This window comes from Notothenia rossii (genome assembly GCF_949606895.1).
Source record: "Notothenia rossii genome assembly, chromosome: 8".
Classification (NCBI taxonomy): domain Eukaryota; kingdom Metazoa; phylum Chordata; class Actinopteri; order Perciformes; family Nototheniidae; genus Notothenia; species Notothenia rossii.
Genome location: NC_136906.1, coordinates 20,972,779 through 21,042,021, shown reverse-complemented (window position 1 = coordinate 21,042,021; position 69,243 = coordinate 20,972,779). Strand labels below are relative to the sequence as shown.

At 40.4% G+C, this 69,243-nt stretch overlaps 1 long non-coding RNA gene across 1 annotated transcript; it reads right to left on the bottom strand.

The window, feature by feature from the left end:
* Positions 1–22,460: 22,460 nt before the first annotated feature.
* On the bottom strand, positions 22,461–68,676 carry LOC307016946. Its single transcript, XR_013801975.1, has 3 exons — positions 68,227–68,676; positions 23,090–23,252; positions 22,461–22,638 (listed from the first exon to the last, which is right to left on the bottom strand). It is a non-coding gene; the product is annotated as an uncharacterized lncRNA (long non-coding RNA).
* Positions 68,677–69,243: the final 567 nt, after the last annotated feature.

Genomic DNA, 69,243 nt, shown 5'->3' with positions numbered 1-69,243 from the left:
ACGTTCACACTTGTACATGTGCACTACTCGCCATGTGAGTACTTATGCTGAAGTGTAGCATTTAAGCCTTTTCCCCCAAACTCTTCCTTCGTTGAATAATGTTGTAAGATACATAAAGACATCTTTAAATGGGCAAAGAAAACTCAGTGAACTATTACTGGGAAAGAAAAAAAAAGAAAAACATCTGAATGTGTTCAAAAATGTTCCCACGATTGACTGTACAGACCTTAAATCTTTCAAGGACTTTCCACAATAAGTTACACACAGACTTCATGTTAGGCTCAAAAAATGCCCTTTTTCGTTTTTTACGCCCATTTTCACAAAACACCCAACAGCATTTGTGAAAATTACCCCAAGCACATGAAAATAAAATGCTGTAACCAGAAAGTATGGCGCGGCAGCCAAACCACAGTAAAAAGCAAGACCACATGTGTGTGTCCATTGGACCCAGAGTGTGGTTTCCTGCAGTCTTATCACCACTTAAACATTCTGGGGAACAACGGGGTCTAACTTCCTGCTACGTGTCAGAGATGAATCTTCAGCGATAAAATGCTCCACAGAAACAGAAGGGACATACGAAGAGGGAAGACAGCATCTACAGCATTAATGTATGTAGTTGCTGCAGTTTTTGGGGAAAACATTTCAGTTTCAACAACAGCATTTCCCATTCACTTCAGTGATTTCAAAGACAAGTGTATCTGGAAAATCTAAACAAAATCAGGAGTGTTCAAGCTTTCTGTTCAGTTTTTCTTTGACTGGTTTCAATATGAGCACCATAATGCAGCAAACCGCTGAGATGGAGGTGACAGATAGACAGCAGAATTTTCATTCGATCAGCAGGGAGCACTTATATGGAGACACTAATCAAACTGCGTTTTTCGCTATGTCAAGATTAATCAAGACTGAAAGTCAGCTGAAATGACAGAAAAAAAAGAAGTCTTAAAAAGATAAAAGGAAACAGATATGCCCATTGTAGGAAAGCAAAGACACATTTAAATATGCTCATGCGATAAAACTCAAACACGACACGACTCACAAAGAAACGCCACCTTCAGGTTTAAAATATGTCAGTCGTGTTGTTGTAGCACACCTTTGTTAATAGATGGTTTTAATAGCAACCAAATGCAATCGTTTTGCTGAATTTAGCGAAGACACTAGCAGAGTTGAAGTAACTTGTGTTTTACCAAGAGGGTTAACAGCCTGCATCAACACCTGCACTGACATTATAATGCAACTATGTGTCTGATGTTTTACAGCACAAAAAAGTGCTTTTCAATGTCAAATACAAAAGGTAAAATGTTGACATTTTTTGCTGGTCACTTTATAGAAAATTACAGCTGTATGCAACTCAAAGCAGAAAAAGAGACCGTCCTCTCCATAAAAACAACATCAGAAGTCAATGTTCAAAAGCCTGAAATGTACAAATGTATCTGATTAAGCTTTTTCCTGTTGTGCAAAGAGGATGTTGCATAATCACACTGTGTAACCTCTTCCTGGTGGATAGCATCTTGCCTTAAATGAAAATATGTTAAGTATTCACCAAGAGTGATTACATTTTTTACTCTATGCTTAAAAAATGCTTAAAACCAGATTTTTGCTGAATTGTCAGATGCATGGGCTAGTTTCTAAAATACTATAGCTGAAAGGATAACAGGAAGGAGGGAGACGTAGTTATGTCCCCTGAGACAGGACGCACCAGGATTTATGGAAAATGTGGCTCTCATTTTTTAAACATAAAACACTTCATGTCTCATCTTAAACTCCAAGCACAATCAGAGCAGGAGGGAGTGAAAACACGATGCAGAAACACGTACACACATCTGTTCTGAGCTCAGTCAGTCGATCTACATCTGCACACAATGTGAGCTGGTGGATATTTTTGGAAAATGGGGTCTTTCCTCACCGTGGAAAAATATTTGAATCTGTTTTTCAATGTACTCCTTATTGTGATGTCGAAACACCTGACAAATAAATAATAAAACATTGCGTGCACACACACACAACAAAGTGGAAACATGGGGCCATACTAAGATCTATTTTTTGTTGTAGCATTTCCGTTTTATCAGTGTTTTCAAACAGGTCTCTGCAGGGAGAGCTGGCTGCAGGCCTGGATACCAGCTCCAGAACATGGGACACATGAGGAAACCATCCGGCACAGCAGCAGTTAACACATCAGCAAATCAACCGGTCCAACCCTGGCCTCTCCTATCTGCCTGCATCCCACGTAGTAGGAAAGGGACCACCATGTCACAACTACATTAGTTTTATGTTAAAAGTAGGGCTGTCAAACGATTAAAATTTGTAATCAGATTAATCACAGCTTAAAAATTAAGACAGCCCACACACCTATCAATCATCAAACCGTGGGGTCTTATTTCATTACGTGTTGATTTCTATCAACACGGGGGGGTCTAGTGGAGTACTACGTGACCACAGAGCGTGAACGCTGTGATCAGCTGTTTTAGCGCAGTTCTCCAGTGAAGGGGAGGAGTCTCCCTCCGCAGCCGGTTGGCGTAGTTTTGGCACAATTCCGTTGTACAGACCGACGTTAACAGCAGCCCTGTCTGTGCACACGGAGACCGACTCTGTCGTCCGGTGATCTAACCGCCTTCTGGAAAAGCACGTCGGTACGCAAATGCGCTTTGTGACACAAGTGACGGTACGCATTTCAGATTGTTGCCGCGCATGCGTACCTGCGTACCAGTTATGTGCACCCCTGTACAGCGCCATATAGATGGCGCTGCACTGTACTACAGCAAAAGTATTCTCAGTCGGGACTTCCTGCAACAACACCACGCCGTTATCTTGATTCTGATTGTCCAGTAGAGATGGCAAATCCGGATCCTTTTATGGACTTGAAGTCTTATGAGTCAGTCATTGAAGAGATCCGGATCATACGAGTCATTTGAGTCATATGAGTCAGCATCACCAAGACAGTAGAAATCCTAACGGTGAAACCGAAAAGTTGTTGCATTTGACGAGCATATTAAACTGACGTTATATTAACCTCCGCTACACAGTGCCTTTTGCTTTAATAAAAAATGTTGATCACAAAAAAAAAAGGGTTATTTTGTGATTTGGCAAATCTGTCTGCTGTCGACTCGTGCATGACGACGAGTCTGCTGGATCTCTGGATCTGCTGCTATACGGTTACGGCTCTGAGTCCGCACGAGTCTGCTATGTTTTCCACAGTGAGTCAGGATTTGCGAATCTCTGAGTCTGCTGTTGACTCGTGCATAATATAGCCGGCTCCCGCGGCTCTGAGACCCCACGAGTCTGCAGGAAGTTTCACTGATCCGCGTCCCCTCTCCTGAGCCAAACGATAACTTCTGGAAGCTATCCTACTTGCTAAGGGTAGCAGATGGACTGGGGTACGTTGTAATGTTATTTTACATGTTATAAAGAGAGTAGCGAGTGACGCAATTGATAGTTTTAATTTGTAAGTCACACCAGGTGTAGGACTCAAAGGACTCGGGTTAATGGAGAGGGGAGACTCGTCACGACCGGCTCATTTCTAGGATCCGGGTTAATGATCCGGATGAATTCAGGACTCGCCCATCTCTATTGTCCAGAAGACATTATCAAAGATGTTCTATTGAGAAGACGATCACTACGTGACAAAAGTTTTCAAAACCGTTTCTGATCTTCGGTATTTCCAGACAAGTGGCTACTGAAATCAATCTTACTAACTGCTGTCTGTGCAATTCTCGGCGCGAGTTGGCGGACTTTATATTGCTTATTTTAACATCATTTTTCATGGTGGGGCTAAGCCATTTCTTCGCATGGGTGTAGCCTACCCCAGCCATACCCTGGCGCCAGGGCCGTATCCAGGATTTCCTAAATACCGAGGTCCAAACATGCTAGGGGGGTTCGGGGGATACCCCCCTAATATTTTGGATTTTCATGATCTAGTTAGGTGCTTTTTAAGTCCTGTGGGGGTCACAAATTGGATAATATATCGATTTCAAACCATGTCAGTGGGCTGACGAAGTCAGCATACATTGTTTTTGAAAGTGTAATACATAAGAATCAGTTGATTGTTACTATTAATGATCTGGACATGCAGAAGAGGCTAAAATGATCACAAAACATTGTCAACATTCATTTTCCATGTCTCTCTCCCTTCCATAACCTGCAGCCTCTCTTCCATCTTCTTTAGTCTCTCTTTCTTCTTCCTGTTCATTACTCTCTCTGTCCTCCACTCTTTCTCTTTGTTCAATCTCTCCCTCGTTGTTCACTTTTTGCTCCTCCTCACTTGTCGCTCCTGCCAGTGAATTAAAAGCAATTCAGCAATTTAGTTAATCTCACTTGTTTGTTTGCATTATTTTTTTTAAATCTGTTTTGTTTGATTGTCAAAAGAGAATAAAGTAAGACAATTGTGTTTTATACAATTGTATGTTATTATGACATCATAACTGCAATAGATAGGCCTATATGTTGTTTTACAATTATGCCTATTGTAAATGAAGACTACTGTTATAGATATATACAGTGGGGCAAAAAAGTATTTAGTCAGCCACCAATTGTGCAAGTTCTCCCACTTAAAAAGATGAGAGGCCTGTCATTTTCATCCTAGGTATACCTCAACTATGAGAGACAAAATTAGAAAAAAAAAAAATCCAGACAATCACATTGTCTGATTTTTAAAGATTTTATTTGCAAATTATGTTGGAAAATAAGTATTTGGTCAATAACAAAAGTTCATTTCAATACTTTTTTATATACCCTTTGTTGGCAATGACAGAGGTCAAACGTTTTCTGTATGTCTTCACAAGGTTTTCACAAACTGTTGCTGGTATTTTTGCCCATTCCTTCATGCAGATCTCCTCTAGAGCATTAATGTTTTGGGGCTGTCGCTGGGCAACACAGACTTTCAACTCCCTCCAAAGATTTTCTATGGGGTTGAGATCTGGAGACTGGCTAGGCCACTCCAGGACCTTGAAATGCTTCTTACGAAGCCACTCCTTCGTTGCCCGGGCGGTGTGTTTGGGATCATTGTCGTGCTGAAAGACCCAGCCACGTTACATCTTCAATGCCCTTGCTGATGGAAGGAGGTTGTCACTCAAAATCTCCCGATACATGGCCCCATTCATTCTTTCCTTTACACGGATCAATCGTCCTGGTCCCTTTGCAGAAAAACAGCCCCAAAGCATGATGTTTCCACCCCCATGTTTCACAGTAGGTATGGTGTTCTTTGGATGCAACTCAGCATTCTTTCTCCTCCAAACACGTCTAGTTGATTTTTTACCAAAAAGTTCTATTTTGGTTTCATCCGACCATATGACATTCTCCCAAGCCTCTTCTGGATCATCTAAATGGTCTCTAGCAAACTTCAGACGGGCCTGGACATGTACTGGCTTAAGCAGGGGGACATGTCTGGCACTGCAGGATTTGAGTCCCTGGCGGCGTAGTGTGTTACTGATGGTAGCCTTTGTTACTTTGGTCCCAGCTCTCTGCAGGTCATTGACTAGGTCCCCCCGTGTGGTTCTGGGATTTTTGCTCACCGTTCTTGTGATCATTTTGACCCCACGGGGTGAGATCTTGCGTGGAGCCCCAGATCGAGGGAGATTATCAGTGGTCTTGTATGTCTTCCATTTTCTAATAATTGCTGCCACAGTTGATTTCTTCACACCAAGCTGCTTACCTATTGCAGATTCAGTCTTCCCAGCCTGGTGCATGTCTACAATTTTGTTTCTGGTGTCCTTTGACAGCTCTTTGGTCTTGGCCATAGTGGAGTTTAGAGTGTGACTGTTTGAGGTTGTGGACAGGTGTCTTTTATACTGATAACGAGTTGAAACAAGTGCCATTAATACAGTTAACAAGTGGAGGACAGAGGAGGCTCTTAAAGAAGAAGTTACAGGTCTGTGAGAGCCAGAAATCTTGTTTGTTTGTAAGTGACCAAATACTTATTTTACCGAGGAATTTACCAATTAATTCATTAGAAATCCTACAATGTGATTTTCTGGATTCTTTCCACCCATTCTGTCTCTCATAGTTGAAGTGTACCTAGGATGAAAATTACAGGCCTCTCTCATCTTTTGAATTGGGAGAACTTGCACAATTGGTGGCTGATTAAATATTTTTTTCCCCACTGTAGATAGATGGATAGATGGATGGATGGATGGATAGATGCATAGATGGGGTTATTAAGCATACATTCTTTTGTGTGACTGTACCTGCAGTTCCTCCCTGACTTCCATCACTTTCTTTCTCTCTCTTTCTCTCTGCCTGTCCTGTCTCTTCCTTACCAACGCTGAGCTTCGACTGACGTAGTCTTTTCATTATGTCTGAGTCAGTGTAAAAATAAAACAATACAATGTTATATCTTCAATGTGTTACTCAAATTGAAATGAAAGAAAAGCATTACAATGTTTGTTAAAAGGTGATCCTTCTGACATTGGATGAATGTAATTAACTTTAGCTCTCTAGCTAGTTTATTCACGCAATTTAAACCAAAGTATAGCTGCAATATAATGGTTAGTGTGCATGTTGTCGTACGTCCACTGACTAACGTAGAGCGTTCACACAGGATCTGCTGGTCATATGACGTCCTGATGAACAGAAACACAAACAACCCGCTGGACTCAGATCTCTAGATACCTCATCACTCCTCCGCTGTTCCGATACAAGTCCGGGCTGCGGTGGTTTGTTGATACATGTCGTCTTCTTCAGTTTGCTTTAACCGAGGCTATGTAGTTATGCGGCGCCCCCATCGTCAGTAAATGGAAGTACTACAAAGAACCCCGTTTAGTGCAATTATTTCACAAGTTTTGTTGTATACACAGCTCGGAAAGAATTACCGAGGTCCGGACCTCGGTGACCTACATGTAAATGGTGGATACGGCCATGCCTGGCGCTGCCACTGGTGGGATGTATGGGGCGGGCCATTCTGCAAATGCGTTAAATGCGTTAAATATTTTAACGCAATTAATTCAAAAAATGTATTATCGCCGTTAACGCGACCATTTTGACAGCATTAGTTGAAAGACATAGAAACAAGAGTAAAAAAAGATAAAACTGGAGCTGTGGAATGAGGCTTGAGTGATGGTGGCCAGCTGTGGGAGCCCCATCCTGTAACACCTCACTCTGGTGAATAACAAAGTTAAACACACCCTACCACAAACCCTCATCAGTCAGACTTATTCTAATTTATCACGTTGCGCTTGTTGCTGTGGGACCTGTAAGGCATGTCAGCTGGAAATAGAGTTAAAGAGAAGAGAGAGTGTTTTGTCTTTGTCTAGAAATATGACCCTCAAGGTACTACACAGTTCCACATATATCTCATGCTCCGTACAAATCCATGAATCAAATCCATATGTATACAGAAAACTAGGAAAGGTAAACATAAAGTCAGGTTCACTGTATAAAGTGTGGCTACTTTAATGACAGGTATTCAACCAGATACATTACTTCTTAAATAAACATCTTTCTGCCAGTTACATTATTCTTTTGTTTAACTCGCTAATTTAGGAGACAGTAAAAAGTCTTGTATGCTTCTGTTCAGCAACTCAAAGGATTGTCATGCATAGATCGGCTTTGCTTATTTCCTGCTCTGCTATAAAGCAGTGTGGACAACGTAGTAACTAATGAAACGTTAGTGTGGGACTCAGTGGGATTCAGTTTGCCCACATCCATTACATGACTGTCGCCTCGTATCAGGATAGAGATGAATAATCTCAGGGTAGGATTTTCTTTTCTCAGTTCAAAAGAGAGATAAAGCAAAAAATGGGACTATAGTGTAACCCACATTGGAAAGAAAGGCAGTGCAGATATGTGAAAAATTGAAAAAAAGTTACTAATATAGACCATCATCCTCCATTCGTTACATGTCGGTCCAAAATATCATTACTTCGTCATTTAATCTCATTAGAGATTTGTGTGAATTTTTGTAATTAGTACATAATTATTTTACTTTTGGCCAGAAACATGTTTTGTGATGTAACAAAGACATTTGACCACAACATTTGAATCAGTTCATCCATCCTTAAGTTCAAGAGGACGTTTGTGCCAGTCTGCAGAAATTAAACGGATATGTTGAGGACAAAAAAACAATAGTACTGCACATAAATGCGGACAGTGTAGCTGAGGAGGGAGCTCTTCATGAAGTATATTGCATTCTCCTTGCACATGACACAGAAACCCACATTCTCTTGATGTGTAGCGCTTTGCACGGCTAAGGTGTGTGAAGTTGAGAATGAGGAGCACATCATAAAACGCTGTCTTTGTACTACAGTATTTATGCAGAAATAGCAAATACTTCTAAAGGGGGCATACATTCCGCCTCAACCCAGTTGATACTGACACATTTGGCTATCCATCCTTGTCTTTCCCTCATGTGTATCTACTTACAACACATGGACACGGACAACTGGAAGAGTAAGAGAGCGAACCAAGGGATTTTTTCAATAACTTACATTTGGAAATAGTAAGCCAACGTGAATAAACTTGTGGTCTTTGCTACAAACAGGCAGAACTCAGCAGCTTTCAGTCATGTCAGTAAACCTGTTCCTTTGACTTGCTTTGCTGGAATTCTTAATTCTGGATTTACTTAGTAAGTATTGGGTTTATATACTTATCCTTTTGTTTGATTACAATCATTTTTGCTAATTATATAGACTGCATTGTTTTCCTTTTAGACAGGGGTTTAGGGGTCAGGGTGGGGAACCTCTGCTGCGGTGAGCTTGTCAGTCATTGTATATAACTGAGAAAATCCAAATAAACTGCGCTTGATTTCATACACCCAACTGATGATGCAACAAACCTATAACTGTGTCTTTGTTATGGAGTAGTGGAGTAGTATGGAGAAGTATTCACACAAACCACAATAACAGTGTTATACTATATGTTTATCTGTGACACTCATGGGTGTGAAAATTAAACATTAAACCACTACTACTATTAAGAGCTGCAAATAAAGTTTGTTTTTACCTTGCAGCTTTCCTCAATGTTGAGACCAGCTTTAATAGAAAGCAGACCACACACACACACACACACACACACACACACACACACACACACACACACACACACACACACACACACACACACACACACACACACACACACACACACACACACACACACACACACACACACACACACACACACACACACACACACACACACACACACACACACACACACACACACACACACACACACACACACACACACACACACACACACACACACACACCTTCTCTGTTTTGATTACAAGACAGGGCAGGATTTCTCCTCTCTAATCATATTGGCTTTTCATCCTGATTGGAGTTTGTATATAACAAACAGATAAACAGCTCGCACACCCTTACATGCAAACATACAGTTTGTAAGCACTTGCAGAGACAAATTAAGCCTTTCCCCTTCACACTGACAGCTGGATCCACCACAAAACCTACCTCAGGCTATTGAGGCTGATCACAGGCATCACACCAGTTGGATGATATATAGAAAAACAGGGCAAGGTAAAGTGATCTTACACTGGTCTGAGCTTCACTGTGTATTGTTGATATCACTTACATGTGTAACAGCAAAAGCAGTCTAACTTCTACTTTCAGAACTCCTCTTAGCAAAACATTCACTGACTGAGGGACAAACAGAATGCCATTTTCAAGCGGAAACGTTACAATCAGGTTTTCCTCATTACTCTGCCATTCTCACCTTGCAGTGGACTCTATTTCTCTGTCAACAACAATACAGTCAGAGACTTTTCTCTTGCTGCTTGCCTCCGCTGCTGCTGCTACAGCTGCAGTGCCCAGAGGCTTTTAGATCTATGCAACATGAATACTAAATGTCCACATGCATAAATAGATATATAGGTGGGATCTCCTTTGTGTTTCCCCAATAGGTGGGTGAAGAAGATGTGTGGGCTAGTCTGCAACTAGCGCATTTCTGACAAATAAATAGTATTTAATATGCAGGAGTGCATGATAAGAGGGAGAGAGGAGGGGTTGTTTTTGGAGATAAAAAAGATAAATGGCAGCTGGCGAGTAGTAGTGTTGCTATGGAGAGTTTCTCCTCGGACCGGAGATACTGGGTACCCACAGCACGTCCTGATGCATCTGCTCTGAGCTGCCTGGGTGACAGTAAGCAGGCAGCACGCCCTGCTCCTCAGCACACCTCAGGCCGGCAAATGGACCTGGAAATCAGTTTCAAATCATAAAGCATTATCTCCTGCATGTGTTAGGACAGAGACTATTACACTGAGACAATAAAGTACAGCTGCTTCGCTGTGGAACGAAGCCCCGCTCCCCGAATAAACACTATATGGGAGATGTCAGCATCTATAAAACAAATGTTCAATACCTGAAACTACCAAGTGAAATACAAATATAGCTATACATTTCAAAATGACAAAACTAACTATGAACCTTTGCCAGCTGCCAGATTTGGTGCCATCCCAACATTTGCTACCTATCGTGCAAATTCTAAATTATTATTTCCAATTACCCACCCAACTATAGCAGGCTAAATGCCAATGTCAAGGTATTGACATGGCTGTGATGTGCAGAATGTTGACCTGGAAATCTAATGATACAGAACTGAGAAACTACTGCGGCTTTGTTGGAAAACATGGAATATAATTCAACCCTAATATGTAGTAAGATTGACAAACACTGTACATTTCATTTACAATATTGATTAATATAAAACCACTTAAGTAGGGTGAAGTGATTCAGAGTTCTAGTTACTTCTTACTATCTCATAGGTCATGTATGAGAGCTCATTACCTGTCATTAGTTGACTTCCAGGAAAAGAATCCCAGACATGCACTTCAGCTGACCATCCAGAGATTATCTGACAGGTCTAATGGATAATTACCTCTCTCGTAGAAAACCACACAGTGACCACAGTGGCTTTAATTGTTCTGAAAAGCTATGCTGAAACAATGCTGGATTTCACAACACACTTGGCACGTCGACATATTGCCATAAAAAAAGCTTTATTTTCCCACTAGAATCCTCTGCTGACCGACCTCTATTTGCTGACTCTTCTTGATGAGGGATAAAGTGGTAATTAAAACAAAGAGACTTCAGGATCCATTACAGGGAGAAAGTAGACGATACAAAGTTCAGATAAAAACTGTTTTAAGAATTGGTGGAAACATCTCCATACGTCACCCAGTGTCTCTGCAGGAAACGAGAGGTTTCACTAAGAAGACACCCTTGTACTGTAAATGAACTCCAGAACACCGGTGTGAACACAGTCATCAATCAGAACTCTGCAGCTTCATCAACAATATGAGGATGTGGGTGTGTCCGACCACAACTCTGCATTTAATAGCATTATAACCCATTACTTGGCCAAAAGAGTTAAGTGTCTTTGTCTGGTCGCCACATGCTGCGTGGCCGAGGGTCGAGGTTTTGAGAGATCTGGTAACAATAAGCTGTAAAGTAATGAATGGTTCAAGGTATCGAGTAAAAAGGACAATGCCGAGCGTGAGCACAGCAGTCTGAGAAGTTGACACAAAGTGTGTCATGTTAACTCCCAGATGAGGTCATCAATCAGCGGCACAGTGTGAGTGTCTGACAGCAACTCATTTAGGGGGAGGGACGACAGGAGAGTCTGAAAGAGAATATGACTACACTGCAAGTCAAACTACGCAGAAGGCATAAGAGAGAACATTTCTAAAATCCTTTTCTTGTATTTTCTTTCCCCATCTGTCCCCTTTCCTCTTGCCTCTCACAGAATCACACTCAAGCTTTTCCCTTTGAGGGCTTATCAACACATCTGTCCAGAGAAGTTAGTATTCCCATACATTTTTTATGCCATGTTTTCCTAAAGCGTCACTGGATCCCAAAACAGCTCTGCTGGTTTCCCTTCAGACCTCTCAGAGTAAAAAAACAGGGTGTGAAACTAAAGACCCCCTTCTGACCAACGCCTTACATTAACCTGCTGAGACTCCCCGGTCTGATCAGAAAAAGCTTGTGTTATTACAGCATGGGAACTAACAAAGAAGAAGACATGGTGCAATGGGTTTCACTGTAGCATGTTGCCTTTGCATGAACAGGTTGATCTATAAATGGAGTCAAACATCTGTTGAGTCATGATTTCCTGTTAAAGCCAGCCACTCTTTATTGTATGTGCTCTATTAAACACAACATCGTCATTACAGATACAAAACTAATGGCTTCCAAATGTGTTGATGTCATCACATTTAGTTGTACTTGCCATTGTAAAATGTGTAGAATTGGAGAACCGATCAATGAGGGCTTATTTTCATTCATAATGCTGTAATCTAATATAATACGAATATGTTGTAAAGGCCAGTGTTGAGTACACTGGGATTCAGATTTCAGTGTAACAATTTGTAGAAAAAATATAAATGTAAATATAAATTGATAGGCCTAAGCTACCAGTCTTTTTCCCTCAGAAACTTGCCAATTTCAAAAGTAAATTGTACCTGCACTGTAAAACTGATATTTTGTGTTTGTATTGTGTGATGTGTTGACAATTGTACACAACGTTGTCTATCAGTAACAAAATCAAGGTTCTTTGGTAGAATATTTTTTTGTTTTTTTATTAATTAATCTTGGAAGATAAGAATCTTGATCTTACATTAATTCATGTTTCCCCATCCCTCATAAATATATATTAACTTGCTACTGATATGTCGATGGTAAATGTCAAATTGAAATGACTATATATATATATATATATATATATATATATATATATATATATACCCGGTGTTTGTCTCTCTGAAAGAAAAACTGAAAATGTGCAAGCTAAGAAACCAAAACCTACGGAGCACTAACTGAAGGCCATACAATCATTTTCTACTCAGCTGAGGGACTGGGCAAATGTGCAGATGCAGCTGTGCTTGTCGTTAGTCAGCCCACGTGGATCCACTCACCATTTTTATGGAAGTGCTCCTACTATTGTATTATATTAGACTGCAGCATTCCTCCCCTCCCTTTCCCCTGGTCTCAAACTGCTTTCCTCCAAGCAGCACTCGGCTGAGGCTGAGCAGCTAGAGCAGAGGAACGGTCAGGACTCAAAGCATCATCTTGTCTCTGATAATGTCAGGGGGCAGAGCCACCGGACAAACCCTGTGTCTGTAACTAATCAATGGGTGTGCAATATGGAAGCTCTTCCTCTGTAACAGTAAGTATGCTAAAATACCCAGAGGTCCCGTTTACTGCACAACAAAGATACAGTTAAGTTGTGTTTAGAGAGAGCCATTAAAACTGCATTATTGCACTAAGTGCTGTGAGGAGAGTAACTAAATGAGCACTTGTTAGCTTTATAGTACTGGTGGTATTGGCGTACAGTCTGAAACCTACAACTTCATAGACTTCACGGGACACAGACCTTTTTTTAAACAAGGTCATCAAGGTTGTTTTGAACCAAGTTTGAGTGATAACATGCTTTAAAAACATTCCATTTATATTTAAATTGACTTAGTGTACCTTTACACTTTGTGATTTTGGGCTGCAGAGGTAGAAAGGTTTTTGTGGCAGAGCTTCTCCTAATTGTAAGGTGCATGGAGACGAGAAACAGTCTTGTCTTTATGGCTTACAACTAAAACTATTTTTTTCTATAGTTCAGGAAGACTGAAATGTTATTTTGGAACAGTTTTTTATTTTTACTTTGGGGCTTCTTCATCCATTTTGGGCTTTACCACATGTATCAACAATGGTGAGAAATGTGGCAGACAATGGTGATGTATTGCATTGAGATCCGCTTTGGGCACTGAACCAGCCCTATGGCAAAAGAATGAGATTTTTTTATTTTGTGTTTGAATGATTTTACATGCAGAATACAGCAGCGTGTTGGGACCTTCAATCATAAAAGAGGAGGTGATTTTCTCCAACAGTTTAAAAGCAGGACCTTGGTTCATACAGCAAACCATTTAGACATAATTTGTATTCAGTGCAAACTACAATAACATTACTTGCTAAGAGCTGCATAATGCACTACTAATGCACAACATTGTGATAACAGTAATACGCTACCGGCTGGCTTTAAATGTGCCTGCGTAGATATGGGTCGCTTAATGTACTTAAGAGTTTAATGGTGCAGCTACGGCTACTGGACCAGGCTTATCCACTATTCTCATAGAGCCCCTCCCCAACATGAAAAATTAAGTCACATATTTATGAGTGCATCTGCTGAAATAATTGAGTTAATACATGAGACAGCCGGGGGAAGATCAAAAACAAAGACCTGAGTTCATGTCTGCAGGACAGTCTAGCAGAGTGGATATGTTCGTCATAAATTTCACCCCCAAGACATCACTCCAAGCATCACAACTCAAGGTAGAATGCCGTCTTTATAGTGAGCTTGGCTGTCAATGTAAAACGTGCATTGATGGGTTCGGATGAAAGCAGTTATGTCTATATAATGAGCTCAATGATAGCAAAGTTAAGAACGTTAATAATGCAAACTGCACCTTCAGTTTAATTTCACTCAGCTGTTTTTATTACTGCAGGTCTAAAGTTAGAATGGCGCAGGCATTTGATTGGAAAAAGGAAAAGGTGAGAGTAATGAACCTCAACTGTTTAATGCCAAAGTCAGAACTAACAAATATTGAGTTACACTGACTAAATATTCCACTGAAATGAATTCTGGGCGCCACAGACTCACTGAAGCTACTCTTTCCAAAAAACATCAGCCTCCAACATGCAGCATGTGTTGCAGGTGCAGACCATATTCTTTGGTTCAAACGTTTCTGTATCCACTGCTGTCGACAGGGCTGATATATTCTGCAGCGTACAGACAGCAGATGCTCTCCTCTGCATGGTGCCTTTGGTATGGGGCAAGCTCATCTTCACCTTCACCGCAATCCACTGATACTTTCCATCCACCCACTCCAATATGTGAACCAAACATTATCCTGGTCCAGAGAGAACTGTGGAAATGTGGAACTAATTTTAAAATAACAATGGAGAAGTGAGGATATTATTATACTTAAAAGGAACAGAAATGTCCTCTTACAATAACTGAGATGTTTTGGACCCAGTTTAGTGGACATTCTGGTTTCTAGTAGTTGGTTTCTCTTCTACACTTGTTTTTACACCAATTTAAAGTGTTTATATTTATGAGCATCGTTCCACTTACTCTGCCTATAAATGTAAAGGTTATTTCCATCGAAATAACTTGATTCTTCTGAAGCTCTTAGCACAATTTAGGCAAGCTGAGAGAAAGGTACAACAACCTAATTCTAATGAAATAGTATCGGATTTGATTAACTACATTTAAAAAGTTAGATCAGCATTAGGTGAATTCTTGGTTGCAGGGTATTTGAAACAAAGGTGTATTTTTTAATCCTTACAGTGGTACAGCAGTTGCATTGAATCAATCGTTGTTGCATCCTGAATGTGCATTAATGGGCAATAATGAATTGCGTCAAAGTGCAAATGGAGGTTTTATAGGTTGTGCTGGGAAAAAAACCCAGGCCATCTGTAATGAGGAAATAAAAAATATACTTTACCTGCAATGAACTTTGCTATAAAGATCAGATTTCACACATGCATGGCGGTATTTTATCCAACCATGGTTACAAGAAAAAAGTCGTGAAAGTAGGCATTGCCGTCAGTAATTGTTTCATTATTGCTCGCACCGTATTTAGCACAATAAAATCTCCTGACTTGTTTCTTCAAAGGTACGCCGCTCTCAACCTTCCTGGGTGCAATTTCAAGTAGAATAGTTTCCAAATGGTAAACTTAAAATGTAGTTGAAAACATTTGCAGCGTTGAATTAGCACAAGGTGCAGTCAGAGCTAACCACAGGCCTTTCAACTGGTTTTTCGGGGTAGATTCTTCTTTTACTGCAGATCAGGGAATAGTTTGTCCCACAAAGGCTGCACAGAGAAGTGTTTACTGTAAGAGGCCTAATTGAAAGAACAGAGACGCTGGCAGCATAAGTAGATAGTATCTTAGGTTTTACATCGACATGTTGAGTTCTTTAATTTCTTTGACAGGAATTGTCTGTTTATTTATCTTCGTCTCTTCCTTATTCCACAATTGTACTTCTTTGTCCTCTTGACTTTTTCTCAGCCGCACATGTGTCTGGCCCTTAAAAAACCTCCCTGCAGTTAGGCAAATATAACTTGTTAGCAGGTTCCATATAATCTCAAAGTTGCTTCCAGGTGCATCTGATTAGCCCATCAAAGGTAAGGGCTTTTAAAGGGTCTGGACCACTTCTACTGTTTCCAATGTAGGGGAGGTTGGGTGTCTGAAATATTGAGCCAAAAGTTTAAACTAGAGAGTCTACAGCCTTGCTAGCTGCTCTGTGAGGCTTTACTAAGACACAGTGGTGCTTTGAGCTGAACGCTAACAGTCACCATGCTATGTAAACATGCAGATGTTTAGCTTGTATAATGGATACCATGGTCAGCAACTTAGTTTGCCGTGTTATTATGCTTACATATGTTAATTAGCACTTGAACAAAGTATGTATACCTGATAATGGGTCTAAATGAAAAATGCAGGGGATTTCCAATTACAATTCATTGTGATTTTCAATGGCACATGAGTGGGTACCAAATCTCATAGTGATTAATCCAATATTTGGTGAAACACTAACAAATAATAATCTCAACCTCATGCGTCTAAAAAAAAAATTAATAGAATCGCCTAATTCTCATTAGTCACTGATTCTCTTTGGACAATACATTTCTGTAAACATTGGATGTCAATCCATCCAGTGTTTTTTTGTTTTTAAATAAATGTTAGTCCCTACCAAAGTGGTGGAGCCACAGATCGACATTCCTATCTACAGTGTCTTGTTATTGCCCAAAAAAGGCCCTGTTTTTTTCCCACTGTACCAAAAAAGAGTTCTTACTATTAAAAATCACAGTCCAACATTGGTGCACACATCCACACATGTACCACACTGGGTAGACATACCAGAATACAAATGTGTCTGAACACACACAGACAAAAGGTCGTGCCCTGAAATTAGCAGACAGGACCTCAGTCTCTGCTGTGTTGTGACAGTTGAAACAGCATTGGGTGTCTGCATGGACTGACATGTGAACAAAACCCCACAAAACCCCAAGTCCCAGCAGGTGTGTCAGCTCAAGTTGGAGGAGTAAGAAACCAAACCATGTCAGGTGTCCGGCCCAGACGGACGCAGAATTACCTCGACTTTTATTCCCGATGGGGCCAATTCTTCTTAAACCAAACAGTGAGGTTTTGGCCAGGTCTGTATTTAGCAGCTGTCCAAATTGATTACACAAAAGTTGTTAAGAGGCACCATCTGTCAGGAGAAATACAATAACAAGGTAGTTTGAATATCAGGTTTTAGATGTAAAGAGGTTAGGGAACCTATGCTCCGCTGTTAACTTTATTTCACTTCACTAGAATAAGTTTATAAACATCCACAACCACCAAGTCCTTCTCCTGCCTCACCAAATTGGTAAATAAACTGTATCTAATTTTGCCTGTTGTGCTGAGACCAGAACATAACGATGGTGTGGTTTGTTTGCAAGGCGGCGTGGAGGCTGGAGGTTATTTTCTCGGTGCAGACATGCTCTCAGCCTTGCGGAGGGGGAAATGCAGTGGGGTGGAATAGAGAGCTTTTTAAAAAGGCAGTGAATAAAAGCTTTGACATCCCCTCTGCCCTGTGTCCCCGCCGCCGCTCCTATCTTGTGCTTCCTCCAGCCGCCCTCATGCCACTGTTTCTACCAGAGCACATAGAGATGCAGCGAACGCAATTAAGCCTGATGTAATGAAATCACACTGTGCTCTGGTTAATGGAGATGTTGGTGAATGGGGTCAGAGGGTGGACTCTGTGAGTGTGTATGTGCAGCGAATAGCGGCAGCTGTCGGGCGTTGCTTTTACAATTTTCAAATGGACGAACATCCTCACTACTCTCAGGTTAAAGACCTTTTATTGAAGTGTATATTACACTCCTATAAAGCTACCCCACTTAGATATGATGTTATCTCATCAATCCAAAGCATCTATTTGACAGAGATATTACAGTAGATTAAAGTGTCTGCATACCACATTTTCTTGATTAACCTCGTAAAAAAAATTGTTTAGTCTAGCTGATGGACAAAGAGAAGTGATTACATTTCAACCTTTTAGAAGTTGCCAAGAACAACAGCTAACACATTACCTTGAATAAGTTCTTTATAAGGGTAAAAATAACGGTCCACTGCATGTCGAATAATAAATGTAAAAACACATTCCACCCAACATCACAACACTTCATTATGCTGCGAACAACCTTTTTCAGCTGCGCCTCGGTGCAGAATCCCATAGATTAAATATCCATTGACATTTGATTTCGGCATCATATCATAGCAAGCCGCTGACCTCTGGTCAGTGCAGCGTGAGTCAAACCGCCGTCTCATTATAAGCTGTACTGTAGATGTTAAGCCCTCATGCACAGGACTGAGCAATTCTCCAAATCAGGAATAAAACCCCTTCCTCGCCCCGGATGATATTCAAGTGTCTCTTGGACACAGTGATTCTGCGGCATAAATCAACCAGATAATGAAAAAGGTTTGAGCAGAAGAACCACAAGACCGGATTAATGGACCTAATGAGGTGGATATGTAGCACAGCAGCACTGGGTGGGTGGCTGTTTGGGGGGTTAACAGCATAAGGTCATTCAGCATGGTCAAAATAATGAGTTTTCAACCTTTATTACAGGTGGGTTGTTGTTTTTTTCGGTCACAAGGAAGTGAACTACCCCTAATGGAAGCTGTTTCTTTTATGGATGGATTGCATTGATGTTATTTACAAAAAAAATCAAGGTTGAAGAAATGCAGTCAGCCTAAAGTCTATCACTGGAAGCAACTGTCAAAAGTTGACAAATTCAATGCTATTACATATCTGACAATTACGAGCAACCATAAATGACATCACAAGCAGTTTGGTTTCAAGTATGGACCAGAAAAAGATGGTTTCTATATCTGAATATCGTCAGCATTCGACACACACTGACATTGTAGAGATCTATACTGTATTATTGTGTTGATATCTGCTCAGTAGACATTAACTGCTTGTGTGCAGATTTGGCTTAGTCTTAAATATCTTAAACTGTTGCAAGAATATTTACTGTTTATTATTTTAAAACTGCTGCCAAGGTGCTCCTCTGTTTCTGAAAGTACTGACATTTTGAAGGAGTTGTAGCGTATGTGTGTTCTAACTTGGAAGTGTGGTGTGTAAACATAGAAAAACACAATTTTAAATTTCCACTTGAAGATTAGATTTAAGTGCTTGTTTATACAAACACAAATAAAAGTATTACAGGGTATAACTGCGTGTGCTGGCTGGAAGAGATTTATTGTAGCACAGTGCTAAGGTCTCTATCCGCCCCTCTCCCCTTCTCAACCCTCCCCTCTCCCCCTCTCAGACAGCAGCTGTAACGGGCAGGCCGTTGGTTACCGGGTCCTCTGGGGTATTAATCAGCTAACTGGCTGCCATGGAGGTGGATGAGGCTCCTTAAACTGATGCACAGACTTTTTAATGAAAACTTCCTGCACAAAATGCTGTGCGTTTGAAAGACTGATTAAATTACTGCTTTGATCTCTTGAAGCCAATTTAGCTCTTCCTGCCAGATCACTCATGTATGTTTATGTGCAAACAAACATACATACAAAATGATTAATGTGAAAAATGCACAACTTAGCATGTTAAGAGGTTCATTTAGCCCTGAGTTAAGATGTATGATTCAGGAGCTTCAATGTTCAACTTTATTTCCCTCCAACCGTTCCTTGAGAATTGTTCTCCCGAATTCAGAGCTGCATTGAAATCTCTATCGGAAATAATGCAGCATTTTCATCCACTGACTGAAAGCTTCACTCAGGTGCATAATGCGTAGATCTATCTAACCCTCTGTGGCCGACGCTGGCTCCAAACCAAAATTATTATTACCGTCTCAACATTTAAAGCCTCACATATGGCTTCACCCAGAAATGATTTGTGCTGCCGGGGTTTCACACTTCAGAGCTCCGAACGTTTTAGTGAAATGATTCCAGGAGATTTTGAAAAACCCTCACCTTGGGAATTGAACCCAGGGCTCAGTGATCACATGACACTTGAGAAGCTGTAAGACTAGGTAAGAAGGTAATCATGAGATATATGATAGGAGCAAGAATCCATATCTGACAGCGTTGGCATTATCTAGGTGATTGGTGGTTGCATTTGTTGCAGTCTGTGGGTCAAATGGTCAATTAAAATTGTTTTGTCCTTGTGCTTGATCATTTCGAAGGACATTTCTTGTGGAACACCAGATAACACAAGTTGACAATAGAAGAAATTAAAAAGCATAAATTGACTTTATGTTCTACTTGGAAAAACTCCACTCATATCTGGCACCAAAGTGAGCTCACGGCACTCAATCCAGAAAACGTATTTGTCAAAATGTAATGTCACCCAGCTCTTGTGTGCACTGGTGAAACTCATCTGTAGTCCATTAAGCAGCCCTCTCAGGAAGAGTACTTCAGTTTCATGGAGATGTTTTACGTCATGGCCTGTTTGCTGTAAACTGACTATTCCCTTTTAAGAATGATACTAATTTGAGCACAATACAGAGATTCCAATTTCCGTTATCAACAACAAAGACAGTGGCCACACTCTCAACAAGCAAATGACGCAGGTAAAAAAAGTATCCAAACCAAATTATGGGTGAATTGAATCCCTCCTGTATAGAAGCACTTTGTACAGCAGGAAACCAGGACGCACAACACTTAAACAAAGGAAAGAATGGGTGAAAGGGTGGAGAAGGAGAGTGGCTGATGGAGAGGTAATATAAGAGGAGGCAATGCAATGCAGGAGGGATAAAGAGTAGTCTGGAGAAGTTGGTATGGAGAGGAGAGAGGGCTCTTCTTTCTCTGTGGAAGACTGTCTGGGTGAACCATGGGGTGGACCAAAGCCGTCCAGTTTGAACTAATGGGGAGGGAGTTTATGGTAACACTTAAAGAATGAGATCAATAGGGGCAGCGCTTCCAGCAGAAAGGAGAAGGAGGCAAGCGCTGGCCCAACAGAGGGTCAATACCGTCCAAATAGGATCAGTTACTGTTAAAGCAGCCAGAGAGGAGGAAACAGAGGTCAATACCTGTGGCCTACACACAGGTTTGAACAATCTCACAAAATGCACAAAACTCATTTACCATTTTCAGTCGCTTTACTTTAAGTGGCACTTAAAGCAAAATAACAACGACTGTTTTTGTGCGGATGGATTTATGTACTGCTAATTGAGTTTTCCAACTATGATGGAGTACGTTTTTTCCAGCAAAGGAAGTTGAGCATTGTTGTTCTGCACGCATATTGGAAGGAGGTGATCACAATGAAAAGTGGGCGTATAAAGGTCAAAGGTTTGACACTGGAGACCAGGTTCCTTGGTATGGGTATGTGCGGGCAACAAAAGCCCTTACACTTAGGAAGATATCCTGATTAAATGTTAACATCCTGTCCAGTGCTTTAAGTCACTTTGGAATTTTACAATATAAACTAAGACCACAATTGTTCCCTTATAACAAAGGGCTGTGAATGCCAAAACATGACCATAAAAAGTGTGATAAAGCTTAGACGTGATTATATTTTTTAGCTAGAGCGGATATTGTAGAGAAACTTTTAACGATACATTTCAGCATTATCGCTTTGTGGCCAGCCAGAAACGACACTGTTTTTACATTACATTATTAGAAGGCGGGGTCACACTATGATCCCTTGAAAGTGTTTTTGCTTTAACAAATGATGGATGTACTGGGATAAGAGATGACGGCATTTTCTACAAAATATGCATATAGAAAGTCTACTAAAGTCTGTGGGGCTTTATTCTATTAACATATAGCTAATATTGTAATCTGTTGGTGGATGAAGACTGATATTTAAACAGTAGGGTTAAAGATTTGGACATGAATGAACAGTCCTGTTTTTTTTCTGCTCTAGCCTTTCCAACATAAATGTTTTGCTGTCTCCTTTCAAGCTAAAAAGAACATGTTTTACTTATTACAATGGAGGATCGACGTCCAAAATAAACGATTTCTTCACCGCACTGAGTTTTGAACTTATGACACAAGTCTGGATCCAAGGCCTGTCTCTCTCTTCTTACTGTACTACATTGTAGTCAGCCAGTGCCAACCTTTATGAATGTGGATATCATCAGGATTTAGTGTGGGAAAACTAGAACCATGGGATAATATCCAAATAACTGAAGAAGTTCAAGGAGTGTCTGAGAGGACATAAAGTAAATGAAAAAAGGGGCTGAAGCAGTCAGATATTTTATGATTTAAAATGGCCCACCAGCAAGAGTGGTTTGCTTAATATACATAGGGTCCCACACAGAATATGGCTCTCCTACCCCCCAAAACCCCAGCTTTAAATTAAAATAATCCTCCTGGAATTTGTGTGGGTGATCTCCAGCTGTGGGCACCAAGAATCATGACCACCTTCCACGCCAGCGCCCAAAGCCTGAGTGTGTGTTAAGTGTGCATGCTGGATTCAGCAGTTTTTTGATAGAATACAGAATGAAAAAATTGCCATTTACAACTCAATTAAAAAGTAGTCAAAATGTTCTTTTAATCCTTACATTTTTTACAGTAACACTAGAACAGGAAGAATTTAAGCATTTGGAGGTAATCTTCCTTCGCTCCTTTGATACGTTTGGCAATGTGATGCACACATGGAACATGTCATGGCACCTCCATTATTGTACACTGCTGTCACTGTGGCCTGGAAATGAGTTTGAGGAAGAATCACTGACACGAGACAAAAAGGTGTGAAGTACCAAGTGTGTGAACAATATGGCCGCCTATTTCTCTAGGTTTCTGGAGTGACTTCAAATGTTAGCACTTTACGGGTCACATGAAAAGAAAAGACCCAAGGCCATTACGACATGATTGGTTCAATACATTTTGGTTTAGCCTCTTTTTTTAAAGCGATTTTAATGAAAAGTTCCATATTCAAGGACTGGTGGGGCTTTATGTCTGCTAGTGATCTACAGGAGAACCCTTTAATTCATGAGGTAATTTGATGAGGGGTCAATGCTTTCCATGCACAGACACAATAAAAAGTCCAATAAAGTAAAATCCTATATTATTATATCCTGTGTAAACTGGGGATGGAGGCAGTAAAGATGTACATTGAGGCTGGAAACATATGCTGCGTATCAAAGTGGAGTTACCTGTCTGTCTCTCTGCAGTTTGGCATGTGTTTGGCCTTAGTTTGGGAGGACTGGGACCTGCTGTTGTGGGTGATGGAAGAGTGTTGAGCAACGGGGGGGAGGAGAGGGTGATGACAGTGTTTAATCCTTCACTGGCACAGGCCTGCTGTCCACCTCACTGCCCCTGTGGTACAAAAAAGAAGGATGAATTAGATCGAACTCTTAACCCTGCCACTGAGCACAAAGACGACAACACTTGGGAAGAAGAGAAGAGGGCAGTGAAATACATGCATGTGGGGTAAAAGCGCTGAAATAGATGTCTGGATGGACATCAATGTTATGTTCTCATGAGCTGGGTCTTAACAATAATTCCCACTACTCCCTTCGGTCTTACTGTACTCAATTAAATGCTCACTAAATTCAACATGGACCCCTTGTTTCGCTCTGCTGTACACAACAATGTGCCCATCGAGATGTAGGGCATGTCTGTTTCACCAAACCTTTTATTACAAGAGTTCGGGCCAGCCAGGGGCCGCTCCTGGGAAAGCCATTAAGAGAGGTGTGTGTGAGCAGAGCCAGCCTCGGTGTGGTTACAGTAGTGCAGGGCTCTGTCTAATGACTGGAAAGGCCTGTCTCTGTATTGTAATGTAGGCACGAGTTACCTAATCTTCAGGGTGACTTTATAAGGTGTCCTTTCAACCCCGTTGGAGCAGAGATAATGTTAAACATGTCAGGGACAAATCCCTATAAAGACCTGCAGTTTGACCGAGAAGTGACGGCACATTGACATGCAACACTCGGATCAAGCTTGTAAGGTCAGTCCCTCCATTAAGAAGATTACATGTTTTATTGTTACACGACATTTTACATTCCATGCTGTAAATCCACTGATGATGGGAAGAGCGCTGCAGCAGAGAGGGATGTAGAAAGGGAGTGGGAGATGAAGAGGGGGGCTGCAATTAGAGAAGTGAAAGACCACCAGGGCGGCTGCTGCCCAAACTCTCAGCTGCCACATATTTAAAGTATTCAGAGAGAAGTAGCAGCAGTACCAAAGTCAGTGACAGTGAGTGAGAGTGAGAGAGGCAGATCGCAATTTGAGTTGTACAAACATATTTGAGGTGCTCTGGAGAAAGAAACCACCTTATTTTTGGAGTTGAAGCTCAGTGGGTAAATGAAATAAATACACCGGGGTAATTTCCTACAGAACAATAGGTACTTAAAAAAAAAGGTTTTTAGTATAAACTTTGCTGTGTTTGCTGACATGAAGGTTTTACTGTTTATAACTGGTCGTAACTGTCAGACCTTTTAATCTGTGTTTTAATACATCTGTTTTCAAAGCACTCACTGGAGCAGTGACTATAAATCTTGTTGTATTCTGTACACTGACAATAAAAGCTTTTTGATTTCTTTTGATTTTGAAAAGTCACTGAGAGGAAAAGGTCTTGATTCTAGTCTCCTAGTGTTAATAACAAGCAAGACTGAGTTCACTTGGTAGCAACTACAACAATCAAAATAATATATTCAGTAGACAGAGTGGAGAGTGAACAACTTCTGCTGCAGCATATCACTTTTCCAAGCGCATTAGTTTCCAATTAATTCACAGAAGAAACCACAATCTTTAACTATCATATGTACATTACACTGTGCAGTAATGGGGCCCATTATTATACTGTACATGTAATTGTATATGCTGTAAGGTCAAGAACAGGATTGTCCTTGGATGGTAAAATAGAATCAACTGTTCATTGATTATATTTAGTCACAGGTCAATGTCATGTAACCATACCGAGGTTGAGGTCTTTTTATGTAATCTAGATTTAAGAGATAGCAATAGTGACAAGAGGGACATTACAAAGAAGATAATAGCATTACAACACTATGTACTGATGAGAAACATGCATAGGTTCAAGGTTTAGCTTTATTGTCCTCATACAGTACAGGGTCGCACATTGATACGCAGCTTAAAGTTCCCTCCATTCTACACACACAGAATGGCACAATTATAATCCCACCCCTACACCCACATCGAAAACTATTTCCAGTTCTTGTGGAGGGTCCGCCATATTCCCAACCACTAAGTGGAGAGTGAGAGTGGGTTATAAAAGCCTCTAACAGCCAGCATACATAAATGCTAACTCTTTGTTTCTATCATCTAAACCATTGTGTACAAATAGTTCTGTGCAAACATGAACCTGTAAAACTAAGATAAACATTTCATAATGTCATACAGGCGTCAACAACTAAAAGGTTATAACGTATTCAATCAAGGGATCAATCAGCGTTCTGTGGAAAATAAGGGAGACATTTAATAACAGTGATGAATAAAATAGTTGTTGAACAAAAGCTCAGGAAACACTAAAGTTAACAGGAGCAGCAGCAAATACAGTGTGGAATAAATACTTTAAAAAGTAATGGAACAAGGTGTGACCTCATCTACGTCATAATTGAGGGATTGACAACTTTTTTTATTCACTGCTTTCCTGTATGAAGCAAATATCCCTACATTTTATGCGTTTTTACCCCTCTTGAACTTTATTATCAAGATCCAGTTTTCATTCACCAGTCGTAAGGCAGAGAGACAGTCTCTGCAACAAAAACAAATAAAAAAACATACATTTAGAGTTAATCGTTTTCGAGCTGATTGAAACAAATTCCTTGCTACTGAGGGTCTGTCAGGAGCCATTGCCATTATAACCTGGGGTTTCCTGCCTCGATGGGAGAAGCACCGAGTAGCTTTTCGGCCCTTTGCATTGAAGCAGAACAAGTCATCTTTAATGACGGTTTTACTGCTTATTCAACTAATTAGTGTTTGCTTAAGATGGAAACTCTAGCTTCAGTCGGGACTCTTCTCGCTCAGAGTTGCTGTTGACCTTTTGGTTGGACATCAGGAAAGCAGAAATCCAAAGCGATTAATATGTTTACTTAAAGCACAGACCGCTGATTGATACCCTGATTGATTGAGTTGGGAGCAAATTACATGAATCAAAAAGATCAGCGCTTTCCAAACAGTGTAAACAAGCCATTACCTCTGAGCCTTTCCTTCCTTATCAAGCAAAAGTAGAAATACAGGTAGAGCTCTCTTTCACATTTGTAATTCATATCCTGCTGGCTTTCAATTTGTCTAAGGTCTACATTTGGACCACAGGCAACCCCCTTAATGACTTGAGGTGACCTTTCTAATGGGCAGGGGCATTGTCGAATGGACATAACCATCGGTTCTCCATCATGGCTGAGAAAATAAAGAGGAAGGAAGTGAGAACCTGGAAAAGGTTGATGCTTCCCATATGTCAGAGTTACTGGGACTTGGTTCTAATCATGGCATAGCCTGGAGACGTGTATGGTAAGACAAACTTTTGAATAACCAAATCACTGGTAGTATTCCCATGACGGCTATTAATATACACAAGAGAAATGATGATGAATAAATGATGAGCGGAAGAGACGATTAGATGAGACGATCCACCCAAGGGAAGAAATCGAAGACATTATACCTACAAATATACTCAGTTGAAGCTGGCACATGTTTAGGTTTGAGTTACTGTATTGCTACCTCTTTAGGAAACCCTCTGCCCTTTGAGCTGTAATGCTATTTTAAGGCAACACTATTTACTTTTCAAGCATTTAGACAAGTGTGAAATTATGTGCACGTGTGTTAATGGTCCTTAGAGTCAAAACACAAAGTGAAAGAAGACGTCCTCACAGCATCACATCAAATTAGAGCGGTAACCAGGTATCAAACACACCCAGGAGCAGCACATTAAACAACGTGTGTTAACCACACACGCAGGTATTATCACAGGAGGAATGCAAGATCACCATTAGTTTTTTCTGGTTTCCTCCAGTTCCTCTCATGTGAGGAGAATCAGTTGTTACGAGCATGTTTTTACAGCATCCACTCAAAAGCCATTAAGCCAGAACTAAAAGGGATTCCAGTTTAATAATCTACCACTTAGTCAGCTGATAAAGAAAATTCATAACAAATCTAGTAAAACAACATCCTTGACGTGACAACTTAATAGAAATTTGACAAATGACTTGTACATGATATATTGCCACATGGCTATATAGCGATGACATGGTATTTTATGTGAAGTCGCTCTTCACTGTTAATAACCTTGCTGGCCTTTATCCTGTACTTGTAGCTCAAATCTCATCGCAAAGCAATTACAAGTTTGAGGCTCAACACATGTTGTAGGGCTTGAACACTGTTCTTATTATCTCGCTGTACAGCAGGATATCAGTCACGAAAAAGCACGGTTCACAGCATTACTTTGAGACAAAGTCCAGCACCGTCCCCTTCAGAGTGAATGCTCTCTGGGCTGCATTACTGCTTGCTCAGTGGGTCATAACAGAATTTCCTGAAACCCAGAGGCCATCAAAGCTCACCTGTCTGCAGGCTGAGTGGGAAAACCCTTTTAGACTGGACCTCAGGCTGTCAGTGTGGATTATACAGCCTGTGTGTCTGATAGGCATGGGACAGGCCCCCACCCTTCTCCTAAAGCCTGGTTAATGGTTAATGCCAGACCTGGTGTCTGACTCATGCCCTGCCTGAAAGAAAAACATCCATTCTGATCCATATGATTGTCAGAAATAATCCTTTGTGCAGATTTGTACTGATCAGTCACACAAATACTGCCATTTATACATTATGATATAGAATAAACTGGGAAATAAGTATTGAAAAAGGAAACTTTGGAATATATTATATTTGATCTGCAAGCAAGTTCATTACGTTTTTATTGCTAAACATGTTGGCAAACATGAGTTTAACAGTTGCTTCCCGACATTGGAAACAATTTACAAAGCAATATTAAAACCACTTCCTGGCTGCTTTAAGCTTTTCACCTAGTCTACTTTTGCATATAGCTTGTACATTTGTAGATATTTTTGAACTTTCCATTATTCTTAGCACTTTAAGGACTAGTATCAACCATTATGTTTTGCCTATTGTTGAAATTGTTTTGTAAATGCTGTTTCAAAGTTCAAGAATAAACTGACAAGATGTACTGTTATGCCAACAGAGTCCCGAGTCAGACTAGCCCTCAAATGCAAGTGCACTCTGAATTTGATCTGATTTGGTTTTCCATCACTGGATGAAAACGGAGTCTCTTAGCTCACCAGATGCTGCTTTCTAGTCCCATATTTAAATCAGCTCTTCACAAATCCATTTTGTGTAGGCAAGTAGGCAGTTACAAATGAGGAGTAGCATGCCTACTGGCATACTAAGACATTTAGCTACAAAATGCATCAAGTCGACTCTCAGAGAGACAGGCAGCACAATAAATCTTTCACCACCCCAAACTTCTCTTGTGCTAGTTTCTTCTCATTGTGAAGTCACTAAGATCTTATTTAAATGTATTTGAAAAAGGGCCATTTCTCCCAACAGAATCATTTATGCTTTTTCTTAAATATCCCTCAAAGAGCAAAGCTGTGTCTTTAAAATCGAACAGCCCAGTATGACCATAAATACAGTTTTGACCCAAATAACTCAACGCGCTATAAATGCTGCTGATTCTCAGCATGTCTTTCAACCAGCAAATACAATGGCAAAGCATGTCCAATTTGACAGCGGGATGTAAAACAAAGTTCACGACTTGGGTGAGTGAGTGCGCTGCCAACATGTAATAAAAATGTCATCACTGGCACATACATATGGTGTAACACCACAGAGATTGTCACTTAACAGTAGAATATGAGCAATAAATTAGTTCATCGTGACGTCTGCTGCCTTGTGTTTGTGAATTATGAGGGTGAGCTGTTAGCAGTGATCTGAGAGAGGTGATCCTGACGGCTTCTTCTTGGGGTCAGTACACTCAGCAGAGCCCAGTAAACCGTCCTTCCCACAGGCTGGGATTTTAATGACAGAGGTGGGAGATGCGGGCTCCACACCTGGACATCATCCAGAATCACATCCCCCTGTTTCTGCCTGTAAAGAATGGCTGCCTATGAACTGCATATGGAGGAGTCAATTATTTTACTGTACACCAGTGTGTGGGCGTTCAAGATCTGTGAGAGTGAACCACTTGAGCTGGGCTCTACTAGCATTGATGTTAGTGAAGCGTAATATCAACACTGTCAAACGTCTTTTTGTTTGTTGTTGAAACCAAAGGTGATGGTTAGGGTTAGGGTGTTTATTTCATCAACGGTGCGGGTATACCATGAGCAAGCATGTTTATGGAATTTGGACAGATGTACATTGACAGAGTAAATGACACAACAGTATAACTTACACACAGATACACACATAATCGGACACACATATGCGACACTGCTGTTGCTGCTTATCAACAATACCCCATATATATATATATCGCAGTTGTCTCATCTCTGTTAAATGGGAAGAATTATGTTGAAAGAAACACAAATAATATGGGACAATACAATCAATTTTTGTAAATGAAGAGAAATCCCTCCCAAAGCGCAACACCGCCATGATTTACAGTCTGGAAAACATCCAATGACAATAAACTGGAGATTAATGCTGTTGGCTCTAGTTTTCTGAGTTTTTTTTTTTTATACCTAAACTGTGCTAAATTAAACAGTAGATCCACCAGTAACAAAACAAATAGAGATCCCCTTCTAGAAAAACCTGTTGGTTTTTTTAAATCCCCATGTCTATGTTTTGATTACTCTTCTTGATATATCTGTAATATTAGTTGGCATGCATAAATAATCTTCTCTGGGTTTAATGGAGGCATTATTGATCTTGTGGGGAGATTCACTCTTCTCTTCCTCGCTTCACAGGGAGGTCAAATGTCAGGGGCTACTGAGCAACATCGATGCATCTGAGGCTCAGTCAATCTTGTTTAATGGAAGGATGTGTTAGAGTTGACTGTAGACTCATTTAGAGATTAGTTTAGGGCATCTATAAATGTTGATGAAGAGTGGGTTAAAGCTCCTTTTCTGGTGTCCCCTATGCAAGGGGGGAGTGAGGGGAAGGACTTGGGGGGGGGGGGGGGGGGGGGGAGTAAGAGGACAAAGTAGTATTCAATCCATCTGGCATACAAATTAATTCCAGGCACGAGTGGATTTTTTAGAGTAAAACATATTCAATAAAAAATTGACTTTTACATGCCAACATGTATTTTCCGCATGGGAATACATTTAATTCCCCATTCTTTGGTGAAGGTGAAGCCACAACATGCAAGCACGGGAAAGGGATGCCAGGGTGAGGACATTTTCCCATTGGCTTAAAAAACTTGCTGCGCTTGCGATTACACTGGAACATTTTACAAGAAAAATGTCTAGGCAGTGATGCTCAGGTTTAATCCCTGCGCCACATTGCCGCTCCAACTTGGTTTTGGCCCCATTCTCCACATGGCCTTATACCGAAAGTTGAAAGATTGATTTATCATTGTTATCTGGTTTCCTTTAGCATTGGGTTTAAATCCGAAATATTGACACTGTTAGTTTTCTGCTGCAACTTTTTTGATATTTTTATTATTGAACACATAATATTTTTAATGATACGAAACATCAACATATGTATTTCAAAAAAGAAAAAAAAATTTAGGATTTGGTTAGGTTGATTGTTTTACTGTACACATACCTCAATGTTACACAATTATGCAAATGGTTATTCACGATTTCCACTAATCTGGAGCGAGATGCTAAAATAAAAAGGTAAAATATTAAGGTTTCAAAATATCGAAAAAAAACAACGTTTATGCAAATTGTGATGAAGGAAATGCATTTTATTGAGTAATACCGAATCAAAAAATATTTGTTGTTTATTTAAATCATTTAGGAACTCCACAAGACACACTATCGTGTTGGATGTATTCTTTAGTCACATTACTACAGCTCCTGCCAGTGAGCACACTGACTGATTTGCAGGTTTTTCCTACCTTTAGGCCAAATGTGCATTTAATAGATGTCCTCATATTGATTATTATTTGACATTTTGATTCCAACATTAGAAACATGCATCTGTAGTTGACCTGAACAGGTGATATTTTCCGTATGAAGGTTGTCTGGTGTTCTCACTAGAGTTTTTGACGGTTTTATATTTATGTTCTTGGGACTCTTCCATGTGCATGTTCCTTCCATTATCACCTCCATACTGCTCCCCCACCACCATCTCCTGTCCCACAAACTCAATCTGCAGCCACAATGGAAACCTACCTGAATATGTCGTTTTCCACATAACTGCACTCTATCGGTGAAAACACACTTTACAGCACTTGCTCTAGACTGAGCTTTTATAAACTGTCACATGGTAGAGGTCAGCTTTTCACCGGGGTCATAGTAACTAAGGTCCTGTAAACTGTGTCACATTTATTAGTCCCAGATGATTGAGATGAGTGATGGATTATTCATCCTGCAGGCTTTCATGAACTCAAGTAAAAAGCAAGATTTCCACTGGTACAAAGCTGTAAAAATAGTTTAATATCGTACTCAGGACAACCAATCTCCTAATGCAAAGTCATTGTAATTGCATTTTGAAATATAATTGGCATTTCATTATTGAGAATGGGCCAATTTGTATTTTTGAATAACAATGCTGTGAATATAAAGAAACATCGTCCAATACTTTTGAATGGGTACAATGGTGGTTAGATGAATTTGGTTAAAAATAATAAAACACTCAACATTGCATTAATGCTGTAAAAACATAAAAATAAATAATAAATGATTCAGTCTGTAAAACCTCATCAAGAAATTGAATGTAATCATGTTTTGTCCAAAAAAAGCTACAAATGAGAATAAAAAATAATCAGTTTTAGGATGTGACAACAATATTTGTAAAGGTTTAATTAGATTAAGAAACAAGAACAACTTTGTTAGGTTTAGAAACATCGTGGTTGGGGAAATCTCAGAAGCTTTCCGCAGTGTCCCATGTACGCATTCACCTTCTGTAGACTTTGGGACTTCATATTTAATTGATTTACTTTTTTGGCAAGAAAAACTAAACACAATTACCCACAATGACAATGCCAAAACACATATGGTCATACAAATTAAAGAAACTTGATTAATTTACAACAGTAGTCAGACTCTTTAAAAGTATTTTGTAGGCACGTTTGCCGCAAATACAAACAATAGAAAATCCTCTTGAATAACTCTCTACAAGCACACCTTGTGTAGCTTTGGAGAATCTTTGAACTGCTAGCAGGTCTGAATAGTTTCTTAAGCTACCGCAAACTTTACTGAACATCCACCAAGGAGGTTATTCTTTCTAAGAAGCCACAAAGAAAGCAGTCAGAAAACCAAAACTGGCAACACTGATCACAGACTGGATTCACATTTATCTTTCACTTTCATTCACTTTGCAAAATCTGGAATTTGGGCTGCATTCATGTGGTAAGGAAAAAAATCAGAAAAATGGAAATGTACTTCAACTCCCCTTCACAGATGTGAATACACTGTGGGCAAGGCTAAAGTCTGCACTTTCTGAGTGCTATTCAAGGGACTTCTTTGAAAAGATGACAGATTTGAGAGAAAATAAGTAGATTAAAAGCTCATAAAAAAAAGCAGTAAAAGAAAACTCATAAAACTAAATGAAATATACACAAGCGATGGTATAGACTAGAGGCTGAGCAATGTAATCAAATGACTGTGTACATGGAAATAAAAAGGAAACATTCTCCTTAGTTAAAAATAAAAGCTTTTCTTTGACAACAATAACTGCAATGGGAACCACAGGAGGCTGACTGTTAGTCGTATGGAGCACTTATATCTTTAGTCATCTTATTTTTTAAGAGGCTCGGTCTTTGTTGAAATAACCGCTGTCATTAAGACTGAGAGGCTCCTGCTCTGTGTATCCTTGACTATAATAAGAAACAGAATGGATCTCCACAACTACTGTTCTGTATGTATACGCCATTCATCACACACACAAAAACTCTCACTGAAAGTAGACGGCAACATTCTGACAGTGACTCCTCGGTTTGTGCATCTCTGCAGTCAAGACTTTACCACCCAGACAGCAGCTCTCAGCTGGTGGGGAATAGAAGAGAGGAAAGGGTGGGGTGGGGGGAGAATAAGAGAATGCTTTCATCTTCTCCTCAAATGGAGATGTTAAAACAAAGCATGTTCACCCTAGGGATTGTAGACATTTGGACAGAGAAAATTAGATTGTACACATAAAAGACAACGGCACACTTCTTCACTGTGTGCATCCTTAAAGGGACAGTACGGATGTTTTAAAAGTGAGGTTGTATGAGGTACTTATTCACAGTCGGCGTGTTACCTAAAGTAGATCGCTGCCCCAGTTTTGCAGGATAGGTTACTTTTTTCCTTTGTGTGCTGCCTATATGTAGACTTCACTGCAGTATTCAGATGCATCTGCTGAAACATGCTGCTTTAAGATGGAGTATAACGTAATTGGATGTGACTACATTTGAGGTAAATTGAGATGGATTGGGACGCGGATCGATATTAGTAAGTGACCGGCTCTGCTGCACCACTCGATGGACTCGGCATCTCTTCTTCTACTCTCTGCGTCCAGCTCTCATATTCACCACAACATCATAACCCACTACTGGGTGTCTGTACAGGCTCATTAGAGGCAGATAGGGAGGGAGGGAGGGAGGGAGGGAGGGAGGGAGGGAGGGAGGCTTGGGGCAGAAGCCATTACAGGAACCACCTGCCCTCTACCCATCCCACCACTCTGCCCCCAGCCTCTCAGCCATCATACACTCTCTATACCAACCTCAATACCATCCACTTAAAAGCTCTCTCACTCTCTATATCAGAAATCCACTTTTATAAGATTAAAGGGAGGGATGCGGACCAGACATAAGTACAGAGGAGATAGAGGATGGGGGATGATCGGGAAGATGCACCGTAAGGGGTGGTTGGGTTCAAAGTAAGCAGAGAGGGGGGTTGAGGGGAAACAGTCCTACCAGTCTTGAGGAAAAAACAAGAGTGGTGACTAACACAGTGGCCTTGGGTAAGAAGCCATGCCATCTACAATGAGGGTGTGGGTAGTGGCAGAGAGGCGGAATGATGGAGAACACAAAAGAGACAGAGGGATGATTCAACAGCTGTAAATGAAATCTTTATGAGGGCCGCGATGCACTCTGGAAGCTCCTAAAGACGTGTGATGTCCGTCCATGATTTCAATCCAAAAGGGATGAAACCGCCCGAAGGCTTTTTGGCTCAGAGAGAAACGCAAGACGCAATATGTGTTATGAATGGATCAGCACAAAACCTTGGTGTTAAAACTGAACAATGGATGAAGCATGTGGTCCGGGAATGTTTGAGCACGATGCATTCATTAAACAAGAAAATTACAACACTTGTAAACAATGAACATCACATTTTTTTTAAACAAATCCCATTCGGTTTGGGTAAGCATTGCCGACTCAAACAAATATTGGTGATTGTCAAGTATTGCCTTATTCATATCTAGTATTTGAGATGATTGACCATGACAGCTTGATTAAACCAAACAGAAAGCCAATACTTAAATGCAGAATCATATGTTTGGAATGTGATTTGAATAAACAAAAACAGCCAATGCCAGGTGAAGAGGTAAGAAAGGTAAGATTAAATCAACATGCCATTTGTATTCCCACCAGGCAGCATCAGAGCAATGCTGAATTAAGGATATAATGGCTCAAACATTCCATCTACTCAGGCACAGTAAACTACAGTCCAGCTTAAAAAACTGCAAACATCCATTTTCCAGCCATAACTCATGGGAGAAGACCAAAGCCATCTCAGTATTGTTCCTAATCCCCTACAAGAACTTGTTTAGATGGAAACACAGATGTGGTTTCACTAACTAATGTTTAGCACTAACAAACGTACCCGCAGTGCACTGAGATGCTCAAAAAATATACAACAAGCCTTTAGTGTCCCATCCTCAAACACTTTTCAATCTTCAACATCTGACATTCAGTGGATTCAAGATGTTAGGCGAAGTGATTGATAACAGCTGCAATGGTTTGACAAGATGCTTTAAAGATGACGAGAGTCCTCTGTGGGAAAGTAATGGAAGCTATTAGGAGCAGAGAGCTATGGACAGGAATTGACCATTGTCACATTTAGCAGATCCTTGTGTAACTTTAGTCTTAATTTACTAAGAAATCATGCATTTGGAGAAAAAAAAATCTGCTTTTTCAATTATTTTCATTCGCACTTCCTATGCAGTTCTGTATTTGAATGCCTTTGTTCTCCCTGACTTTGTTATACCCAAATTGTGCAAGTATTATGCATCTATATAATACATTTACTGTTTTTTTATTTTTCTTCTTTGTTACACAGGCCACTGTATTATCCAACTATCAATTTGGAACAAAAACTCAATTTGTCTTTTAACTTTTCAGAAGTTTTAAAAAAGGGGTTGGAAAGCGTGACTGCATTGCCAAGAAATCATTTGATGTCACATACCTTAAGCGCCCCCAAAAATCTAAACTTCTAACAATCTCTGCACTGTACAGCACATAACTCTGAGACAAAGGGCATCATTCTCACAGTTGTATCCTGAGGCGTCACATTCATTCTTGTCACCAGAGCCGTCATCAATGCAAAGCATCTTTATTTTGTGTGCATGTTGCATCACTCTTTATCAAAGTTACTTCAAATGTGTTCATAATACAGTACTAGGACTGCAACTAATGATTATTTTCCTCATCTCTTAATGTGTAGATTATTTGATAAAAGGATAAATACATTTTTTGGTCATTCAAAATATCAGAAAATAGTAAAACATGTCCATTCTAGTTTATTTAAGATGATCTCTTTAAATGTTGTTTCGAAAGTCAACAACCACATAATTTAGTTTATTATGATATAAATAACACAATAAGGTCCGTGGTGCATAAGAACCATAACTGATGGACTGGAATAGTAAATGTAGGTTTGCAGCTTTTCAAGGAAATTGGTTGCCCTTATTTTCCTTGAAGTAAGGAGGTCATTCTGAATGATTAGTGTAATTTAGGGTGTAAGAATACAGGATTTCTATGTTCACAGAGTGTAGAGTGTCCTGACATTAGCTGACCAGGGTCTTGTGCTCGGGTCCTTTCATCCTCAACCACGGGACCACAGGCAGGGGAGCCGAGAGGCAACAATAACATATGAGGTGAGAGATAAAGCAACCTAATTTTCTCAGCTGCTAAGGTTGGGTCTGATGGACACTGCCAAGGTGCCGGCACAGGCAGCGCCACACTGTGATGAATGGATCCTGCGGTGCGTCGTGACTCACTCTGCCTCGAGCGGGCACTGTGCCCACCCCCACTCTTGGGTGCTTTTCCTCTCGTTCCCCCTTTCCTGCAGCAGATGAGTCAGAGAGGCTGAGGTGATGGCTGAGCAAGGAGAAGGGATTAATGAAATAAAAGAATGAAAAAGTCTGCCATTAGGGACCCTCCCCGGCACGCACCGATGGCACTCTTGATTTAATTTAGACTTTTTAATCTAAGGAGGGGAACTTTCCTTTTATATCCATTAATTTTTTTCTTGACAGGTGACATTTTTGAGCTTTCCAGGAATTTGTAATTGTTTAAAGCGCCTCCTAGCCAGGTGTCAGCCGTGACAGCCTTTGCTTAGAGGAAAAAGGAAGGGTAGTGGACACAGGCTTGTCTTCTGTGCTTAGGAGAATGAGCTGAATGTGTGTCACAAAGTGTTATAAACCATGCGAGATGTGAAACATTGGGGGAGGGCTTGGGGACTGTAATGTCTAACACCTGACAACTATTCAAAAACAGACCAGCATCCGCCAAGTTGTCTGTTATTCACAGCTTTCTAGAGACAGCCACATGTCCAATCCACTTTGAAATAGACATCAAAGACTGTTACACAGGTCACAGTCAACTTTGTGACCTTCATCGTCATTCCATTCGTCATTACTGAACAGGTGTTATATTGGGAGCGGTGTAGGCTGTGGGGTCACGATGAGGAATTTCTCATTTTGCTGGTGTTGACTGAATGACAGAACTCTCCTCTCTATCAGGGTTTGCCAGAAAAGGAAGGTAAGCCAGCTACAGTGTTACTAAAAATATCCTTGTTACCGACAATATCTGTACACAACAAGAGTGGAATCCAGAACTTGGTATACTCATAATGTAGCTATCACTCACCATAACCATTGTACAAGAGGTAAACAAAACTCAATCAATTCAAAAGGACTTAAAAATAAAGGACTAGCTATATCACCAACACAAACACTGTGACCAGGGTGGGTTATTTTAGGTTACATGCCAATCGACAGACTCTTTAACCTCATGCAATATTTTATATAGCTCATGCAGCCACCTTAAGAATGGGGGAAAGTCTGATTGAAGTCGATAGTCAGACATGGATAAAGTCAAATGTTCTCCTTTTAAGGAATCCTGGCAAGACTTACTTAAGTTGCAGTAACGAGCAATCCATTACCCTTGGTCAGCTCATTATAGTCGTATAACTCTGACGGGGACTTGAGCTTTCATCCGGCTGTTTGTTTAGTATAGAAAGTGTCAGGGGAACTGGTGTGTTACTGCATGGTGAGCAATAGTGGTAATTGAGTGTGTGTGTTCATGTGTGTATGCATGTTTCTGCGCACATGTGCACAACTGATGGAGTGTGTTACTCTATGTGCAATGAAGAGAATGACAAAGTGAGCGTCTCTGTGAGTGTGTGTTTATTTTTCAGGCTGTTTGATCCATCAAATTCAATTGAAACCCGTAAACAGGCACCCCTCCATCCCCCAAAACGTTGCAAAAAGAAACCCTGAAAACAAGAAAATCTTTCCCCTTCCTCTAGGGCTTCAACTTCTCCACTGACCCACGTCGGGAGCGGACCGAGCTCCATTTCGAACTTCTTCCTCCCTTCACAGCGGCAACAGATCCACATGCCCTAAATCACAACCCATGCCCTTGACAGCGTGCGATGGTGCTGAAAACATCTTTCCCAGCTTGTGATTGTGATGGATTAGCCGGTGCATAAATCATACAAATAAAGAAATGTCTGTGGGTGGAAAATAACGGTTTGTCAAATAAAAGGGTGTGCGCTTTAACGGCTGAACCCAAACCCCTGATGAAATGAGCCCGCTTTTTTAATTTCAGGAGGAATCAAAGAGTGACCATAAATTGCCTCCAAAGACTCAACCCAATCTCTAAAACGATCACCTCCCCCCAACCCTTTATGCAGACAAGTAATTCTGATGCTGACAAAAAAGAAATCATAAAAATGAGATATACATCCATGGCAGAGGTCAGCATGACATCATCGTAGCCATGCAGGGATTCATTGGCTTTTTGGCACATTTCCATAAATACTGTCAGGACCACAGTGAAAGACCTACAGTGTTGTATCCTATGTGTTGGGATTTGGGGACTGGGAGTGAATACTAGCGCCTCATTTGACACAAATTAATAATTGCTGGAAGGTTACTGAAAGCTAATAAATAACAATAACGGGTAATCCTGTTTGTGTAAGAGTGCGAGAGCAGCCAATCTTTCACACGCTGCGACTGTTTCCTGTTAGCTTGGCGGTAAATGCTTGTACATATGAGATGGAGAGATGAAGAGATACATGGTGTTTATGTGTGCTCACAAGCATTCCTGGATTTATTACTGAAACTCCAGTGAGAAAATCATGAGAGTGAGTGGGAGAAGCAGGGGTGCTGATTGGCTAAAACGATGGCGAGAATTGAAGCAGGCTGTTTCTTTAGGGATCAATTCATTCCCTCCTATTCCCTGACTGGGCATGAAACACATGGAACCGATAAAAACCTGAGAGTCATACGGTATAGCTGAACCAAATAGACCGACTACACGCAGGGAGGCGCACAGAAAAGAGAGATCACGGGGGAGGAAAAGAAGTCCATTATGGCTCGGTCAAAATGGTAGGATTGTCTTTCACATCTATCTCCAGCAACAATCGAGTCCATTTTCTTTATCTACCAAGGGAAATAACATGAAGGAGTTTGTGTGGGGTCAGTGAAGGTATACAGCTTCCATTAAGTCAGCCTATAATTTATAATAATGTATCGCCTTTTACATAGAAGCAGCCAATACAATTGTAACCCTTAAGAGGGATGCTGAATTTATGGGACAAAGAGAAAATAAATCAGAGTAACTGATTAAAGGCTCAATAATAAAACTAAGAGCAAAATATACACCAAGCGTATTATACGAGTTTGAAAGCAAAACATGCAACCAATAAAAAATCTGTAGGGGAATTCGGCATATTACTTCACAGAAAAGCTACCATGCATTTTCCCTTTCGCCTCTCACCCTTACAGCCGTAGCAGAACCTATAAATATAAAAGCCTTTAATTGCTCCATATGGCAAACGGTTCAACCAAAGTGTGTTTGTGTCTAACCAGTCTTGTGTTTAGTTATCTTACCCTGCTTACACAGAGCTTGTTTTTGAACAAATGGTGTCCTAATGCTGTCAGGGCAACAACAGTGACACATAAAGTTTATTTTACAGGGAGTTGTCGGTACCACCCGTCTAACAAGACAGAGGCATCCATCAAATCCACCTCCCACGCTCTTTCTCGACGACGCGCTCAGATTTTCTGGAATTACATTCATATGTGGAGCAGCAGAAGGTGTAGATGGGAGTGGAGTTACAGCTCTTTATCCATAACTGATGTGAACCTACTCCCATGTGTGGAGGCAGCTACTGGTCTCGGCTGACAGCTGGTAGTTAACACAGGTATCGTCTCACAGACACTGAGCTCAGAGCAAACGCAGTGGAGGTGAATGGGGAGCACCTCCCTGCCATGATAACATGTAATACAGCCAGCAGAAAGACCCAATCATCATAAGTACGTAACAAATACTCTACAAATACTTCCCTGCAACATCAAAAGATGATTGAAAAAAACCATTTTGGTTTCTGGCGATGCCATTTTATTTTATACAAGAAATGGGACACTTATGGCACTCTCACTATAAAATGGAAGAAGATAGAGTTTTGTGGTTTCACATTAAACTCAAAAACATTTAGCTTGACCAAAAACAATTTCCTGGTGACTGTTCTTTAATAGAAATTATTTTCAAATAATATATACAGTTTTGTAACACTCAAAGAACATACATTCAACTTCCTTAACGCCTACTAAAACACAGGACGAATGTTTGGTTAGGACAGAACATTGTTTGACCATTGAAACAATTTCACGACTTTCTGGGAAACAGAGGCTGGCACTGGCGTGAGGATGATACATTTGTAGGTGCTTTAATCTATTGCCCAGCTGTAGGTTGGCTGCTGTTGGAAGAGCAAATCTCGATCGATGGCAGCACCCTGGATTCAATTACAAATTGAGTTTAGCGGGGCTGCTTTTCCCCTCTTTATTTCTGCAGTGTCCCCCAGTGAGGCTCCACTGCAGGCTATTTACGGTGCCCTCTTCCTGGGTAAGTTAATAACGCAAGCCCAGCCTGGACGCAGCTCGACACACAGGCCCGCACTGAGTCATTTGGGCTGGAATTGCTCGGACACACCCAATCAATCATGTAGTGGGATGGGGTCATCCCCAGAGCAGCCCCACCCCTGCACCTCATGGCCTCTCACATCGGTCAATACCAGGCATTATTCTGATCATAATTGCATTAGATTGTTCACAGTGCGCAGCAAAATGCCATCCCGCTGGACCTACTTACGGGCAAGAGCCTTAATACACTATTGTGGTTCCATGAATTTGCCTAAACTGCCATATTGACCATGCTCATTGACTTTTTATTAATGGATTCAGACTGCTGCACTTAGAGTCAAACAAACTGACTCTCCACAATCCAAATGTGTAGTGATTATGAAAATGAGGGATGCAGTGAACCTGAGGGGGCTTTGAACAAAGCCAATGTTCAATAAGACTCTCAGCCTGCAGGTGCCCGGCACAAGCTGCTCCAGCATCTACAGTAAACAAATCGTTCATCAACGTCACAACATGAACACACACCCAAGCCTTTTGTGGTGAATCTCCATTGTCTTCTGGCAGTAGTGTTTGGAGATAATCAAGCGTGGTTGCACAAAGGCAGATTTCCAGACTGTTAGTTTACATACTTTACATTTCACTAATTTGAGACTCATAACGTGGTGATGTTGGCAGTGGATGTGAAATAAATAAAACGCTTACTGTCAGACTGCCCGGATTGTTGGGTGTAATTCATGGTTAATTGCTTGTTCTAAATGTGATGTTAAAGCAGTTTTTCTTGCAAACATGTGCTCAAAACTGAGAGCAGTTTGTGCTAATAGCTATGTGATGTGTATTTAGGTTATGTGTGGGTGACGAGTCCAGAGTGAATTCTGTGTGGCTCACTGGGGGCCACATACTGCTGCTGTTTATGGGCTCCACCGCAGGAGTCTAATGAGGGAGATGCAGTCAGGGTAATTACCCTAAAGGTTGTGTTTCTCATAGCATTAGAGTAAAAGGTATAGAGAGGGAGTGGTGGTGGGAGTGGAGGTCAGGCATGAGTTGGTGGTGTTTGGTAGAACTGTGTAAAAAAGAGGCAGTCGAAGCAGCCAATTTAACAATCGTTGTTCACAAAGTCTCAACCACAGCTGACCCACGGGTTGCGTGAGTTAACCCAGTTGCACCCTTTTTCCCTTTCTGCCAACGCCCACGCTGCCTCCAGACAGTCCTGGAAATCACATGACAAGACAGGGCCCTCGCTCCTGAGAGGATGTCTGCAGGCTGAAACCACATCAGCCCGCCACAGAGTGGTGGTGAGCGCCACTCTGATCACAAACACAAAGTGATGAAAAGGCGCTATGACAGCGTGAGAGAGAGGCGGAGAGATACAGCATGAAGAGATTGGTTTGTCAGAGAAAACTGGACTGCGGCCGCTCTGTGTGCGGAGAACAGAAGGGGATTTTCACCGTGACGAACAAGTTCAGAGAGGCCTCTGTGAAGGTTGTGGTTGTATTCTGTAGATTACAGGAATGAGTTACTGTATGGAAATAGGAAACATTCAGAGGTCATGCACTTTGTCAGAGCTTCTTTTCTTTTCACCATGGAAGTCACCAAGAGCTTTTTTAGATCAGAGATCTGGGCGGATGCATTTGACTCTTTCTTTTAAAACTTAAATATAATGTACTGTGTACTCAGGGTTGGGTTGTAACGGAATACATGTAGCGGCGTTATACGTAATCAGAATACAAAAATCAAGTAACTGTATTCAGCTCGCGTTACATTTGAAAAACTAGTAATCTGATTACAGTTACTTTCGTAAACCTGAAGTGAATACATTTTGGAATACTTATTGGAATTATTGGTGTAAAAGAGTTTCCTTACAAAATGTAATATTCATTACCGGCATATCTGTGTGCTCGGCGCTGCAGTGTGTCTGTGAGCGAGAGAGAGATGAAGCGTGTCTGTGTGAGAGAGAGATGAAGCGTGTCTGTGTGAGAGAGAGATGAAGCGTGTCTGTGTGAGAGAGAGAGTGGGATGCAGCGTGTCTGTGAGGCCCCGCCCCCGCACGCAGATGAGAGAGAGAGAGAGATCTCTTTTAAAATATATTGAAAGTTAGAAACGGAGATGGTTAGATAAAATATGCAAGATAACGTTTATGTAGCATTTCTTTATTGTCGAAATGATGACATTTCATAACGGGATCAAATCAAGATGAATGGCCTGCTGCTGTTGGATGCATGGGGCAAGTGACTGGAAAACGTTTTTTAAAAGTTATTACATCGTTTCAGATAGTAATAATAAATAATAATGATAATTCATTCTATTTAGAGGCGCCTTTCAAAGCACCCAAGGACACCTTACAATTCATAACATATTCCAAGGAAAGGTTTTAAGACAGTACAAAGAATGCAGTCCGGGGGATGTTTTTTATGTGGGGTGCAGATGAGAGGGAGCTGTCCAGAATGACACCAAGATGTCGTGTTTGAGTTCTTGATAAGCCATTAAAACAGTAAAATAAGTGTCTCCTGTTCACCAAAACATACCCATCTGTTATGGAAAAATAAAGTATTCTAAAAGTAATCTGAATACATTTTAATACACTTTAAGACACGTAACTGTAACTGTATTCGTATTACTTTCAGAGCCATGTATTCAGTATTCAGTAACTAATTACATTTACAAGTAACCCTCCCAACCCTGTGTGTACTTATAACAACAAGGTCTAGGATCTCAAATGTTAATTTGGGTTGCAATTAGATTTTTTGAAAGATTGTCAAAACTAACATCCATTTTATTTATATTATTTTTGCTGTTATAAATGAATAATATAACATTTCATACAATCTGGGTATTTCTTTGGTAGTTTTGGTTTCATTTTTGTATTCCTGATGGTTATAATATCAATGTACTCACTGAGTTAAATGTTGCCATCTTTGAGAACAACATCACATTGAACACAAGCCGTTAGATTCCAAGAGCCTTTCCTCTCTGAAAAACCGCCTTATTCTTATTGATGAGAAAATGAGAGAATGCAGTTAAAATAATATAATAACAATAATAATATGGATATTTGTATTGATAATTCCCCCAAAAATAACAAGAAAACGTAACCCTGATTCAATATTAACAAGCAATGTATCTCAATCGCTCTTTTTACACAAATTAACTGCACTTAGCATTAACAATGTGGGTTATTATTATTGTTATTGTGTGACTTTTCTGTATGTGAAATAACCATAAAATGTAGTTTTCGGTTTACCTAAATGATTAAAAAATAAGGTTGGGGACCACTGGATTTTGATAATCAGGGTAAACTATTGGTTTATTAATAGCCAGTCTGACAGAAACACTGTATGTGGTTCTGGCTGTCCCCACACTTTGTTGTGGTGAAGTAGCCAGATCAAAAAAAATAGATGAGTTATTGGCAATGATGGCCAATATCACAAAAATAAGAACCAAAAGCAGTAATGAACTTTAGTTTTGAAAAGTTGAAGATATTTTAATCTGTACTAACATACACGAAAGCAATTGAAACATTTATTTTAAATCATGACTGAATCAAATCAAGTTGAAGCTGTGCTTTAACAACGGGCAACAATCTTTCAAACTGAGCTGTGAATTTTCAAGTATCTTCCAAAATCTTATCGTGTCGTAGATCATCACCATCAATGTGCGCAGGGACTTGGCTTCATTTTGAGGTCTGAGGTAGACGCAGACTGTGAATTGAGGGGATGGAGGGATGAGGGGACATATATGAGGGAAAGTCTCCTCAGCTCAACCATGAAAACAACCACAGTCTGCCGTGTTGTCAAAGAACACAAAGACAGGTCAAAGGTCAAATGTGGACACATTATGAGAGCAACCCCAAGATCTCTTAAATCAATAAGCCACTCTCCTATCACATACTTTGATGTTTATCTTAGAAACTCACCATGGAAACCAATAACACGCAGCTCTGCATAATTGCATGAGAAAATCCAGGAACAGTCTGCTGATGGCAGGTTATCGAGAGTGTGGGGAAGGAGGGAGGGATGCCTTGGAGGTGAGGGGGAGGTGGAGGCAGACAAATTGAGCGGCAATTACAGTAATCATTATTAGAGATTTTTGTGTTTCATCTGACTAAGAATGACAAAACCTTGCCATTACACAGGCTAGGACCAGGTAAAAAGGAAATGTTTGTAAGCCCACCAGGGAAAAATAGAAGAGGAAGAAGAAGACCATTCCAAACCATTTTCTATCTTCGCCATGAAGTTAGAATTCTGCATAATGAAGAGATGATCACCTGATCCGCAGCTATAATCATCCCCGTGTGTGTCTTGTGAGTGGACATCATGGCAGACAGGGATGAGTCACAGGCTGCAATCACAGATGGAGAGAAAGAACATCTGAAGAGAGCGCGACAGACAGAAGCTCGGGCTTCCCACCTTTCTATTTTCATGCAAATGAAGTTGCATTGAATAAGACAAGCTGAATGGGTGCGATAAAGTCAAAGTAACATTTTGTAATCATAAAAAAATGTAATGAGGCGAAAAAACGTCTTTATTGTTAAGGACATTAGGAGTCAATACTCGCCATTATCAAGGCCGAGCACAATCACTTCTGCAATTTTATTTGTTGATGGAAATGGGTTAAAAATGCACTTGGGGCCACAAGCTATTGATTTGACGTCTGTCAGTTACCTGCAATTTTTACTTTTAAACATACAGTATATAGGTACAGTAAGTGTTACTAGAAAAGAAGACTTGTCTGACACATTGTCATTATCAACTGTACTTTGGAGCTAAAATTAAGACTAATTTGAAGTGTTGGAACAAACAAATTGTCCATCATGTTGTTGCTATGACAACATCTAAATCCAATAGTGGTATGTTCAGTGATGATGCTCAACATCTGTACAGCGCTTACTGTGATCTTTCATGGGATTATTCTGTCTGGCCTCTCTGGTTTTGGTGGGCTTGGGGTGTGGGTGTGCGTGTGTGTTTCTGTATTAGAGGTGCCTCTGATGCTGTTACTTTCATCACGACCAAGTTACAGATTACTTCAATAACATTATCGGCTTCCCGATTTTCATGGGATTTAAATCAAAAATATTTACATTTTTTTGCTTTACACTTTGACAACAAAATATCCCCTATAGTTGTGTTAGTCTACTCTTAATAATGGATTAATGTACAAAAACCTCAATATATTTTGGAAACAGACTTACCAAATAGTGAACTTATCTTTTGAACCCATCCTGCCTGCATGGGATAAAAAAAAATAGGGACCTACTCATAAAAAACAGCAGTGATAATAGGTCAAACACTCAACGGGCAACCTTCAAGAGCAGATATAGTCGAACACACAATCTTTAAAGTTAACAATGTTTTCACTTGAGGCAGAGGTCTGTATATTAAAGACTGCCTCTCACATTAACGCCTGCAATGATCTAATTGGGCCTCATACATTACATTAAACACATGGGGTGAGTGCTAGCAAGCGCTTTAACAAGGTCACGCTCTAACAAATCTCCCCCCACCCACTATCCTCCAGTGCCCAAACACACACTGTGCATTAAAAAAAAACTCAGCTCACCCAGTCAGCCACATACAGTGAGGAAACACTTACACTGCAATGGACACAAGAGCACGATCTTGGGAATTAATACAATACTGTATAATATTACAATAAAACATTAATAAGAATCAATGGATTGTGCAGTTATGTTGACATTTTTCTTCATTAATTAAAGTTGATTCATATATGATGTAGGAGACATTAAAAGCACCACGGCATCTGAGTTTCATCAACTAATATAATCACTGCATTTTTCTTTGTGTGTATGGGATTGATTAAGATATCATTTTTCAAAGAATTTTAAGTCACACATTAGACCATCAAATAGAGCTGTTATTAAGCACTACAATCAATTAAATCATGAAGTGTTAATTTCCGTAAGTATGCAATACATCATTTGCACACTTATAACACATGAAGCTCAGCGCAAGTTCAATCAGGAAGACTACATGTACCTACGTTACTCCATGTCTCTCTCTCACTTCCCCAAATGTCTCTAATAGGCTAATCATAGTTAACAATAATCATCTTCATTATCATAATTAATAGTTAACCAACCACATGTTGCAAAGACCAACAACCAATCATTGTGCTGCAATAAAACATTTCAGACGTCATAGCTGCGACCCTCCTCAAGGGTCTACTGGCCAAAGTCTATTCATATCATATTGTGCTCATGTCAATACATATTTTATAATAAAAAATTAAGTTTATCCTGATTGAAATATGAACTCCCTTGAATGAATTTGAGGGCTGCCTTATGCCAACATGCCACCCTACACCATATGCTGTACACCTGATTTGATTATAAAGTAACAACGACATCCAGCAGAGTACTTCATGCATGAACATGTGTATGGTACACTCCATTGACTTACTGTAGCCCAGATGGATATTTTCTAATTAGGACAGACTAACAAAGAGTTGAAATACCAACCAAACCTCAGGAGACAACCACCCAATGCGACCGAAACGCTCCGACCTGGTCGCTCCAATCTAGGGCTGAACGATTAATCGATTTTAAATCGAAATCACGATTTGAAATGATGTGATTATCAAATCGCAAAGCATGCGATATTTATAACATTTTTTTTTTTTTACATTTTTTTTTTTTTTCTTCTTGTGTGTCAGTCATCCACACCAATCAGAAGTGCTGTGCTCCACATGTACCAGCCATTGTTAACCAATCAGAAGTGGCCCATGATAGAAGGTGATAGACAGATTGGGAATGATCTTGGATGCCAATTTGACTTTTGAAAGCCATATTAGAAGCATGACTAGAAAGCTGAAATATAACATTTTCAAATGTAAACATATTAGGAACTCATTAACCATAGAAGCATCGAAAACCTTTTTGCATGCCATGATACTATAACATTTTCATATACTGTATAACCTGCTGGTCCCAAGCAACTATAAGACTGCTATGAGACCACCTGAGGTTCTTTATAAACAAGCCTTAAAAGTTATGGATAGAAAGTCATTAAAACACCATCATTGCAATATACTGTCCATATACAAACTTTTCAGTTTTGATAGTCTTGTTCTACTTTCCCGAGTTCAATTGGTATTCAGAATCATTCACAATTCTACAACAACACCGTTGAGGGGCTTTTTTCAGCTTCGCCGTGAGCAGAGTTGCAGAAACTCCAGATCTGCATTAAATGCAGATCTAACCATCCCTCTGAGGCGCACTGCCTTTGGACGATCAGCATTTCCATTTACGGCCATCAAGCACTGGAATACTCTTCCAGTTGAACTTAAAACCTGTACTGATATTAACTCGTTTTCATATGGTGCAAAAAAAAATGATATTAAGCAACCAGTCATGCCAACATTAATGAAACTGTAATCTGAGTTTTTTTTTATTTGAACTGTATTGTCATACTATATCTTAGATATTTTATTTAAAGGTGGGGTAGGTAAGTTTGAGAAACCAGCTCGAGTGCGCTAAAATTTGAAAATACACAACCGGAAAAAATCTGCCACTTCCTTACAGAGCCCCTCCTCCAACACACATGAAATGACCAATGAGGGCACGAGATAAGTTTGTGCACAGATGGAAGGCTGACAGGCAGGTAGGCCATCCAGTCATTTTAGCCGGGCTGGCTAAAATGATTGGTCATACTTTTTACAGTACTACGGCTTCCACAGATGAGATTTGTTTATGGATGTTTTTGTCAAAGTACTTAAGATATTCATTGCTATCGGGATGTTAAGAGCATTCCATGGAATATAACAAAAAGTGTATCTCGAGCCGGTTTCTCAAACTTACCTACCCCACCTTTAAGTGTATTTGAAGTGTACTAAGTATTATGTTCGTAACCTGTATTTAAATCAGGCTTCATAATTATTTGAGTGACCGAGATCATGTAAGTGTATTTCAAGTGTACTATGTATTAATTTATTGAGCTGTACTTAAATCAGGTTTTAAAATTGTATGACTGATAGAGATCATGCAATGTTATTATTTGTTTATTGATTGTTATGAACCTGCCTGAGGACCACAGATGGAAATGAGCTATTAGCTATAATCTGGCCTATTACATCTCTTCTCTTTGCTGAGATTAATGTTTTTGTATGCATGGTCCTTCTATAAATAAATACAAATATGACAGATTGATCCAATCAGCTGCCAAGTATTTTTGAAATACTTTTCCAAATAGCTTCCAATGGAGCTTTCCTAGATGGTTTGGTGAAACAAACCATCTGAGTCAGGTTATTAATTCTCCATCACATGTTTTACATCTATTACAGGGTGAATCTTAAACTGAAGCTTGACTTTAAAGCAACCCAACGTACGTTTAGTTCCTTCACTCGTAGCTCGGGCTGCGGGGGTGCTAGAGACGGGAGCATGTTGATGCGACCTTCCTAGCCGGAAATATGGCCGCGTTTTACAATAAACTTCGGTTGGGTCGCTTAAAAACAAATATCGCAAATCGAATCGCAATCGCATTATTTGTCAGAAAAATCACAATTATATTTTTTCCCAAAATCGTGCAGCCCTACTCCAGTCGAGTGAATCTGCAAGCGGGGGTGTAATGTTTCGGCCTCATGCAGCAGTGGACTGAATTGCGGTCAAACCACCAGTAACAATCGTTTACATACCAACCAAATCAGCCGCCATATCAGGCGCACATATGTTGAAACTGGATGGCTGGCTGTTGTGACAACCAGCAGATGTATTGTATAGGCAAACGCCTGTGGGTAAGACGATGGATTGAGGTTGAAAATGGGATTTGACTGCGTGTTGGACCTTCTTTTTAAACTTCAACCATGCAGAGAAGTATGGGCTCAGAACAGTCTCATAATACACACATGCACACAGAAGGATTCACACTTGTATTTCCGGATCCACACTTGTGTTTTTCAATGCACACACAAATGTGTTCCGTTTCATATATATGTAAATAAAATCCAAATGTTTTACATAATGTATTTTTTATCCTCACATATTTGTTTTTCGTTTAAAACCTCTGAACCTGCAAACACAAACCGCTTTCTGTGCACGGATCGCTGTGCATTCGTGTGTGGGTTTTTTGAGACTCCCCGATGGTCACCCGATTCGTACTTGTAATTTGTTCTATCGATAGCCAATCAGATGTCTCCTTCATTCTAAGCCAATCACATGAGTGCGACCCCACAAGTGTATGATTTCTTGCTTTCATGATGTATATACGCATTTTGCGCTGTCCGGAGCTGACTGGTCCATGGAGCTTGCCTGCAGGAGCTAATCTCAGGACCGAAGGACCGTAGTATAGTCATCTTTATTTTTACGGTATTATTATTCAAATTTAAGTAAGAAAGTGTGTGTTATATGAGATGGCAGAGAGGTTCCAGCTCCGATTATTAAATCAAAGAGGCTTAATGTTTTCGATTATATTATTTCACTACAGCTATGTGGACGGTGAAAAGGTCCAATGTTGACAAAATTAATCAACAGCGGGTGTAACTAAAATACAATATGTTTTTATGTATATATATTATTAATAATAATAATAATAATATAAAATATTGTATTTGAATGCATTACCTGTTCGGAAAGTAGCGCTGTACTGAGAGTGGCGATTTTATTTTGTAATTATATAATAGCCTACTTGTAATGATGGTTCGTTCACACCGGACGCGATGCGAATAATTGCTGAAGTTTCTTGCCGACTGTCAGCTGTGTTTACTCGCCTCATTCATCTGAGTCAGCTTCTCGAGCCGTATTTGGCCGTGCAACACTTATACCAACCCAGTCTCATAAAAAAACGTGTAATAACTACGTTGGTCCACAACTTGGGACGTAGTATTTCTACAAAAACGCCTCTGAAATTGTAGGATCCCTACGTTTTTTTTCACCATTCATTCCAATGGCTGGCGTCTATGTCACGTGATCTTCAAATTTCTCCCTGCAGAAAAAAAACCATGGCCGAACTTCGTTTTATTCTCTGTAGAAAATGCCTATTTTAAGGTTAGTTTGGCCATTAAAATGCTTTTTGATGTCATTTGATGTGAGAAATATGAGTTGTTATTTCAGATTATGTGTGCAGTGGATGTAAAGTGGGGCAAAAAAGTATTTAGTCAGCCACCAATTGTGCAAGTTCTCCCACTTAAAAAGATGAGAGGCCTGTAATTTTCATCCTAGGTATACCTCAACTATGAGAGACAAAATGAGGAAAAACAAATCCAGAAAATCACATTGTCTGATTTTTAAAGAATTTATTTGCAAATTATGGTGGAAAATAAGTATTTGGTCACCTACAAACAAACAAGATTTCTGGCTCTCACAGACCTGTAACTTCTTCTTTAAGAGGCTCCTCTGCCCTCCACTTGTTAACTGTATTAATGGCACTTGTTTCAACTCGTTATCAGTATAAAAGACACCTGTCCACAACCTCAAACAGTCACACTCCAAACTCAACTATGGCCAAGACCAAAGAGCTGTCAAAGGACACCAGAAACAAAATTGTAGACCTGCACCAGGCTGGGAAGACTGAATCTGCAATAGGTAAGCAGCTTGGTGTGAAGAAATCAACTGTGGGAGCAATTATTAGAAAATGGAAGACATACAAGACCACTGATAATCTCCCTCGATCTGGGGCTCCACGCAAGATCTCACCCCGTGGGGTCAAAATGATCACAAGAACGGTGAGCAAAAATCCCAGAACCACACGGGGGGACCTATTCAATGACCTGCAGAGAGCTGGGACCAAACTAACTAAGGCTACCATCAGTAACACACTACGCCGCCAGGGACTCAAATCCTGCAGTGCCAGACGTGTCCCCCTTCTTAAGCCAGTACATGTCGCACCAGGTTGCGGACTTTCGGTGACAGAGCTTTCAGTGTAGATCCCCCACCCTCTGGAACTCTCTCCCCCCCGAAATCCGCAGCGCCCCAACCTTGGACACTTTCAAAAAAGCCCTCAAAACGCACCTCTTCACCAAGGCTTTCCCCACTATATAGTTAGTTTGATAGGTTTATTTTTCCGCTACTTGCTTGCCCCCCCCCCCCCTGACCTGTCTGCCTCTTTTCCCCTACTCCCCCCCCCCTGCCCGACTTGTGAAGCGACCTTGGGTTTCGTGAAAGGCGCTATATAAATATTATGTATTATTATTATTATTATTATTTATTATTATGTCCAGGCCCGTCTGAAGTTTGCTAGAGAGCATTTAGATGATCCAGAAGAGGATTGGGAGAATGTCATATGGTCAGATGAAACCAAAATAGAACTTTTTGGTAAAAACTCAACTAGACGTGTTTGGAGGAGAAAGAATGCTGAGTTTCATCCAAAGAACACCACACCTACTGTGAAACATGGGGGTGGGAACATCATGCCTTGGGGCTGTTTTTCTGCAAAGGGACCAGGACGACTGATCCGTGTAAAAGAAAGAATGAATAGTGCCATGTATCGTGAGATTTTGATTGACAACCTCCTTCCATCAGCAAGGGCATTGAAGATGAAACGTGGCTGGGTCTTTCAGCATGACAATAATCCCAAACACACCGCCCGGGCAACGAAGGAGTGGCTTCGTAAGAAGCATTTCAAGGTCCTGGAGTGGCCTAGCCAGTCTCCAGATCACAACCCCATTGAAAATCTTTGGAGGGAGTTGAAAGTCCGTGTTGCCCAGCGACAGCCCCAAAACATCGCTGCTCTAGAGGAGATCTGCATGGAGGAATGGGCAAAAATAACAGCAACAGTGTGTGGAAACTGTTGTGAAGACTTACAGAAAACGTTTGACCTCTGTCATTGCCAACAAAGGGTATATAAAACAAATTGGATCAGATATATAAAAGTCAGCCGAATTAGTGTTGATACTGCAAGGAGATGTATTGTGTGAAAAGAAATGTAAGATGCTGTTTAATTGCTGATATATTTATGATCCACGTCACGTTATCAGTGTTGGCGGCAGTTCCTCATGTTTGTCTAGAAGTCTTCTCATCAGGGCTCTATAAATAGAGAACTACGGCAGATATGTAATGCAGCCGAACCGTGTATTACAATGCCATTTTGTGATGACTTTCAAAGAGACAAGCAAGCACACTCGGAATAAAGTATTATTTTATTTTTTTCGGTTTTTGTTAATGACGATGTGATGTGAGATGTTAGACTGGAATTGCACAGGGGAAAATAACGTATCTATGCCACAATTTTAGATGCAGATTTTATTAAACTAATACGTTTGCGCTGTGAACCAACAGACGGGAAGGCGGTAGCAATAAAGATAACACCATTAAACAGTTTCACAACATAACAGAAATAATATCGATAGCAGCGTCCTTAGCAACCACCTTTATAACAATGAAAACGTTGTATGGACACAATTTCCTGAAGTAATGTTCGTAATAACTAGCAAACTAAAGATCATGTACACCCACTGCACACATAATCTGAAATAACAACTCATATGTCTCACATCAAAACGCATTTTAATGGCCAAACTAACATTAAAATAGGCATTTTCCACCGAGAATAAAACGAAGTTCGGCCATGTTTTTTTTTCTGCAGGGAGAAATTTGAAGATCACGTGACATAGACGCCAGCCATTGGAATGAATGGTGAAAAAAACGTAGGGATCCTACAATTTCAGAGGCGTTTTTGTAGAAATACTACGTCCTACGTTGTGGACCAACGTAGTTATTACACGTTTTTTTGTGAGACTGGGTTGCTTATACTGTATGCCGAAGCAGTGGCGGACTGGCCATCGGGACGTACCGTTTCTACGCAGCGAGGCTCCCCCCCGTTGACAGTTCACTGTCTAGCACCAACGGAAAGTGGCGCTGTACCTTAATAATATAAATGCTTGTATTTGCGTGCATTTCCTGTTCGGAGAGTGGCAATGTACTGAGAGTGGAGGTGTCCTGAGATTAGCGCCTGCAGGCAGGCTCCATGGACCTGTCAGCTCCGGGCAGTGCAAAATGCGTACATGAAGGGCTACGTCATGAACGCAAGAAATCATATCCTCCTGGGAGCGCGCTCATGTGATTGGCTTAGAATTGAGGAGACATGTGATTGGCTATAGATAGAAAAAATTACAAGTACGAATCGGGTGACCGTCAGGGGAGTCTCAAAAAACCCACACATGAATGCACAGCGATCCGTGCACAGAAAGCGGTTTGTGTTTGCAGGTGCAGCGGTTTTAAACGGAAAACAAAGGGGATCAAAAATACATATGTAAAACTTTTTTCTGTATTTGGATTTTATTTACATGTATATGAAACGGAACACATTTGTATGTGCATTGAAAAACACAAGTGTGGATCCGGAAATACAAGCGTGAATCCTTTTGCGGATCATGAAATACAAGTGTGAATCCTTCTGTGTGCATGTGTGTATGATGAGACTGTTCTGATCCCATAGGGAAGGTTTAGTTGGCTTGTTTTCTACAAAACCTGCTTCACATCGAGACAAAAACCTATACTCAGAGCTCTCTAGTGCTGAAAAGACTTCAGCTGACCATTTGGCAGTTCCAATGGAGCGGTTGACGGTTTGGAGGTGTTTTCAAACTCAAACTGATTAGCTGATTCTGAAGTTCAGGTCCCTTCAGAGATGTTTTTTTTCCATCCTTGCAAAATTGCTTCCATACACACACTACCCCACATTGGGGTTTTCTTGTTTCACTCCATCTCAACAGTAATTTTAACTTGCAAACATGGAAGAAAGTAAAGGAGACTTTTTGGTTTTTTCCAAGGTTGATTTCTTTGAGAGCATCAATTACATTGAGGTGTTCAACTGAAACTGATTGTAGTTTTAAACATTGCCTTATGAATGCACATGTAGCATTTCAGAAAACACTTAAAGGTCCCATGTCATGCTTTTCCGGTTATTACCCGTCCCCTTGTGTGTTATGAAGGTTTTTATGCATGTAAAAGGTCTGCAGAGTCAAAACCCTCAAAGTACACCGTGTAGCGAGTAAAACTCTAACACAGAAAATACCTCCCCAAAACGCCTCGTTGGAGATACGTCACTGTCCATTGATTCTTCCGGGTACCGCATGATGTCATGCGTTACCCGGAACCAAATGGACCAATCCGTGGAGCCGTTACGTTACGGCCGCGGAGCCGTTACGTTAAGCCCCCGCTGATTGGTCCAAATTGACCAATCCACGGACTTCCTCACACACACACACACTCAGTGCAGGCAGCTCTGCTGATCTCTCCTCCCTGGCTGCAGGCTGATAACAGACAGTTGGGATCGCGGCAAAATTCTCTCTGCAGACCCATTCTCACAGAGTTTATCAACCTTTTTCTTACTCAATATCAAGCCACACTTATTGTTTTTACTTCGACTGTGACTTTGTGTGTGCTCAGGATGAGTTTGGCTGTGTTTCGCTGTGTATCGCTAAACAAGGAAATCACACCTCCACGGAGCTCAGCGCAATTCACAACGTCCCGACCAATCGGAGCACACAGGGCTCACAGGGAGGGGGGGGGGGGGGGGGGGGCAAGAGCTGCAACGAGCCGTTTAGTGGAGAGAGTGAATACTGCTGAATACACATAATTTACAGAGATGCTGTATGCGAAACCAATGTGAGTTTGGAAAATCGCACAGTATAAATCTATTTTAGTATACCTCAACAATGGAATTATGATCAGTGGAAATGGCCATGACATGGGACCCCTAAACATTTCAACTTTTACAGAAAGGGTATTCCTTTAGGGAGAACACTTATTGTTTGTGATTGGACAGAGCCAGCACGAGAAGCACTGCTGTGACTGGTTGTTTTTGTTGCCAATCAAGAAATGACACTTCGTGATTGGTCAGCACCCGACAGCGCAACATGTCCCAAAACATCAGCCGTTAGCTGTGTTAGCACACAGAGCTCACAGCTCCTCATATCTGTTCAGAAACTGGACAAAAGTTAAACATGAGCAAACCAAAGACTGTCTGTGTCGTGGTGAATACAGTCGATGCTTTATTTCTGAATGTATGACGTTGTTGTGAGTTTGGACGGAGCAGCTACAAGTTAGTTTAGCCTGATCGATCCGATCTCCATTCAGAAAACACGCATTTAAAAATGTTTTTCGCCTGCTGCTTGTCTGTACAATTTTCAAAGCATTAATTCATGTTTTTTTCATTTCATTTGGGATGTGGTCGGTGAGTCACATGACCACAGTCAGGTCAGAGGGCATTGCCATGGCAACGTGGGTAAGAGGTATGGTAAGAGGCAACATGGCGGCAGAAGAGGGTGTACTCATGCCGTTGAAGTAATCTACAAGGTTCAAGAGGCGCACACGGTAAATGTTTCTCTTTTGTTGATATGTGTGTGTGTTAATATTTAAGAGTGTGCTTTTCACTTTTTTGTACCGTTTGTGTAAAATTACATTATTTTGTGACCAACATTTTGATTTTGCTAATGTGTTAGCTGTTTATCTATGGACTGAAATGACTTAATGTAAACTTTGAGTTGTTCATTTCTTATTGTTTACACTTGTCTTCGGAGAAAGAGAGCGAGAGGGAGAGAATAAAACTTCAAAAGACATCAGTATGTTTGCGGCCTTATTTATTGGACCGGTGTAGCTACACCATTTTCTTTTGTCCAGAGATTCAAACCTGAAACATCCGGTTACAAGCACTCGATTAGAATAAATCAAATTCTTGAATGCATAATGCAGCAAAGCACTCACTTGATTAGTATTACTCTTCAGTAAGACCGGCACACCATGCATTAAAACAGTCCCTTTTGCATAATTAATGAGACACTTGGTTACAAGTACCAATTACGAGGGGTACAATGGCAGAGTCCAATTGAACACTTCAGCCATCTGCTCAGAGCTCAGCTGCCTAACCAATAGATGGCTTAACATAGCTGGAGCAGCCTGCCCACATGCAGACTCAAAGCAGCTGTGTCTTTGTCGATATCGAGTCGTGAACAGGATGTTTCTGACTCACATGCAGACACAGGGGGGAAGAGGAAGAAGAAAAAGAAGAAGAAAGTGTTGCGACAAAGAGGGGAAAAAGGACATCAAAGAAAGAGCTTTAGAACATGAAAAGTTACTTCAACCATGAAAAAGTTTAGCTCACTTGGAATTTGGAAGTATAGATTTGAAAATGGTCTTGTTAGGTGATGCCAAAATCAAAAATTGAAAAATTGAAAAAAGGATAACAGAAAAACAATTAACAGACCCAGAAATGTAAGTTCGGAGAACGGAAATTATGTGTGTGCAATTTTTTATTTCTCCAGATTGTCTTAACATGCAATCAATGTGTGAACAAACAAAAAAGAAGAATAAACAAACAAGAGCACCAACAGCCAAATCATGAGGACAAACACACAATGGGATAACAAACGTTAGAGCCACAGAGAGGCCAGAACAGATAAAACTGTGCTGATCACAGAACCCCTGATGAAGAGACGAGCCTAAAAAAACAAGATAAAAACAAAAGGGTAGAGCCATGATGTTTCACCATGGCAGAAGAAGAAAGGAGGCGAGAAAATTGGAAAGATAAAAGACAGGGGCTGTTGGGATAGATCAGTGTGTGTCGTTGGGTTGGCTATTGGAATGTGTTTGACAGTAAATCACTTCCTGTGAGGAAAGTGAGAGCACAAGGGGAGAGGAGGAGACAGCTGGGAGTGAGGGGGCCGAACAAATCAGAAACATATTTTCATCCATTGACTTAACAAATGTGGAAGGTATGCTGTAAAATCAAGCAGAACAGAAGTCTATTTATATACAGAAACGTGATGATGTTGCTATGACTCGGATGATGCAGTAGTTTAAATTGAGATAATTAGCAGTCATTAGTGTTCAGCAGCAATCCTCTTTGTAAGCACGTCCATTAAGCAGCTGTCCAAATCATAATACCGCTAATCCATCCAGAGCAGCATTGTGTTTCAATCAGCATTGAGACATGGAAATCTAACAACACAAGCCATAAAATCTATGACTTTGTAACAAACTGGGACCGACTACAAGCTGAGCTCCAGGCTGGGGGCTACCGCAATAAACAGACCCGCAGACGATTACAACCATCCCCAGCAGAACTCTACTATTGTGCAGCATGTATTTAGACCCAAAATCAGCTTATTGTATGGATTACAGAGAAGGATGATTTTTTATAAAGACAAACGCCTGCACAATAGACGGTGCTCCTAGACGAGGCTGTTGTTTTCTTTCTTTCTTTTTTTCTCTTGGTTGGCCGCCTTTCTCCGTTTAAACAGAAACAGAAGACTTTAATGGAAACTGGCTGCTTTCTCCTACATAAAGGAAAGTCTCAAGTTTGAATATATATCATTTGTGATGAAATGCTAACAGTAATTGTTCCCTCTGCATGTGTGCATGTGTGCGTGTGTGTGTGTGTGTGTGTGTGTGTGTGTGTGTGTGTGTGTGTGTGTGTGTATGTATGTGTGTAAGATGGAGAGGACCATTAGGTGCTCTAATGCGCATCCTAAACCTATTGTCTCCGCCTGATCATTGTTCACTCTGATAGCCCTCAACAGCAGAACCCTGTGAGCCTTTGAAAACAGATGAATACAAATAATGTTCTCCTGCCTGTGACAGCGCCCTGGAAAGCATTACAACAGGCAGACCTAGGACGATCTCCAGGAGCAGGATTAGCAGCATTACCCAGACAAATTAGGGCCACTGCTCCTTTGCAACGCCAAGACAGAAACTCCCTGACATTCATAAACAAATCTCCCCAAGTTGTTAATCTAACTGCTATCCCACTTTCGAGGCCACCCATGGTTAGCGTGCCTTTATCTTGCTCCCCCACCAATTCCCTAGTGGCTCAGCCTGCTGGAGTCAAGGTCCTGGTCACCTATTTTGAGTAATGGAAAAACAAATAGGTGTGCATAAGTGTACTGAACAAAAATGGGTGTGAAAATAAACTTCACCAACTGACATTACACGCGTTGACAGAACAGTGATTCATTTGTGGCCAAATTATACTCCCTGCAGCCTTATTTGCTATATCAGTCAAAGTTTAAAAAAGTCTCCCAACCTCCCCAGATTTGACATTGATAAATTCAAACCTCAGGGCCAGTCTCATTTACAACTGCAATAAAACATCTATGTGAGCAACTAGAGATTGTGTTACACTGCGTATCGAAGAACATAGCTAATGTCACTTCTCCGAGTGAATTTGTGGCGCCGGAGAAGCAGGAGGTTTGTTTCACAGAGGTTGTGAAGCTTTGGATCACAATCACAGCACCTCTGACCTATCCATCATGGGGCAGGGCACTGAGGCAGTCGGGCAGGACAGAGGCCTCGACCCAAATAACATCTGATAAAAGAGTAGAGGGAGACTCATGATGAATCACCTTGGTGAAAATCTTCTCCTCGACCTACAGGAGGTGAAGAGAGGAGGTGCTGGTGTAAATAAAACTTCACGTTACACCCACACGCCTCAATTCCTCCAGCTCGTGCTAATAGAACTCAATTTCAGTGACTGTGAATTATATTCACATTGAACACTTTAAAGATATAATTCAAAATTATTTTTTATTTTGTATGTGATAGTATCTAACTCATGTCTGATGCTAATAAAAACCTGATGTCAAAAAGATGCATGTGTGCACAATTACTGTCAATTGCATTTATGTTTTTTTCGATTGCTCAATTTAAGTGAACTCAAGATCACACACAAATTACTTCTAGATGTGTTGCCCTTACTGAACGGCCTGTAATAGAGGAAAGTCTCGGCATCTCCATGACTCAGAAACTAAGATTTGGATGAACAAAGTATTACTGCAAAGAGCTTGAAAGTAAGACAAATAATCTGATCAGAGCTAACTATTGGTCATCAGTCCCCGTAGGGCGCTACCCCAGGAAAAGCCCCACAATCAGTGCCCTGATTACAGACATATTACATTTCAGTAAATGACTAAATGTTTTCAAAATGCCACACAATTAAATATATGTCCTCACATACCATTAAAAATATTTTCTATTTGTTCCAGCTGAGGAAAAAGAGGACAACTGTCGAAAGATAAATGTTATATTTGACCAAATCTAATAGTGAGACACACTGTGGTCTCCATGCCTCGGGATGCAATCTTGTAGCATAATCCCATGAGGTCCAGATGAGCATTGGAAAAGACTGGTTGTTGTTTTCTTACAAAAACACAAGATATGTGTCCCTTTTCCAGGCATTCATATTGACTACAAAAATCTGTCAGCAGCAAGTCACACAGAAGGATGGTAACTTAATGCAAAGCATTTTTCCACATAGATGCAAATGGTCAAATTAACCAATCGGGGAGCTTTATTTCTAGTTTTAATAAAACTAATAACACAGCAATGTTTTTATACTTTTACCCCACTCGACACAAATGTAAATATTATACAGTCCTTAAAGAGAAAAAATCTCAAAAACGAAATGTAATACAATAAAGATGAGTAATGACGAAGATATGTCTACACGATTGTTATTATCCCACATAAAAAAACTGAAGGATTTCACTGAATATTAAACACAGCTGCAGTTGCCCTTTCGATAAACTGCGTCTTTTGTCCCTAAAAGACAAGAATCATTTGTCAATATAAGTCAAATGAGTGCTGGAATGTAAATAAAGGGTTCATTGTAAACACTTCTGAAAATGTGCTGGATGATGGTCTAGATTTGAAGGATGTGAACATACAGCGGAGAGAAAAGAAAACAGAATTGACGCTGAATGCAGCAGGTTTAACCTGCTCCAGACTAAGGTGTGCACTGAAGACTGACGGGTCGAACCAAACACGAATGGAAAATAAAGTAACACTGACGAGTTCTACAAGGTCATGGCAGAAGCTGATGCATGTGACGCATCTCCTGCCAGAGCAGAAGAATTATGTTGAGGTAAAGCTGGCCTGCGGCTATAATCCGGCCCTGTGCCTGAAATTCAATCAAACAATGACTCCAAAGTCACTTCATATTCTTTAAACACAGACAGACAGCAGTTGATTTTCAGAATAATCAATCATACTTGTGAGTCACCATCAACATCATAAGCACCTAATGAGTCTTGGGGTGACAAAGTCTCTCGAAAACAACTTCACTCCAATCAGACAGCCAGTCACATACCATTTCTTCATTAGTCATCCCACTAGGACCGTTTCAATCAGCAGAATCTAAGCCTTCATACACATTTCACACATATTGTGTATACACAGTTTTATATAAGCAATAATAGTGTTGCAGCGATGACACATTTCTAAAACTCCTTTCTACAAGTTAACATAACCCTGGTTGCTTTCACAAAAACCCAATGGAATTCTTTCCATGGATTTTTGGTTTATTGCAGAAAACAGGCTCTAGGCCAAACAAAAGTAAAGTATACTAACACAGCAAGATGACCTTTCCAAATAAATATCACTTTTATGCTTTTTGAAATGTAATTGCCAGTAGTACAAATCTAACGTTACAAGGCTATGAAGGAACTACATCACGGCTTTATGAGTTAAACATCACCAACACTAAGCTTCCAATTTGTACTTCACTTATCTCTTTGAAAATGTCTTTCCTCTTAGCATGATACATCTAAATAATATACACGGTGTAAAGTTTGAGTTAGAATAGCTTGCTAACATGATGAGGCTGGTGAAGAGTGAGTTTGTCGAGATGTCTTTTCAAGTGTCTGTAGTGTCTATTTAATGACATAATTGAAGGTAATGAAAACAAAGTGGTATAGATATATATTTAATATCTCTTTCACTTGTGTTTAGCACAGACCCTTTTTAGGCATCTAACCAAAAATCCATTACAAAAACCCATTGACTTCATGATGGGGATAAGGCAATGGTGCTCTTCAAAGTTTCCCTCTAAAGTAGAAGAAGAACCAATGTTGACTGACGTGTATAGTGCTAGACTAAAGCATTTCATATCCTTTCCTGTTCCTTTCAGCAGGAAATCTAGCTGTAATCTAGAGTTGAGAGCAATAAGGAGGGCATCTCTGCAGGATCTGGATGCAGTAGTCATGCTTGATTTTATACTTCCAGCCACATTCATGTGTTACAAGCCGTGGAATGCAGGGCAGCCTGCTGTTCCCACCATGAGGGGCATAACCTTTTCATCTGACAAGTACGGACTGAGTAAAACTCAAGGGCCAAGGTCTAACCCTTAAACACATCTTACCTTTGGTCCTTAGTGATGTGGTTTGTTTATTAAGATTGAATGTGTTAAATCCATGCTCATCATTGCTTGTAAACTTTTCACAATTAATTATTTTAACAAGCAAAAACCCACAAGCATATCTTTTTTAAAACAAATGCATACAGTGTGTGTGGTTTTTGAGAGAAAGTTTAATAAAGTGAAAGAAGAACATGAGATCTTGTGAAAGAAGAAAAAGGAGAAATGATGACAAAGATGTTGGAGATGACATGAACGGTACAGTAGGAGTTTTCTTTGTGTTTCTGGTGGTTGTATCACACTGTGGTGAGAACATATGGAAACTGAACAGTGTGAAAACACAAAAACATACTTACGAACCCACACACAATACCACAGAGGGGACGAGGATTGTTTGAGGATGTTGTGCTGACCATAAAATCAACATGTATTTTATAAATGGGCAACTTTACATGTCAGTATCTACAAGTGGGATTGACGTGCAATGTACTTAAGCGGTTTCAACTTCCAGTAAACTGCAAAAAGCACGCTGATCTGCGATATGCTAACCATCATGGATTAAAGAGGAGAAACATCCAACGGTAGCGACTAGCGAGCCCTGCTTTCTTTGGATCCACTTGCATACTTGATTCTTCAGTACTTGATTTCCTGCCTCAAGTAATGTGAAAAGCAAAACTTAGTTTTACAGTGAAAGTCTATATTGTCACCACAGACCATCTTTACGACCAAAAGTAAATGTGAATTGTAAGCCATGGATTAAACAGCTTGTTTACTTTAAGATACCACAAACATCTAACCATACAGCCAAAGAGGGTTGTGTTAAATTAAAAAAATGTATTTATAATAATACCTAGAATACTTTCTGTACTGGGACAAACTAACACTCCATTCCAATGCTGCTTTTTTATTAACATGGACGTTAAGCTAAAGCCTAAATGTTTTAATACAATACCATGTATATTTTGCATTTTCAATTACATATTTAGGACTTTTTTACAAGATCACATTAACACACATTAATTAAAGAAAATCCAAAGCGTTTTTATTGGGGGGGGGGGGCAAGGAATAGCAGACTGAAAGGAGCAGATTTTTGTGTTTTGTTTTTTTGTCTTGATTTAAAATGCATATTTCAGATATATTTTACATAATGGCATTTAACTAAGTTGTTCTTATTTGAATTAAAATAGTTTTGACTGTGTACTGATCTATTAGTCATCTCACCATTGGTCACAGGCCACTGGCAAACATCGTGTTGTGGTCTGGGCAGATGGAGGACATGTCCTCTCCACCACCTACAACTCAGCAGGACTCAGAGCACAGCGCTGTCAGCGCACACTCTTTGAAAAACTCGGTACATTGTCTTTCTCTCGCTCTCTGTGTGCTTTCTAACTTTCTAATTTCCAGTTCCTCTCCTCAGTCTTGTTCTGTTTGCCTGCTCCGCCTGCAGAATAAATAAATACACTTCAGCGCTATCGGTTTTCCATACTGCACAGCTCCCCCAGTCAACAGAAACATGTCAAACCGCGCAAATAAATAGCTCCCCTGTAACCCAAATAGTGTAATTGCTCTGATCCTGTGCCCCTGCCTGCTCTCTTCCTGAACATAAGAACCAGCCCAGAAACTCCCTCTGCCCCCACCTGGGCCTGAGAACACGACACTGTCTGCCCCAAACACCTCCACCTCCACCCATTTCCCATTTCTCAAGCCAGACAGGGGGGTCCAGTTCACCCATACACCCCAACGAATTCATGTCAAACACTCAGTTCAAATGAATATTTTATGATCCCCACAGGGAATTAAAGTGTCGCTCTAGCAGCAGATAATAGGACAGAGCCAAAAATGATAGCAGAGCAATAAGAGGGATCAAACATTTCACAACCAGTCACATTCACAGAAACAAATTACAGTAAATACAACTTGCACAAATTAAATGATGATGTAAAATATGATCGCAGCTTGCAACGATACCTGACAGCAGAAGCAGGATTTGAATTTAAAACACATTTTTATACATAGCATTAGAAGAGAGTAGAGAATATATGCAGAAGGCCAACTAATAAAGAACATGAAATAATAAAAACAACCATAATTACACATTTAAAACAATAGCACCTTAAAACTTTACAGCTGTATACAGTTCTTGCAAAAATGACATTTATGAGACTGGCAGCTGTAGTTCAATGTAAACAAATGTGAGTAAAGACACTTAGTGTGAAGTATGAAGCCGTTAAAACGCAAAGACGTTTAACCTCAACCTGTTTCTTTAACTCCGACCTGCGCCTGAACCCGAGACTCACACCTTCTCCCCCAAGTTGCTGCTTTTACCTCTGGGTGGAACTGTAAACAGAGGGATGTTTCCCTGAGCAGCGATATTCTATAGGTTCAGCGGAGATAAACTGTGAGGCACAGTAGTTGTACTCGCCAGGATCAGACCGCCTAGATATGACCCCAGAGGTCACAGCAAAGCAGGTCTGCTCCCCTGGACTTCTGTGAGAAAGCAGGATCATTTACTTTGGTGTGTGTGTGTGTGTGTGTGTGTGTGTGTGTGTGTGTGTGTGTGTGAGGGATGCTCTCCAGTTCAACCTAAGGAAATGAAAAGTGTTTTCAAATGTTTTCACAACCTGGGGGAGTTTAAAGGACCTTGCTAATCACAACCACACGTCCAAAACCCATTTTCACACAGCTAATGGACAGACGCCTGGACGCTGGATTACAGTATAACCTTTACTGTGTGAAACCGTACAAATGCAAAGCTGTGTCATTCAAAAATCTGGTTTTGATAAAGAAACTAACTTGAATTTCCTTGCTGGAGCCAGGTAATGTAATTTGAACTTCTGTACAGTATAAAGACCAGCAGCTGAATATGTTTCTCCATCAAGACCGAAACATTATGAAAACCCCCTGAATCCTATTTATACCAGCCTCTAATCCAGCGTCCTATGAATATTTATGCTTTCCATAGTGTTTAGGGTAGAGTCGGCACCCTTATCTCTTGGGGCATGTTCGAGACGTGTAATTGTTTCCATCCACGTACATGGTGTTTACGTTACAGAGCTTTGCCAGGAAAATAAATGTTTTCTAGACATGTAAACACAGCAGCTAATGGCAACAACAATGGCTCAGCACTGGTATAGTTGCAATGGGTTGGTTTACAACAGCAAAATAATTTACTTACTCTTACTCTAGCGGCCAGTGGACGACCGATGACCTCTTGGTAACACACATTTTCTAAGGTAACAGTCAGTGCTTCCATGTTCCTTTTTCCATCAGACTCTCCACAGGCATTCACACCAAAGAAACACATATTACAGCAAAACAGACTGTTTTAAAGCCTGTATTCTTTCTCTTACTGTACATGACCTATTGTGCAATCTAACTAAGTACTTCCCTTCAATACTTTGAGTTCAATTAGTAGGCATTTAATAAAACAGAAGCTCACTATACACTACCTGCTGAACACTAAAAGAACATACCACAAGCATTGTTGAAAGAGAGTGAATATTGGACTTGTATCCATCATGTGACCAGAACATTTGTAACAATGTTGCTCTGTGTTTGCTGGATGTGTCAATAACAAGTTTGCAATGTCAAGGGGATGATATGTGAATGTTCACATCTTGATCTCAGACTTCAAGTGTCCAGGAATGTGTACTCGCAGGTTTAAGGAAACTATTTAAATACTCATTCCATTAAGTATTATAATTTAACATGGACTTTCAAAACAAGCCGTCAGACTGTGTCTAATTTCTCAGTGAGTTAAGAAATTAGACACAGTCAGATTAAATTGCATTTTTTCTGCCATCATGCAGTATGCCTGTGCAAAAATGACCTGTTTTTTGGCAGGCAGTTGTCCTGCACTAGTATCTCTGCGCCTCCAACCAGCTCAGCTCCGCCCCCACCTTGCCCCCTTTAGTGGCACACCCTCTAAAAGCTTTTTTAATTATGGCAGCCATTAAAGCAGGGCTGGCTCTGGGCTCTGACTGATGGCAGTGTATGCACCACTGCTCCTCTGGGCCAGCCACATACCTAAATGCACTTATATGACCACACACAGACACTCACACTTACAGGACATACAAATACACACATGTATTACCTGCACACAAGTGTATAAATGCACTTGTGGATGCAAAATGCTTCGACCAGACAACCAAATAGGCTCCACTGGCATTAAATTTGCCTAATCATCTTTTTGTTAAGTCTGCAAAAGTGATGGTGGAATCCCCTCATCTACTCAAGAGAGAGGGAAAAGAAAACAAGTAAAGAGCAAGAAAGAGGATGCAAAATAAAGAGAAAATGGCAGAAGTGAGCAGAGCTATAAAACACAGTTTCCGTGCATCTCCCTAAAGAGAAAGTGTGTGTCTAGAATGTTCACATAAAGAAACCATGCTGAAAAATACAAGCAGAGCTAAAGATAGAAAGGCCAGCACAGCAGACTGGATGACTCATCCATGGAAAACAGATAAGTACACTTTCAATTATCGATCCTCCATCATAAAACAGAAATGAAAATGGTGACATCATGTGCTTGATGAGCTATAGTTCTGTTGTCTAAGCATAAAGGGGGAACCTAAATGATGTGTGTGTACTCAAAGCCAGTCAGCTGAATTCAAATGTGTGTGTTTAGGATGTGCAAATGTAATTGCTCCAAGGACACGTCTACCTGTGTTTATGTGGTCCCGAGGCCGTCTGGTCTACATAAGACACTAATTCAATTGTCACCATTCTAAGAGATGTATTTGACCCCAGGGCTTTACAGGGTCACGCTCGCTTCCTGTTTGGACCAATGGGAAGCCTCCATCAGTGATCCGACAGGCTGCTACAGCAACTCTCAGGTTACACTGCCCGGGACCGGGAGCAACAGAGCTCCCAGGGGTAGTTTTCAGAGGTGTCCATATGTGATGTGCAGAAGAAGGGTGGGGTTCTGGGAGGGTCAAACGGCCACAGAGATGCAACCCCACCAACTTCAAAGGGTCCCTGTCCTTCGTATCCCTGAGGGCACCCTGCTGTTTTCCTTCAATGGCACCCCCAAACGGCTGGCCCATCTCTCAATGGCGGATGTCATTGGGTCCCGCTCAAAGGCCTTGAAGTCGGACACCTTCCCAGCAGCCCCGCCTCATGACCTTCCCTGTGTGTCTGATGCTGAGAGCATCCCAGCTGATGGGGGCTCCACTTTGATCTACCCTAATAAAACCTGTAACTCGAGGACGCCACATCAGGACCACCACACTCCCTCCAATGTCACCATATACAGACCATATGGAGCAATCTGCTGTGGCTACACTATCTTTAAAAGCAAGCTCTTATATTATATATAGTGTGAGACATATTGCAGGCCTCTCTGTTATCAGCACAGAGCTCAAAAAGAAGAGAAGATTCAATGACCACAACAAAGCCTTGCTTGTTCTCTGTGTTATAATTATGCATGGGAGAGGGCCTGGTGAAGGATGAGCCTTTAAAAAGGTGAGATGATAGATTTCCATTATGTGATGCATTTAAATGATAACCCGTAGATTTTGTGTGTGTGTTCTAAGTCTATATGTCCACTTTCCTAGATTATAAAATGCATGTATTATACATTAGTCAAAGAGAGTCAAAGTTAAGAGTACGTCCCTAATTTAAAAAAAGTTTAAAATGTGTTTTTAATAAAATCTTGTGTAGAATGAAAAACAACTTCAACAGAAATGTATTCCATCATTGCAAATTAGAGTCTAAATTTTATTTCACCAAAGTTTGTTTTAATGTTGTTTTACTGCATCCAGAAACAGCATTACAGGATAACTGAGAAAAATGTGTACCAGCCTTACGAGCTAATGCGCCATAGATCTAAAAACTATACTCTCCCACAGTATGAACTCAAGCTTTCCATGGATAAGGTAAGCTGGCTAAACTACCAAAAAAGCACCTTCACTGGAGCATGACCTCACGACACAGCTTTTATTTTTATCTGTTGCTTGATGGAACTCACTCATGCTGATTAAGTACACAGTATTAATAGATTTCCTATGAAAAGCCTTCTGACAAAAATAGAAATACATTCAGGCTGAGCGTCTGCAGCCTTCCAGAATGATACATGGCTGCAGGAAATGTTTACGAGTGGACCAACTGCCTTGTTTAAGGTCAAAGGTTAGATTTAATGTCAGATTGGTTTAAACTGTGTCAATCGGTTAAGAAATCCATCATGCCTCACAGTGGGAAATCCTAAACGGGCTCCATGAGATATTTATTTTAAGTATTAGAGTGAGGTTAAACGACATTGGGAAGGTGCCACAGCTGAAGTCTACTGGTGTTAAGTCTGAGTCACTCTCACCCCCCATGTTGTCAAAACCCAAACAAACAGCATAACTAACACATTTAGAGACGCCTGGACCCAAACATGAGCTGTGGACAGGTCAGCTGGTCACAAGCACATGAGCAGATCATTACTTATTCTGGCCAAACTGTTCAAATGGTTAATGGATTATTATGGAGATCAAGTTTTATCCAATATAAGTTGAGGTCTAGTGTGCTGTCTTCTTTCATTGAAACGACCATATATGTTATTATGGGAACAACCAGCTCTATCTCTCTGCATCTGTACAAAGTCAATAGTTTTTTTTTTATCAGTGCAAGACCCACAGGCTCTGGGGTCAAACTGCACCAATTATTAGGCTTATTATCATAACAAATTCTCATACATAAAACAAATGGGACTGGCAACTCCTTAACCGTGACACAATACACAAATTGTTCAAACAAAAAGACTAATTGAGCTAATAGTCAATTAACAGAAAGTGTGCACTCACCGCTCACAGAAGAACACGGTGAATCACAGATAAGTTGTCATTGTCCACCTCGTTGCTGCTGGTTCTCCCATCGACACACTAGTTCCTCGGGGCTTTCTTTGGCCGATGTAAAGCACAAAAAGCTCAGTTCTTAAGATAATAACAGCTAGAATAAATCGAGCAGAGCTTCCTGATAGGGCCTGGATGACACAAGTGCATCACGCATGTGGTTGGAGGTAATCCTATTCCGTTTTTCTTTCAATATTGCGCTTTGCCTGGTGAAGTCACTAACTCTGTTATTTTGTGCCATGTTATGCAGTCAATTCCACTATTTTTTCTTTTTGAACAACATCAATCAGAGCGTATTCTGTAGTTTATATATCCATGTTGGGGAAAGGTAGCTTAGCTAGCAAGCTACCCGACTCCTCTCTGATACAGGAACTTTCAGCAGCCAATGAAAAGAGGGGTCAACTGGGGTCAATGCTTACTTGAAATTAGTCTCCTACAGGTATTTATATGAATACATGTTTTAAGATTCACTTTCATCCAAGAATCTGATTTAAAAAATATAGGTTTAAGCATCAAAATATACAAAAAGTAAAAGTACAAATTTTGCACTCTGGCCCATTTAATAATAATATAAAGCACAGGAGTTGTATCAGCTAAATGTACTTCAAGTATCAAAATTCAAAAGTACTCGTTATGCAAAAAGGATCTTTTCACAGCATTATATTAATATGGTTATTTTATTATCCCTGTTTTTCTACCTTTAAGAGCATTTTAGAATTGCAGTTTATCAAAGCCAAGCAAATTTAGATAGGCTACTTGAAATACTCTTTAGATTAGTAGTACAGTGCTGCATTACACCATATCATCATATTATGTACAAAGTAATTGAGTGTTAAATAGTATAATATCTGCCTCTGAAATGTAGAAGAGTAGAAGTATAAAATAGCACAAGTTTGTCAGAAATGTACTTAAGTACAACACTTGAGTAAATGTACTTGGATATTTTATATTTTCCGTTACTGCCCGTTA